Here is a 72,089-nt window from a genome sequence, read left to right as displayed (position 1 = left end):
GAGTTTTAATGAGTTATGAGCATCCAATATGGGGTTCTTCAAGATCACCTAGACCACTGCCTCAAAAACAAGCACTTGTCTTCAAGCCTCAAGAAAGAAACAGCAATGCAGACTGAATAATTGAGTAGTATTTTTGTGTATTGCCATCCACACTATAATGCGAGTGTCAGGGAGCCACCAGTCACGCCTCCCTCCAATGCTCACACTCTCACTCAGCCTCTCCCTCCTACAAATTCCCTATACTCGTCATCTATTTACTCGTCCCCTTTATAAGATCCCTATTCCCCTTCACTCACGGTCCAATCTACCAGTTACGACCATAGATCACTCGGACTTCCTACCTCTCTTGTTCCCTGTGCTTCCATGCTTCTGGCTACACTTCTAAAGAAGCACTCAGTTACGTGTACCATTTGCTCCAGTAACATCTCAAACTCTCAAGTGTGTATGTTTGGACTATAAAAGAACATTCTATTTTACTCCCGGTTTCTGAAGCCTGGTCTATCTGTGACAGCGAGACACAAATGAATACAATGATTTACCTTTTCACCTTTTTTATAGTTATAAAATAGCACATTAGGATTTTATCTTTAAATATTGCATACCAGAAGTTCAAAGCTCATTGTGTTCTCAATGTTCTCTATGACACAACAAAGTCGTTTAATATTAAATGCTGCAAAAGACTGCATGTAATCCTGTGTATGTGCATTAGTTTTTGTTAATGTTGATGCTCAGAAGACATGCTGATGGTGTGAAGGGTATGCTGACTGAGCACTCATCTACTATCATGGGTAGAAAAAGACGTTTGTACACCACTTGGTTGTCATTGTAGGGTAAAATTTTTAATCGGTTACAAGAAAAAAAAAAAATTATCCTTTTTTTTTTTTTTTTTTTACATACACTTTGGATAGTCTATAATTCTTTATAGTCTACATACAGTTATATATAAATCATGTATAGACTGCAGTGGCGGGTCATGCATTTGGTACGTGGGCCTTCAGTGGGGACTTACCCGACTTTATCCACCTCTTAATACCACTACTATCACGTCGCAATTATAAAAAACATCAATACTATACAAAAAAGCAATATAACAACGCTTGGCATTACAGAGAGAAAGGCATTACACACATGGAGGGTGAATATCATTTTACTAAAGCAAGAAACCCAGTTAGGAAAACTCAAAACCTCTACACTACAACCGCAACTGTGCACCTACATCATCTGGAGCAGTTCAGAATCAATATTTGTTTAATAACATGAAAAAAAAACATAAAATATTTAATAAAATACAACCTACTTACCAGGATGCACCGCTCCTCATCTTCTGTAATCCAGTGGTACTGCTCGTATTCACTGGTCTTTAAGTGGTGAACAAACCCTTTCCCGGGCTGAGAGAAATTAGCTAGCTTCGGGGTTGGCCGACCTCTCCTCATGATGTCTAGCTTTTCTTGAAAATGGATTCTTAAGTATGTCCGAGACAAAATTTATTTATCGTCCTCCATCAGCAATTGTGGGCGTAAAAAAGTATAACTCAAATGTAATAATGTGTGCAGAGCGCTACAGACGTGTTTTGCTAGTTTAACTTGGCTGTAACAGTGACCAACCAATCAGAGGACGGAAAAATGCTATCGCTATTCTGGGCCAGGTAGATGGCCCTGTAAGGAGAATTTGAAATCTGATTATTTAAAGAAACAGACCCATTTATAATATTTTCTATGGTTAAAAGGTCCAGTAGGACAGACTTTAAAGGCCCTGGGCAGATAAGATTGTAATGGCAGCACATAGAGTCTGAAATCTGATCGAACACAAAAGTCTAACATCCACATACACATACTGAAAGCAGTGCAGCCAAGAGAAACACTACAAAATTAAGAGAATAAATGTTAGGAATAAATTAATACAATTTTATGGAACAAATATTAGAATTTAGGTTGTAAATATAGATCAGTGCTTCTGATAGTGTTTAGGCCAGCAGAGAAGGCTATGCTGGCCCTGACTGCCTGCCACTGATAGACTGTCAACATCCTTTCATGTCATAAATTCTTATAAATGTTAATGGTTTATGATTCTTGATGTTAAGCCACATTTATGATTGTTACTGTTTAATAAATCTTTAGATTCTATCAGAACTTATTACAGGTTCTATCATAATTTTACAATTAAATTGAAGTAGACACTAACAATATAATTTAGGACATCTCACACACATTATGATGCATGTATCAGAGAGAAATGCGTAACTCAATGGTTAAGGTCCTCGGTTTTCTGATCTGATGATTTTTAAATGAGAAATGTTGCTGTAGATAAAGGCCTCTGCCAAATGGCATAAATGTAACATAAGTGTTATTTACACTTTTGAATCCCTTTTTAAATCCTAGTAATCATGGTTCAATGATGAGCTATCACATAATACAATCATCCCAATTTCAAGTCTTTTAAAGGTTAAGGACAATCTGCACAAGCCATGATTATAAACGCTTTAGGAAGAATCTTATCATTGCCAGATCATTAGCATACACAAACATGTTTTCTAATTATAAAACAGCTGTACCAGGCATTTAAAAAAAGTAACTTTTAGACTTAGCTGGCCTCATTATTGTGAGCAAGCAAAAGCAACCTGTATATTCTTAGCGGTCACAGGTGAAAGAAAACTCACACTAAAAATAATTGTGGCTCAGCGTGGATTTACAAGGCTGTTATTTTTGAGCATGACTAAAACGACCCCTTTAATAATGCAAAAGTTTGTTTTGTTATTACCCTGTCGTTTAACTATTATAATATTGTTACAATAATCAGCATTTAAATTTCATTCTTTTAATTACCTAATTTGACTTCTTGAATTATTGAAATGACACCAGATCTTTTGTTAAAATGTTTTGTGCGCTTCTATAAAGAATGGCTGACCTACCACTTATATATTTACCTACAGCTCACAATTTTTTATCACAGTTATTCATCACAGTTATTCATAAGTTATTTATAACAGTTACAGTAAATTATCTGATACTCCAAATAATCAGTGAAAAAAAATTCTATAATTGATAATTATGTTTTTCAATTCATATTTTCATATTGGTGTGTGTGTGTGTGTATATATATATATATATATATATATACAGTGAGGAAAATAAGTATTTGAACACCCTGCTATTTTGCAAGTTCTCCCACTTAGAAATCATGGAGGGGTCTGACATTGTCATCGTAGGTGCATGTCCACTGTGAGAGACATAATCTAAAAAAAAAAAATCCAGAAATCACAATGTATGATTTTTTTTAATATTTATTTGTATGATACAGCTGCAAATAAGTATTTGAACACCTGAGAAAGTCAATGTTAATATTTGGTACAGTAGCCTTTGTTTGCAATTACAGAGGTCAAACGTTTCCTGTAGTTTTTCACCAGGTTTGCACACACTGCAGGAGGTATTTTTGGCCCACACCTCCACACAGATCTTCTCTAGATCAGTCAGGTTTCTGGCCGGTCGCTGAGAAACACAGAGTTTGAGCTCCCTCCAAAGATTCTCTATTGGGTTTAGGTCTGGAGACTGGCTAGGCCATGCCAGAACCTTAATATGCTTCTTATAGAGCCACTCCTTGGTTATCCTGGCTGTGTGCTTCAGGTCATTGTCATGTTGGAAGACCCAGCCTCGACCCATCTTCAATGCTCTAACTGAGGGAAGGAGGTTGTTCCCCAAAATCTCCCAATACATCCTCTCCTTAATACAGTGCAGTCACCCCGTCCCATGTGCAGAAAAACACCCCCAAAGCATGATGCTACCACCCCCATGCTTCACAGTAGGGATGGTGTTCTTGGGAACGTAATCATCATTCTTCTTCCTCCAAACACGTTTAGTGGAAGACAGGTGTTCAAATACTTATTTGCAGCTGTATCATACAAATAAATAGTTAAAAAATCATATATTGTGATTTCTGGATAATTTTTATTTTTTTAGATTATGTCTCTCACAGTGGACATGAACCTACTATGACAATTTCAGACCCCTCCATGATTTCTAAGTGGGAAAATAGCAAAATAGCAGGGTGTTCAAATACTTATTTTCCTCACTGTATATATATATATATATATATATATATATATATATATATATATATATATATATATATATATATATATATATATATATATAAAATAAACAACAAATTATCTAGTACTACAACAATCAGTATACTCATATAATCAGTATACGGTATACAAACATAAACTCCACCTTTAGCTATTTGAACCAACCAAGTAGCCCTTTATTTTGCTAGCAAATTTTTTTTTGCCTGACTGAACACATTATTTTTATTAGCTTCAACATGCTATATTTATAAGAACTGACCGCTCTTAGATTGAGATTTTATAAAGTTTTCTGCTCTTTGCAATGAATGTTTTATAAAGCTGATTGAACACTCCACTATTCAAGGTGTCTCTAAATGGTTTTTATTTTTTGTTGCTTGTAAGACAAGTATTAGCTACATGGTTTAAAATCTGGCCCTGTTTTTTATATCAAGATGCCGTTAGAGAAAGGCTCTCATCTCTGCCAGCAGCTACGAATTTTTTTTTTCCGACCATTAGGGCTGTCTGGATTGTCTTTAAATCTTCCCTCTGGTAGACATTAAACAGTATTAAGAGAATGTTATCCTGTAAGACAAACATAGAGCTGGCTTTCAGCTCACTTAAATTGTAATAATTGTTACTACAGGAGAAATACCAAAAAAGAATGCTTTGATAGCTGAAGTGTATCTTAGGAAAAGAAGATCAGGAAAAAAAATGCTCTTAAAAATATGTATTGTGTCATAGATATATGTATTTACTTTTTGGCTCTAAGCACTTTCAGGATTGTTTAAAGCAGGACTGCTGAATGTTTTGGTTGGAAGATGGTAAGAGCTTGATGAGGTTAGTTTTACTTTGGCAATCATTCCAAATTTGAAGGTGCATCCTATTGGATGATACAAATACTTGTTTGTTTGGCTTTAATTTACATAATATATTATTTATCACAGTTATAGCCTACTACACATATGAATATAAGAATTGGTTTGCAGACCCTGATTCTATTAGTGATGGAATCAATGTGATTCAACTGCACTAATGGCTTTTTTTTTTGCCAAATACTGCACAACGTTCAGTTTGAAAAACAAAATATACTCTGTCACATGATCTACTCTGTTTTATAAGTAGCATGTATATAAATGTAACTATTCAGAACATGCTTTGTCTAATGTTTGTCATCGATCATTGATGCTATTGTGTATTGCAGCTAATTCTGGAGTTTTTTAAGAGGCCATTCTCTCTTACTGATCTTTGAACCCAATTTGTCAGATTCTTTTTTTATAAATATTAGTATTAAAAGAAATTTTAAATTGGACTTTTAAATGATGAATGAACTTTTTTAATTATAATTTTTTTCTAAATGGAAATTTGGATTCTAATCTACATGGCTTTTGAATATGATGCGGTATATTAACCTCAATCACACTGTCAGTTACAACTTTTATAACCAATTCTATGTCATTAAGAGGATCTATGAATATTAGACAAAAAGGATCAGGAAAGATTTTACCATTTAAAAACACCTCAGCTGAATTAAAACCTTCTAAAGGCAATGACATTTCAGAAAAAAATAAAATAAAATCCTAAATGGTTCCCTTGTTATTACCAGGTTGCTCCACCCAGGACAAAAAGTGCGAATTATTACCTATTATGCACTTTTCTGGCAACAAGCTACAGAACTTGAATAATGTAATCTAAATGAAAACAAAAAAAGTCAAGCACTGTGGCTGAAAGTGCATTTTGAACTGAACTTTGTTATCATTATACCAAAAGCGCACTGAGGTATAAATTTTCAGCACCAGAATTATCATTATTGGCAAGTATCATAAGTTGCATGTACAAGAAATTTGGTGTGGTGGTGCTATAAAAATATGAAAAACCAGGCAAATAAAAAAATAAAAAAATAAATAAAGATAAAGACATTAACTATACATGATATTTACAGGTCCAACAACCTCTTCCTCTTGATTTAGACACATTTACACATGACACATAACAAAAACAAATACCAGATTTTCCAGTGATGGGTTGAGGCTTTGCAAGTTTACCATGTCTATGACCTGTGAAAGTTGTTTTAATTAATAAGAGGTTGTATCTTTCAGGATGTCAAAACAGAAAAGGAAGATAGAGGAGGAATAAGGATTCCAGGTACACCAAATGGACAAATGTTTGTGGACACCTGACCACAAGATTTGTATGTGTATTTTAAAAATCCCATTAAACATTTATTCCCCATTTGCTGTTATGATAACCTAATCTCTTCTGGGAAGATGTTCCACTAGATGTTGGAGTGTAGTTCTGGAGATTTGTGCTCATTTAGTCACAAGGGTGTTAGTTCTGTCAGGTACAAGTCAGGTACTGATGTAGGGTGATAAGGCCTCTTGTACAGTTTCAGTTAATTCCAACTGATGGATGTCAGAGCTCTATAGCAGGCTACTCTAGCTCTTCCTCTCCAACCCATGTCAAGCATATCCTGATTGTGTTTCCTTTGTACACAGGGGTATTGTCATGCTGGAACAGGCTTAGGTCTCTTAGTTCAAGTGAAGGGGAAAATTTTATGCTACTGTATCCAAAAACACCGTACATTGTCGGACAAAGTCTACATCTTTGGGTTACAATTTGGGAAGGAGCCACGTATGGCTGGAAAGGTCAGGTATCCCAACACTTTTGTCCATGTAGATTAAAAAAGTGAAGCAGTTAATGACAAATAAATAAAGTATGACAATTGTGAAGTTACGTTAATTAGTGTTAGTTTCTTATAATTTACTGACAAGCAAACTACTGCTTAGCTTGGAATTAGATGAGTTCTTGTTAGACCTTTTACCAGAAGCATGAAGAGGTGGCTTTTTTTTCCCCAAAACATTATTTAAAATGGTTGGTTTTTGAACCCTCACAGTTTCATGAAGCTCCTGACATTAAAAGGCAGAAGTTTTAAGACTTATTCTTTATTGCCTGATAGTTGAATAAAGTAATTTTTGCTTCATTTTTCTTTCTAAAGGACAGCTCCACATGCTTTTGCACGGCTCACTTGTTTTTACCAGATAACTCCTGGTGCTCCTAATGCGTAGTCTGCTCTAAAGCTGCAAGATCTCTCATAAACATCTACAGCTGTTGATAGTAACGATAGACAAAGCACAGGGGAATCAATACACCTTTCATTCACCAGCATGTCTGAATCTAGTGAAAGGTCAGGCAGACACGAACATCGATTCAACATTAAATGTGAACAGTGTGTGTTGGAATTAACTGTTTTACAAAATGACACTCGTGGATTAAAAGTGACGAGTAGTTATAGGCCTGGAGTACATATTGGACCAATAGAATTTACCATGTTTTATAGGTGAACTGCTTTTCTGTCCTAAATACAGTATTTTCTTTAGCTAAACTAGAAAAACTGATATAAACCTGAATGTGTCTATTTAATAATTAAGCTAAGAATAAAAGTTTTCTTCCAGATTGTGCCAAAACAGCTGATCATAATTTTAATGTTATGGTTTATTTAATTGTCATGCAGAAACAAAACTATTTAATGTTTTTTCTCTTTACACAAGCATGAAAGTGATTAGACTGTCATTTCAATCCAGATGAAATCATGATTATTAAATTAGTGTTTAGTGCCAGTTATATATCTAAGTCTGATTTTGTCTAGTTCTAATGAACCTTTACAAATTATAGCCATTTAGAAAATATACAGTAGTTCTTCACATTTTGTGCACCAATAGAATCTAAGTCCAGATGCGACATTTGAATGTGAAATTTGCTTCTGTTGTCTTGAAGTAGGTAGGAAAGCTCTGTACATGTTGGAAGGCAAGAAATATTTACAATATAAAAAATCGAATACAGAATACAGATGCCACATTTCTGCCACAAGGACTACATTTACGAGCCACTGAACTGTCTCATTTCATGTCATATGACTTTTTAAATGCGAGTGAAGCACATTGTTCGGTAATTAGCACTTGTAAAAACCACACCACACTAGTGTCTCTTGCTTGTCTTCCCATGTTCGCATGCTCTGGTTAAGGTATTCATATTCATGTGTCTAGTGTCATCTTTTGTATTTTAGAATTTTTTACGTTTACACACTTCTGCATATGCGTTCGACTCCATTTGCTTCACATGACCACAAAGATCCGTGGTAGAAACAGAATGCCTTATTTTTAATTAAAATAGAATTGTGTATAGTTGTTTGTGCAATATGTGCATTGTGTGAAAAATCAACTTTAGTAGGTTTGTGCTTTTTAATAAAAAAAAAATTTAATGGGCAAAAAACGAGCAGCACCCCTTTACATCACAGCACTAACTGTATCTCACCCAGCACAGCAGCTATCATCAACTATTTCTCAACTAGCTTGCTCCCTCCATTTCTCAAGAACCAAGATACTAAAAAAGACATTCTTCTAGACTCTTCTCTTTTCTGACATCTACATGGTGAAACAAAATTTTATTTGATGTCAGATGTAATTTATTTTAGTACAGGGGTTTCGGATGCAATCCTTTTTACATGCGGAACATAGATAAAACATACTTAAAATCTGAGTTCCCTCAGGAACCTTTTAAGGGGCGGACCGAAAATTTGTTTTGTCTCCACCTCGCACTTTTAACGTATTTTTTACAATTATTATTAAACTTTAAAAGACACACAACAATGCCAGGGGTATAAAATAGAAACTAGAGTTAGAGCAGTGACACTGTGGCTACTCACTCTGTACTGGAAATAAGATTTGTTTTGCTCATGCATGAAAACGCTAAAGAATCCATAGCGCTAGTTTTAGCCACCAACCAGGAAGTGGCTAATGCTATGGGTTTTTTTGCGTTTCATGTCCAGCTTCAAGAATTTCTCTTAAAAGGAGAAAATCCTGACAATTCCACATAAAGAGGGAGTATATGAATAAATAATGGAAGGAATGAAGACATTTGTTAAAGTATGCTGAAATAAGCAGAACAGTTAAGTAGATCTTATGTTTTCGAAAATGACATATTAAATATAAAACACTCACAGACACACACACACAAACACACACGCTCACACTTATATACACATCTATTTTACCCAAATTTTAAATTTAATTTTTCCTTTTTTTAATTTGATTTGATCAATTTAATTTGTGCCCATTTCACTGATTACTCAATTTAACATAATGAAAAAGTGTATTGCAATAATTAGATTTATACAATTTTATTTGTATTAAATTTTAAAGTATTATTTTATCAAATTTAATCAAGCAGAAATTTTTTCAAATTGTTTTAAAAATGTAAACTGTTCAAATCTTTATCACAAATGTTAATAATAATAATAATAATAATAATAATAATAATAATAATAATAATAATAAACTGCTTAAAAAAAAAAACAAGCGATTTTATGTTTTTCGACATTAATTCGATTTCCATCGGACCCCGCTCGACAGGGCCACTGAATGTCTAGAATAAATGTTCCGTTGATGTAGCTCCCCTTAAAATCAAAGTGATCAGGGAGAAAAAATTTGCACCATGGTATAATGATCATACGCGCACCTTAAAATAAAGTTTTACTCCAATTTAAGAGAATGATTCAATTTAATGTGTTTCCTCACCAAAATCATCAACTTGTATTCTCGATCCCTTGCCTACAAGTTTCATAATTCCATAAGTAATTGAACCTGTTCTGAAAATGATAAACTCTTTCATCAGCACTGGTTCTGTGCCTAAATCCTTCAAACTGGCAGTTTTCAACCCCCTAATTAAAAAAACCTGACCTTGACCCCTGTCAACTGTCCAACTATAGGCCAATATCAAACCTCCCCTTTAACTCCAAAATTTGTAGCACAGCAGTTATGCTCCCATACCTAGGGAATAACATCTTAAAAATGTATCAGTCAGGATTTAGGCCTTATTATAGCACAGAGATAGTGCTAATTAAAGTGGCAAATGACCTGTAATTTGCCTCTGATCTGGGTTGTGATCAATGCAGCTTCTAAAACCATTGACCATACTACCCCCCTTTGCTAGACTAGAAAATTCTGTTGGAATAAAGGGAACAGCTCTCTCTTGGCTCAGGTCTTTTCTGACTGATCAAATTCTCCACACTCTCTGAGTTAAAGTTTGGTGTTACACAAGCTCTGTGTTAGGCCCACTGCTGCCTCTGGGTAAAATTATACATAAACATGGTATTCATTTCCATTGCTATGCTTATGTTACACAGTTGTATATTTCAGCAAAGCCAGATGAGAGAGTTCAGCTAGAGGATTGTGTAAAGGACATTAGACAGTGGATGCTTGATAACGTCCTCTGAACTTGGATAAGATGGAAGTACTTTTACTAGGACCACATCCAGCTAGAACTGAACTTTACAATTATGTAGCATCTCTGGGTGGCCTTTGTGTCTCGGTGTGTACAGCAGTCAAAGACCATTGTTGTGATTATTGACCCTAATCTTTCCTTTGAGACTCATGTGAATAACATTACCAGGATCGCCTCCTTTCACCTTAGAAATATTGCTAAAATTAGAATTATGATGTTGTTACAGAATGTAGAAAAACTAGTTTATGCTTTTTTTTTACATCTGGATTAGACTACTGTAACACTACTGGCTGGGTGTTTAATTTAATTTAATACTGCTTCAGTTAGTTCAAAATGCAGCAGCAATAGTCCTTACTATGACCACAACATCCCTATTTTAATCAGTCTACACTGGCTCCTCATAAATTCTTATTATAAAATACTACTGACGTACGTTATAAAGCAATTAACGGTCTCACGGCGCAATATCTAAGTGAACTTCTATACCATTATGATCCCCAACGCCTACTTAGATCAAAAGATGCAGGCTATTTGTTGGTACCTCAAATAATGAAGACTACAGCAAGGGGCAGATGTTTTTCTTATAAACCCCACAGTTATAGAACAGCCTTCCAATTAGTGTTTATGACTCAGACACAGTTTTAGTGTTCAAGTCGAGGTTTAAAACATATTTATTTAGTTTATTAAGTAGATTTTTCTTAGGTAAAGGTGCAGATCTAGAGGGAACATTGATATAGAGTGTTCGATGAATTGGGAAATTTGTATGCTGTCATCCCTCACGCATTCACTCAGGTTTGTTGACGGTGGTGGCGCCTCTTATCTTAGAGATCCCTCCTTTCTGTGTTACCTTCTGGTTCTCCTTTTTGGTTCTGCTACCATACGAGTTCTTGCCGGGGTCCCCAAATGCACAGTGTCCATAAATTTTATAAAACAATAAGGATACTTAATAATCCATACCCTTGTCAATCCGTCACCACTTTTCCCTCTCTCTCTCTCTCTCTCTCTCTCTCTCTCTCTCTCTCTCTCTCTCTCTCTCTCTCTCTCTCTCTTTCTCTCTTTGTTGAGTTAAACATGCTCCTGAGGTTCCAATGACCACTGTTCCTTCCCCTCTCCTCTCCTTGGATCTGCCCGCTCCGTCCCGGCCTAACTCTGGATGGTGTTCTCTTCGTTCAGAGGCCACTCTGTGCAGCTAGGAATAATTTCTAAACAACGGACCTGAGATACATGAAATTACGGAGTAAGAACAGGAGCTTTGAGAATTTGGATTGTAGTTAATGTCAATAGCCTGCTACACTGACTTAGTACTAGAGTTTGCATCTGATCACCATCACTGTACCCTGTGACATAAAAAGAGTTCCCTTTTTGAGTCTGGTTCCTCTCAAGTTTCTTCCTTTTGCCTTATTTCCTTGCCACAGTCGCCACCGGCTCGCTCATCAGGGACAAACCTAAACATAAAGTACTTTCATATTTATTCTTTATTACTGTATTATCTGTGTAAAGCTGTTTTGAGACAATGTTCAATGTTAAAAGCACTATGCAAATGAATTGAATTTAGCATTTCTTGCTTTTAACCGTACCGAAATTTAACCAAAACATGACTTAAAACATTAGTATTAGTATGTACTAAACCGTGAATTTTGGGTATCATTACACCCCTAATATATATATATATATGTATACATATATATATATATATATATATATATATATATATATATATATATATATATATATATATATATATATATATATATATATATATATATATATATATATGCTTTTTTTAACTATATTCCCTCTCAACAGAGTTTTAGACTGGAATTCATGTGTCCGAATGAACCAGTATCATGATACCACTTTTGTTAGTCAAATGAATACAAATATATTCTCACTTCAAGAGTCTCTCTTCACACCTCACCCATTGTCTCATTTTATCATCCACAGATGTCATTGTCATTCCTTGTTTTGGGTTATGGTTCTTGTCACATTTATTTAATTTATTTGCATGTTAATATCAACAATTGTACTGTCAATAAAAATCTGCACTTGCATCCATCTGCCTTTTCCTCATTACATGGCATAACATGATTGCATTACATCACTGCTGCAGATTTTTAACTTTCAGCTGTCTTCTTATTCTACCACATACAGTACCTAAAGTGATTTATTGCATTTAGATATTGTGACTAGTAAGGCCACTGAAGTGAAATCATTGTCATGTTCAAGTAATAATTTTGAGATGACGTTTGCTTTTTGACATGGTGCATTAACATGTCATAGTGTGTAAAATGGCTAAATAATGGCCATTAAGGGCTTGTTGTGGTCAAGAACAATATTTTGTAGAATTCAAATGATGTTCAGTTGCTAAACAATGTGAAATTCCCTTCAAAATTCACTTCATCTTCCTCTTTCAGCTGCTCCCATTAGGGGTTGCCAAAGCAGATAATTTGTCTCCATTCTACTCTGTCCTCTACATCTGCCTATTTCAAACTAACTACCTGCATGTCTTCCCTCACCACATCCATAAACCTCCTAATTGGCCTTCCTCTTTTCCACCTTCATGGTGGCTCCATCCTCAGCAGTCTCTAACCGATATACCCCATGTCCCTCCTCTGCACATGTCCAAACCATCTCAATCACGCTTCCCTCACCTTGTCTCCTACATGCACTGTCCCTCTAATAAACTAATTTCTAATCCTGTCCATCCTTGTCACTCCCAATGAAAATCTTAGCATCTTTAAAAAAAATCTTAATTTTCTCTTGCAAATAGCAATGCAACAGATCATCCCCCACGATTTTACACATTTTCCTAAAACTCATGTTTGTGTTTTTTCTCTGTCTGCAAATCGTCCTTTGTTTTGTTTACACCTTGTTGTTTACAACTTTCTAGTTTTACCAAACCGGGGCATTAGTTTCAACACATCAGCTCTTTTCTCCAAATTATTTTTCTATTTTTCATAGCTTTCATCTTTAACTTAGTTTTTCTTAAAATCTTAATAAAATATATTTATTATTCTATAATACTTAATTATACGGAATTTCCTGTCTTACCCTCATCCTGCCTGTACCTTAAGTTCATGCTCTCATAGAAACATCTTACTTCTTGTGTGTTTTGGGCATGGGATCTCTTATACAATTTCATGCAACTGTTCTCCTATGTTCTTTATTACCTGACGATGTGTTGTGCCTATTAACCTATTACTCTTCAAATTTTTTCACTTAAGTTTCTACTTGTGCTCTGAATATACATGCATAAATGCTGCTTGCTTATTTTATTTTTATTTCCCTTCATACTTTCTTAGCTCTGTCTCTTCGGTGCACTTCCGGCCGACGCCCTTTGCCTGGCTCATGCCGTGGTGTTCATCAATTTCAACTATTCCATATAACTATGGTCGATAACCGTTTTCTGGAGCTACTCATCGGTCCTCGTTTGCATCCCTATTTTCCACCTCGATTAACTCTTCCGATTCATACTCTTCTGTTCAAGCCCCTTTTCCCCCTGGCTCCATCTATCCTGACTATACCCCAACTTCTCCAATGGCAACTGGAGACGACCCTGGTCCATCCTTTTCCTCAGGACCTGACACTATTGTTTTTTCACCGTAACCTTTCCCCTTATTTTTTTTTAACTGCCATTACTTGTCCCTTTTTTAATCCATGACCTAAAACATCAGCCTTATCTGCTCACTGGCCTTTATAAAATGTATTACATTTATAAGCATATGATTATTTGATAATTTGATCATATGATGTATGCTAAACTTATATATATATATATATATATATATATATATATATATATATATATATATATATATATATATATATATATATATATATATATATATATATATATGTGATTATTGACCATAGTCTTTCCTTTAAGTCTCATGTGAATAATATCACCAGGATCGCCTTATTCACCTTAGAAAAAATCGCTAAAATTAGAAATATGATGTTGTTACAGGATGCAGAAAAACTAGTTCTTTAGTGCTTTTGTTACTTCTAGATTAGGCTACTGTAATGCTTTACTGTCTGGGTGTGCAAATAAGTGCAAAAATAAGCTTCAGTTAGTTCAGAATGCAGCAGCAAGAGTCTTCACTAGATCTAGGAAATATGACCACATCACCCCTGTTTTAATCAGTCTATACTGGCTCCCAATTAAATCTTGCATTGATTATAAAATACTACTACTGACGTATAAAGCACTTAACTGTCTCGCACCGCAGTATCTGAGTGAACTTCTGTACCAGTATGATCCTCCACGCCTACTTAGATCAAAAGGTGCAGGCTATCTGTTAGTTCCTCAAATAATGAAGACTACAGCAGGGGGCAGATCTTTCTCTTATAAAGCCCCACAGTTATGGAACAGCCTTTCAACCAGTGTTCGGGACTCAGACACAGTCTCAGTGTTCAAGTTGAGGTTAAAAACCTATTTATTTAGTCAAGCCTTTGATCAGTAGATAATTTTTTTTCTTAGGTAAAGGCTCAGATCTGGAGGGAACATGGATATAGAGTGTTTGTTGAACTGGGATATTTGTATGCTGTCGTCCCCTTCACACGTTCACTCAGGTTTGTTGACGGTGGTGTGGTGGGTCGTCTCTTATCCCAGAGATCCCTCATGTCTGTGTTACCTGCTGGTTCTCCCTTTTAGTTATGCTGCCATAGCGAGTCTTGCCGGAGTCCAAACTGCACAGTAACATTAACTTTCATACAACAATAAGGACACTTAATAATCCATATCCTTCTCTTCCTGTCACCCTCTTCTCTCTCTCTCTCTCTCTCTCTCTCTCTCTCTCTCTCTCTCTCTCTCTCTCTCTCTCTCTTTCTCTCTCTCGGTCGAGTTAAACATGCTCCTGAGGCTCCAGTGACCACTGTTCCTGCCACTCTCCCCTTCGTGGATCTTCCCACTTCGTCCAGGCCTGCCTCTGGATAGTGTTCTCTTCGACTGGAGGCCACTCTGTGCAGCTAGGGACGGTTTCTTATCAACGCCTTGGGTGGTTCAATGAAATTCCGGAGTAAGAACGGGATCTTTGAGGATGGATTGGACTGTAGTTAATGTCAACAGTCTCCTACACTGACTCAGGAATACAGTTCGCTTCTGATCATCATCACTGTACTCCGCAACATTGTATATCTGCTTTAAATGGACATTCGGTGTAACCCAGATGAGGATTGGTTCCTTTTGAGTCTGGTTCCTCTCAAGGTTTCTTCCTTATGCCATTTCGTGGAGTTTTTTTCTTGCCACAGTTGCTCATCAGGGACAAACTTACTTACAAAGAACATATTTTACTTTTAATCACCACATTATCTGTGTAAAGCTGCTTTGAGACTATGTTCATTGTTAAAAGCTCTATACAAATAAAAATGAATTGAATTAAATTGAATAGCATTACTATTAATTTTTGTGAACTCTCTTTATACACAGAGTTCTCTGCAAAGCTGAGTATTATAATATATTAATGCTGAATAATGGTTACATGTACTAAACTTGGATTTAATTAAATAAAAGCAATGTTATGTTATCTGACGCATATTGCTAAATTATATCATATATTACTAGATTCTACTATTGATAGCTGAAGCTTGCCTAAGCTAAACTTATGGGTGAACTTTATTCATCCTATTATGCAAGACGTCATGCAGTCTCTCTGTTTTCTTTGCATAGCCAAGGTGTTTAACCACATAGGCAGCAGACGTTATCAATATCTTGTCTGACATTTACTGACTTTTTCTAATATGTTTCATACATACCCTGACTGAATTTTGCACAGTGCATGATGCACATGCACTTGGCTATTTTCTGGCTGACTTTTTGCACACTGTGCACAATGCACCTGACACTCACCAATAAACCGATTTTACTATTATTATTTAAATGACTTTTCCACTGTTATTACTATTATTATTATTTTATATAATATATTATTATATTTTTTATCATTATTTTATAACTAGCCAAATTTTTCAACAATACCTAAACTTATTCACCTTCACCACCTCTTCTCTCTGCAACCGCACCACTCCACTGCCCTCCCTCTCATTAACACACCTTTACTTACTACATATACACACTTACTCCTACTGACTTCATTCCCCTTCTTTCCAACGTGTAACTACACCTTTCCAGGCTCTTCTTAAACTGCTCACTACTCTTGTCATAAATCACAATATCATCCTCAAACATCATAGTCAATAAAGACTCCAGTCTGACCTCGTTTGTCAACCTGTCCATCACCACTGCAAACAGAAAAGGGCTCAGAGCCGATCCTTGATGCAATCCCACCTCCACCTTTAACCAGTCCGTCGTTCCTACTTGCACACTTCACTGCTGTCACACTGTCCTCATACATGTCCTGCACTACCCTCACATACTTCTCTGCCACACCTGACTTTCTCATACAATACCACAACTCTTCTCTCTCACCCTGTCGTACGCTTTCTCTAAATCCACAAACACACAGTGCAACTCATTCTGACCTTCTTTATACTTCTCAATCATCATTCTCAAAGCAAATAATGCATCTGTGGTGCTCTTCCTCAGCATAAAACCATACTACTGCTCACAGCTGGTCATCTCTTCTCTCAGCCTGGCTTCCACTACTCTTTCCCATAACTTCATAGTGTGACTGATCAACTTTATTCCCCTGTAGTTACTGCTCTTATTCTCCCTTATTCTTAATAATTTATAATTTTGTTAAACAATCTGATTAAAAACTCCACTGCCATCTCTCCTTCTACTGCTATGTCATCTGGTCCAACTGACTTTCTATTTATTATCCTCTTCATAGATGCTGTCACCTCCTCCTTACTAATCTTATCCACTTGCTGTTTCACCATTTCCACATCATCCAACCTTCTCTCCCTCTTATTTTCCTCTTTCATCAGCTGCTCCAAATACTCCTTCTATCTTCTCAACACACTCTCCTCACTAGTCAACACATTTCCATCTGCATTCTTTATTGCTCTAACTTGCAGCACATCTTTCCCAGCTTGGTCCCTCTGCCTGGCCAATCGGTATAAATCCTCTTCTCCTTTATTATTGTCCAACTTCTCATACAGCTCCTCATATGCCTTTTTCTTAGCTTTTGCCACATCCCTCTTTACCTGCTTCCGCATCTCCTTTGTACTCCTGCCTACTTTTCTCATCTCTCTGCCAGTCCAAATTCTGTTTCGCCAACCTCTTTCTTCTTATGCTTTCCTGCACTTCCTCATTCCACCACCATGTCTCTGTCAGGAATCCCCTTGCCACGCCCCCTTCGGAGGCTGTCATATCCCGGGATTCCCTTACGCATCGCGCTCCTGCTCGCATGCGTGCCCCGCCCGCTCGGAGCTGCTCGCAATCGGGCTTCATGAGGAGCAGCTGAGGCTCATTTCCGTGGCCCATCACACCACCTATATATACCCCACACTCACACCCTCACGCGGTCTGTTATTGTGCATGTACGTGTGTGTATGTGTACTTCTGTGCAGGTTCCCGGTGGTGCTTCTCTTCGCGTATGCTTCTCCTGCTACGCTCCGTCCCTTCCCGTAATCCGCGTTCTCTACACGGTAGCGTGCCTCTTCCCCAGCGCACCTCGGATTACCGACGCTTTCCCGTCAATGCCTCCTCGCCGCGTTTTCTCCCTCACGCTCCGTGGATCTAGTATTTACGAACTGCCGTTTACCGGATTATCCCGCGCTGCGGGTGTTTTGTGTTGGCTCTGCCTTTTTGTTTTCATTAAACACGCCTGCTTCTATTTCCGCCTCCGTCTCCGCATTCGCCACGTGACAGTGTCTTTGTCTGTCTTTTTTTTCCAGATGTCACACCAAGTACTTTTCTAGCTGTCTTCTGCAGTAGTTGCCCAATCATCCAGCACCTCTTCACCACCACGAGCCCCTGTCTGACTTCTTCCCTGAACCTCACACTACAGTCTTCCTCCTTCAGTTTCCACCATCTTATTCTTCTTTCAGTCCTCACTCCCCTCCTTTTCTTCTTCACCTCCAAAACCATCTTACAGACCACCATCCGATGCTGTCTAGCTACATTGTCCCCCACCAACACCTTAGTGTCCAATCTCCTACAAACAACATAGTCCACCTGTGTGCACCTTCCTCCCCGCTATACGTCATCCTATGATCCTCCTTCTTCTTAAAATAAGTATTTACCACTGCCTTTACATCCTTTTAGCAAAATATACCACCAGCTGCCCTTCCACATTCTTTTTCCTAAGGCAATACATACCCAACACCTCCTTATCACCTCTGTTCCCTTTACCTACATGGCCAATAAATCTGCTCCAATCACCAATCGTTCTTTCCTAGGTACACCATCTACCACTTCATCTAACTCACTACAGATTTTTCCTTCTCCTCCATCTCTCAGCCCACTTGTGGAGCATAAGCACTGATGACATTTATCATCACCCCTTCAACTTCCAGCTCCATGTTCATCACCCTTTTAGAAACTCTTCACCTCCACTACACTCTTAATAAACTCTTCCTTCAGAATCACCCCTGCACCATTTCTCTTTCCAACCACACTATGAAAGAACATTTTAAACCCACCTCCAATGGTACTGGCCTTACTCACGTTCCACTTGAAAATGTCTACCTTTCTCTGCTTCATCATATCAGCAAACTCTTTCCCTTTTACCAGTCATAGTACCAACATTTAAAGTGCCCACACTAACCTCCACTCTGTTACACTTCTCCTTTTCCTGCTCTCTCTGTAAACGTCTTCTCCTCCTTCAGCCAACAGTAGCCCAATTTCCACCGGTACCTTGTTGACTAACATTACCTGTGGCAGTTGTTGGTAACCCGGGCCTCAACGGTATGAAATATTGGTTTGTGATCTGCATATTTGATTTGGCAGGTTTTACACTGAATCCCTTCCCATTTATTGGGACCACCATTAAGAGTGCAGTGGCTTACCCTAGTGGATGGGTTAGAGACATTGTGTTATTCTGACCTATGACTTAATTCCAATTTAAGGCTATTTTAGGCTATAAATAAGCAATAATAAAAAAAAAATTATTAGATGCAAAATATAATTTTTTTTCATATAAAATATAGAAGCTTAAAAACATTTTAAGGTTGACAAACATTGTATAAATAGTAGACTTTTTTATATATATTTTTTAATTGTAATTAAATAACTAATACCGTGCATATATATTACAATACTGTTTCATAAAAAACACATAAGAAAACAAATCAAATGCTAAATAATAAAGTTTTTGAATAGATTATATATATATATATATATATATATATATATATATATATATATATATATATATATATATATATATATATATATATATAATCTATTCAAAAACTTTATTATTTAGCATTATATATATATATATATATATATATATATATATATATATATATATATATATATATATATATATATATATATATATATATATAAAAGCATTCGATCATATTTGAAATTTGAAGGATTTATTTTGCATTTTCCATCCCTGAATTCTTTTAAGCCTGAATGAGTGCTTGTAGTTATAGGCAGTGGTGTAAATGCTAAATGCTAAAGAAAACCTCTCCACATTCCAGCAAGTTTGTGGGTGTGAACTACACAAAGACAGATTAAAAAATCTAAACGTGAACCCAAAAATTGTCTCAAGCAATTGTACAAACTTTCAGTTTTACACTGAAAAATTAAATTACACTAAAGTACTGGCATTCTTTCTTCCTTATCTTTTAAATCCAGCCAACAACAACAAAACACATACACACATAATTTGGCAAAAAGCTTGAAGCAAAGCTGAAGACACAGATTAGGCCCTAATACCTTCATTTTCATGCTCTTGAGGAAGTGTTGAATTAAAATCGGTCCTGCTTCGTGTTGCAGAATAGCTTTAAGACCGCAGGGACTCATTACTCTCAGAAAGATAGATATTGGTCTGATCAGAGATGCTGAACACAAAAAAAAAGATCCGGGATCCGATCTCAGTGGGCGACTGATGCGGATGAACACCTGTGGTTCTTGGACGTGGCACTGAATTCAATTATAAAGGAAAAGAGGTGGAGAGAGGGAGAGAATAAAACAAAAGAGGGGTAGAAAGGCAAGTAACTTTTGTTATCAATTGTTTTAGCAGGGATTGGGTGGTTATTGTCTCTTGTTACTATGTGTAACGTGAAGCACACAGGATTGTAATTTCTTAAGTAAGACACTGGCTGGGACTTTTTTCTTTTTCTTTTTTTCCCTTTTACACCACCATTGTACACCATTATTGCTGCCTTTTGCATCCAAACAACACCAAGGGAGCAATTTATATTCTGCCAACTACATAATAACAAATAATTAGTGCACACTTCGGTTTTAGTTTCTTAGCTTTGCTGAAGTCAACAAAACTCGCTGGCCTTTTGGGGCCAAAAAGTTTACTTTTGAAAGATGTGCGTAATGTAAGTAAGCTTTTTTCAAAAATAGTGCACTAGTCTTTTAGGAGACATTAGAGCAAAAACACCACCCTAAAACACATTAAATGTGCTATATTGAAGAATTTCTGATGTGCTTAGCTGTTTTGGTGATAATTTGTTGGTTGTAAGTGTTTTTTTGTTTTTTTTTCTGCTTTTCTGCTGAGTTGATCACACAGAGAGACATCCTAAACATAAGAATAATATAATAAAAATTATAATATAATAATAATAATAATAATAATAATAATAATAATAATAAACGGGAGCTTCTTTTTCCACTAAGAATTTAATGTTGGAGGCAGCAAATGTAATACAGAATACATTGCAAGTCAAGAGTCTTGAAGCTTTTATTGTAATTTCTACCATATATACTGTAGCTGGCGCAGTACACAGTGAAATGAGACAACATTCCTCCAGAACCCTGGTGCAACATTAAACAACATAGAGCTACAGCACACAACATAAAGCTACATAAAACACAGAGCAAGGACAAAACTAAGTGTCTTTGTCACATACAGTGCATCGTGTGCAACCTAGTGCAGACAGACAACACAAGACAGTGAGGGACAGATACACAAAACACAAAATAGCGCTACCCTATTGTTTTGCATTGGAGCTCTACAGTGTAGTTACATCGAGTTACGGAAAAAAAATTCAGCAAAGCTAGAAGATTATGTGTTTGAACAGAGTGTAAGCATGAGATGGAGAGGGGAGAAATGGGAGGACTAAAGAATTATAGATCTGTGCATCGCTTACAAGGGGCTAAATCTCTTTGGTTCCAGTGTTATTGGATAATGCATTTGACGTTAGTAAAATCAGGTACTGATATAGGTTGAGGAGGTCTGTGCTGCAGTAGGGATTCCAATTCATCCCTAAGGTGTTCAGTAGGGTTGAGGTCAGAGCTGTATAGCAGGCCACTTCAGATCTTTTACTCCAACTCCTGTAAACCATATTTTCATGGAGCTTGTGTTGAGCTCGAGTAATGGTCATGCTGGAACAGGTTTGGCTCTCTTAGTTAAAGTGAAGGGAAAAATTAATGTTACCAAATCCAAAGACATCCTATACAGTTGTGTGCCTTCAACGTTGTAGTAAGGAAGTGTTTAGGGAAGAACTGCATATTGGCGGAAGGAATTGTGAGTCCAAATACTTTTGTTCATATAGTGTGTGTGTGTGTGTGTGTGTGTGTGTGTGTGTGTGTGTGTGTATATATATATATATATATATATATATACACACAGTACAGACCAAAAGTGTGGACACACCTTCTCATTTAAAGAGTTTTCTTTATTTTCATGACTATGAAAATTGTAGAGTCACACTGAAGGCATCAAGGGCCATTTGATCAAGAAGGAGAGTGATGGGATGCTGCGCCAGATGACCTGGCCTCCACAGTCACCGGACCTGAACCCAATCGAGATGGTTTAGGGGTGAGCTGGACCGCAGAGTGAAGGCAAAAGGGCCAACAAGTGCCAAGCATCTCTCGGGGAACTCCTTCAAGACTGTTGGAAGACCATTTCAGGTGACTACCTCTTGAAGCTCATCAAGAGAATGCCAAGAGTGTGCAAAACAGTAATCAATGCAAAAGGTGGCTACTTTGAAGAACCTAGAATATGACATTTTTCAGTTGTTTCACACTTTTTTGTTATGTCCATATATAATTCCACATGTGTTAATTCATAGTTTTGATGCCTTCAGTGTGAATCTACAATTTTTATAGTCATGGAAATAAAGAAAACTCTTTGAATGAGAAGGTGTGTCCAAACTTTTGGTCTGTACTGTATATATATATATATATATATATATATATATATATATATATATATATATATATATATACAGACTGTGTATAAAAGCTCAACATACAGCCATTATTGTATGTATGTATATACACATTTCTTAACACTATAATCAACATTGGTATGGACAAATATGAATGCTTTATGCAAATTCATGTGTATTATTGGTAAAACCAGACTCAACATAGAGCTTGAAGACAAAATATTCTTCTACATTTTTTAAAGTAATTATGATGTTATAAATTCCATTAATTGGTGTATGGTTTAAAAGTTGGTGCATCGGTAGAACAAATGTTTAGTGATTAAAGATAATTTTTTGGTGGAGTTTCTTATTTTCTTTTTAGATCTGAGTAAAGAAAGGATGTCATGAATTTATGTGTGGCATTAAAGTTTAAGCAACTTTGCGGCTTTAATATTTATTTATTTATATATTTATTGAAAATGTATGAAAAGAATTTGCATTAACGTTATAAACAATTGAATTTTGACAGCCCTTATTTTATATATATATATATATATATATATATATATATATATATATATATATATATATATATATATGTGTGTGTGTGTGTGTGTGTATATATATATATATATATATATATATATATATATATATATATATATATATATATATATATATATATATGTATGTATGTATGTAATGTATTCATAGTAAAATCTGAATAAGATATATTTTTCTGAAAGGTAAACCTAGCTGTGTATAAACCAGTTTAAATGGTTTGCACTTTACTTGATGGTGCCTTAGGTCCTGTATTACTCCGTAACAGTGAGCCGACTGTCCAGAGAGACGTTCCAAAAATGTTAACAAGAATAGCAGCAAGTTTTCTCTTGGTGGCGACAGACACCAGAACGGAATTGACTTCATCCACAGAAGGGGGCCATAAATAAGCCCAAATTGGTTGCGACAGGCGAAATATGGTGGCCTACACACACGTGAAAACATCCTAATTTAATCATGCAAATTCAGTTGTCTGGGCAGCCGTGCAAGTCGGGCAGCACAAATCAAGCCAGGTCCCGCATTAGCGAAACGGCTGTATGGAGTGGATTATTTTTTTACTTATTTATTTTGCTTTTTGCAAAAACAAAAATGTAAAAAAGTAACTACATTGCAGGTTTATGAGGATAGCTTGTAATCAAGATTGTGCTTGAAATGTTGCCATTTTTTCAAGATGCTCTTTGCTGTATTAAAGTCTAATTAAGAACAATATTATTAGCAAAAACTAACAGCTTTGAAACACCAACATTTAGCATTCTTACCAAAAATCCCTCCATTTTAGAAATAGATGTAAAATCCTAATCTAAAAATTAAACAGCCCTTTTTTATTCCTGTGTACAAAAGTCTAATATTTGAGTGTCTCCCTTAGAACCTGAAGTGAGGCATCTCACATGTTGTCCTCTCTCTCCAACATCTTATTGGACCATGAAATTAATATACAATCATAAATTATTCATAATAGCAAAGCTTTTTATCTGACGGCTCCTCTCTGAAATGGTCTAATGCCTCGGTGTTGACAACACCCAACTGGACGGCGCGCCCTAGTTTGTTATGTTTGAACATTAAATTTAACAAGCTAAGATGGGCTAGCATCAGTTCAGTTATAAAACCATCCGTGTAACCCATGAGCCCGGCGCTTTATTTTTCATTATGTGGACACTGAGATTACGGCTTTCTGGGAGCAGGAGAGACCTAATTTATATCCCTAAGAAGGCCTATCAGTTTAACTCTGGATTTACAGGGATATCAGAATAATGTGTCATCTTTGTTGTGTTTTTTTTTTTAACGCTAATTAAAGGTGGATAACTTCGAAGCAGGGTTAAGATGCGTGGAGATGGCGGATTTGTCGCTCTGTAGCGTCTCCATACTGAACATTTTTTAATGAGTGAATGAATCAAATTAGGCTACTGAGTTGCTAGGTTACTCTCAAGCTCCGATGGAGCTGCTGACACAGGCAAGCTCCTGAAAATGAACAAAGCAAGTGCAGAAAATATAGCATAACCACTTTTTTTTCACAGCGTGGGTTAGATTTGCACGGCACTTTGTAGCTCATACGTGAATGATCAAACGAGACTGATGGCATAAACACAAGCGGAAGCGGGGAGAGAACTGGAGGATTGCAAATGCTAATCGCTTTCTGATCTGCTAGTCAATATAAGAGGTTTGCATCACTACGGGGACGGTTTATGAGTCATCTTCAGTAACAAAATCCAATCAGGAGCGTCAAAATACTGCAAAAACCGTGTAACCTGATCCAGTTCATTATAAAAATAACAATTTAATTTACGGTTTAATAACAAACTATATAAAGCCGAATAATATGTTACATAATATATAACGTCTTTGCAAATATATTAGTGGGCCAAAATTAATCATTTAACTTAGCAATCTGAAACAGGTGCATTCAGGTTTTCTTCTGCTCCCAAATCTGAGCTGTTCTGCAGCTTGAGAAGGGCTCCTCACTACATAATTATTATATTAAAGCATGCTGTTAGATAAATTTTTGGAAAGTCATTTAGCTATAGATACAAAATAATCATTAAAATTATTATTAAGTGAGAAAAATTTCCTTATAAAGTTCTTTTTAAAATTATTATAAAATTATTATTTTTTAAATATCACGTGTAGATAAGTGTTTAGACCCTTTGCAATAACACACCGAATTTTGAGAAACATCTTGAGATGTTCTTATGCTTTGACTGGAGTCTAGCTGTAGAAATGCGTATTGATTGGACATGATTTGCAAAGGCACACACACTTCTCTATTGAATAGCATCACAGCTGACAACGCACATCAGAGCCATGAGTTCAAAGGAACTGCCTGAAGAGCTCAGAGACAGGATTGTTGCAAGGCACAGATCTGGGGAAGGCTACAAAAATGCACTAAAGATTCCAAAGTGCACAGTGGCCTCCATAATTCTTTAAAGGAAGACGTGTGGCACAACCAGGACTCTTCCAAAAGCTGGTTGCCCAGACAAACTGAGCAATCAGGGAGGTAGGGCCTTAATAAGAAAGGTGACCAAGAACCTGATTATCACTGTGACTGAGCTCTGGAGATCCTGTATGGAGATGAGACAAAGTCCTAGAAGGACAACCATCACTGCAGCCCTCTACCGATCTGGGCTTTATGGTAGAGCGGCTAGACAGAAGCCTCTCCTTAGAAAAAACCCATGGAAGTATGGAATTTGCCAACAGGCACCTGAAGGACTTTTAGACTATGTGGAACAAGATTCTCTGGCCTGTGCAAACCAAGATTAAACGGTTTGCTCTCAATTCTAAAAAATAATGTCTGGGGGATACCAGGTACCACTTAGGGTTGAGGGAAAGCTGAAAAGAGCAAATTACAGAAATATCCTGAATAAAATCTTGTTCCACATCATGCAGGGCCTCAGACTGGGCCAGAGGTTCACCTTCCTACATGACAAGGAATGTCTTGAGTGGCCCAGCCTGAGCCCTGACTGGAACCTTATTGAACATCTCTGGAGAGTTGGAAGTGTCTGTCCTCTGATGGTAGCTATTCAGCCTGACCCAGCTTGAGAGGATTTGCCATGATGAACAGCAGAAATTTCCCCAATTCAGGTGTGCACAGCTTGTTGCATCATACCTAAAAAGACTTGATGCTGTAATTGCTGTCAAAAGTGCTTCAACTAAGTACTGAGTAAAGAGTCTGAATACTTTATGTACATGTGATATATATATTTTTTTTATTATTTTTTTTTTTACAGATATTTCTAGAATTATGTTTTCACTTAGTCATTATGGGTTTATTAGAAGTATGGATTAATTAGAAAAAAAATATAAAAGATTGTAGTATCAGACAGAAACATAAGAAATTAGAAAAAAGTTAAGGGGGTCTGAATACTTTCTGAATGGACTGCATACATGTACACTATACTGTATGTGTGAAATTGTACTCATATTGATGTAAGAAAATGGTCTAAAGTGCTGTTCTGTTTTTCAATATAATGAGCACTTGTAAACTTTTAAGCTTTGGCATTAGCACTGTTAATATTGCATCTGCACAGGTGTAAGCTAGCATTACATACATTTTCTGGGAAACCATTTTGTCCGAAAGGGTTGCCTTATCATGCTCTATAAATGATAAATGGCAGGCCACTGCTAATGTTTATTCTGGTTTTCTTTTTAAGTTTTTTCTTCAAAGCACAGCCTGTATTTCGGCTCGCAGGGGAGATTACTGGTTTCAGACATGTTTCTTCTTTCTCAACAGACTGAGATTGGGTGGCCTGAAGGGGCATTGGGGAGTATAAAATGACAGACAGGAGGCTCATGTATTGTAAACACAAACTAGCACTACAGGCAGTGACGCAATTTTCCAAAATGTTTTTTTCAGACATATAATACGGTTGTGCTGTAAAAAAAAGAGCAAAAAATACTTTTATATTATTAGAAGTCAGGAAAAGGAAAAATAATGACAAAATAAAAAGACCATTGTAACGTTAACGCATACAGTAACACTAATGCACTCATTACAGTATGACTAGGAGACTTTACTCCATGATGAATTGTTTATTTATGCTTTGGTTTGAATCATAAATTCTTTAAATTAAAAAAAAAAAAAATTATTTAGATTAAAAACAAACACTGGTCTCCAAATTTAAATGTAATTAAAACATTTTCTCTTTCTTTATAACCAGTCTTGATTTCCCCTGGTTTCCAGATGAATCCTGGATAGAATTGGAGGGCTGAAGGGATGAGGAGGTTTGCTTGGTGAAAACATTCCCCAATGCTGTTTTTCCTGCCAGACAGTTCTCTATAGAGTATGAGGTAATTGCACCACCCTCCATTTCCCCTCATACACCACCTTTCTGCTGGAACACGAGTTCAGAGATTGTTTGGATCCACTGCAGATGGGCTAAAAATACCAAAATGTCAGCACTTCAACCAGCTCCAAGAACAGATTCTTGCAATTTTCCATCCTCAGTCCTCAAGTCCTCAGTTTTATGGTTTAATGCAAAAATCAGTCATCAATAGTTGCAACCATCTGTAATCAGGCTTACTCAATACGTTGTTCATCTCAGTGCAAATGTTGAGTTCATTAGTTGTGACTTGTAGGTGAAGTATTCACTTAAGTCCAGATCCTCAGCACTGCAATCCCAGCTGAGAGCTCTAGACTTGATTCTGGTGTCTGCAATTACCTGATTCACACTGCTGCTGGGCAGCATGGGTGTAGAATAAAGGCCACGGAGCAGTCAAGGTCAAAGGATGTGGTGTTTTCTCAGTGGAAGAAACACAATGATAGGTTAATTGCTCTACTCTAGCTAATCCTAAACGACAGAATGCCTGCTGACATTGGGATTTAGAGGCTATACTGTAGCTACCAAAATAGTTTAAGGTGAAAGAGCAAAAAGAAGGAAATGACCATAAAAAGGTATGTCATGGGTCACATTGTGTACAGCATCAACATTAAATGGTGAAAGTGGTTTCGCATCTAATTTGGCTGTAGCTCACAGTCTAAAATTGTAACACAAATGCCAAAAATACTAATAAGCCTATTGTTAATTTTTATATTGGTATGCCAAATCAGTTACTATTGAAAAAAAGAAAAGAGAAATGTTTATTTATATAAAGAATCAAATGTTAAGAAATTAAATCATCAACTATAACTAAAATGAGTTAGTAATTAACTACATACTAAGTACCTAATAATATTAATACAATAGTAATGACATATTCAGTTATAAAGATGTAAAATACATATTTAATTGTTTGATTTATTAATTTATTTATAATTAAGTCAATTAATTAAATAAAACAGTAATAAAAGATTTTTTGAAAATCTTCAACAAAATAATTTATGATTATGGTACTAATTATTTTTTCAGACAAAGAAGCAGGTGTGATTTGCCTCTTTGCTCTGCACTGGGAGTTGTATCTTACATCACACAATGTCAGCTGCACCTCATTTAAAATTCACAAAGGCTTTGATAGTTCACTCGTCATGTCATTCAAGGTTGTGTGTCAGCAGGGAAAACCGAACCTGAATCGTCCTTGGTTTACCTTAGTGTTCATGTTTTAGAAACCCCAGCACAAACCAAGAACTTCAAAATGTCCTAAATTTAAAAAGATTTTTCCATTACAACTTTTGAGATGCAGTTTGTACTATAAAGCCATTACATAATACATTAGCAGCAAATAATTTCTATATTACAGTAACTGAACTTAACTGTAAGATAACTATTACAATCAAAATCTTACAATCAAAATCTGTGAAATTCTGAAACAGTTCTGCAAGTTAAGTGTGTATGTGTGTGTATATATATATATATATATATATATATATATATATATATATATATATATATATATATATATATATATATATATATACACTTAACTTGCAGAGATAAAATAATTGATTAGTTAACAAAATAGATGGAAACTGTCTGATAAGTTAATTAGTATCAGATACTAAGAATCTCTAAAACATGTAAATATTTCAAAGATTCCACTGTAATTATGTGTTTACTCTTGTTGGGAATCCTAAAATGAGTTGGAGCTACCTCTCTCTCTCTCACTACTGATTAAAAGCATGCAATGCATCTTGAAATTTTCAGTCCAGGAATTAAAAACATTTATTTCTTCATGGATCAAAATATTACATAACAGAGCTCAAAGTTATTCATTAATCTGTGGTAGGGCTGTAATTAAGGCATTTTCTTCATAGCAGATGCATAGTTGTCCCACAAAACCATACAACTGATACAACCAAGCTTATCGACCTGAAATGTGCAAACAAACAACAGTGAGACCGTATTGAAGCACTCCTGCTCATTGTAAGCTTTATATTCATTTGTTGTGTATTTCTTGAATTTGGATGTCATTTGTTCATGTCAATGATTTTTAAAGTACATCGGGTTGTATTTAACGTTATTTCTATTGATTAGCCCATGCAGTGCTAGGATGCAGTTTTTGGCATGGTTAAGTGCAGTAGGAAGGTCTGATTATGGGGAACAGAAAGTGTGTGGTTGTCTGAGAGAGAAAGAGCGAGACAGTTCCAGCTTTTTAAGAGCTTTCGACTCTGCCACAGATGTTTGAGCTCTGGCCTCAGGCACTTGTTTTGTTGTCCTGCAACACCTATGCACTGTAGGATGCAAGACCAGTTGATATTCATCTAATTTCATGGTTTCGAAAGTTCTGAGAATGTATGAGTTTTTCTTCTGTTTTTTTTATTTTATTTTATTCTTTCCTTTTCGTTAAGTCTTCTCACTTCATCGCTGCCATAGCAACAACAAGCAGCACTAACAGAGATGTTATTAAAGTTATGGGGCGAAGGTGCTTGGTGAAATAATCAGCAGGAGCGAGAATGAACAACCGATGCATAAGCAGTGATGGTGGAGAGAAAAATGATGCATTAGTTCAGAGGCTGCAATTTTAGTTCCTGTGTTGAATTTGTAAGCAGAACATCCTGAACTGTTGCAAGCAAGAGTACCATTATTTATGATTTGACAGACCAATTATTATTTCACCGCTGACAAATTAGAGGAGGCTGCTTAAAAAGTGAAGCAGGCTTTATGAAGGCTTTTTTTCTTATAATTCCCGACAGTGTTTTATTACTTTAATAATAAGTGAGCATAAAGTCTCTCTGTCTTTCTCTCTAAGCAGATCCTCTTTACAGGTCAGCGCATCCATTCAACCTTATTGACTCGCATGACAGATGATATAAATTAGGCCTGTGTGTTATTAAATCCATAGAGGGTTTAATTGACTTCATTTCTGAATCTGGCTTCTATGCTTAGCAACACGTGATTGGAATGACCTCTTGTCAGGGGGCAGAGAAATCAATTTTCTTTCAGGATGAGAGCGGGAATGCTCATGACCCACTCAGTTTAGATAAGTAAAGGGAGACTTAGGTGATTCAAGTGTATTTTCACACTCAAGATTCATCATCTTTCTGGCAGGATCGAGATTTAATTAACCCAAGTGACATGCTCGTTTATAATTAGTATTCCACTTTTACTGTCTGAATAGAGTGTTGTTGGAATAAAGCAAAATCATTGATAACTTGTGTTTTGATGTGTGTTAGTGTTAGTTTTAGGGGTCATAATTGGGTGCAGATTATAATGATGTTCCCTCTGTCACACACTGATTAAACACAGCAGGTAACTATACCTTTCATGACATTTCATGATTCATCAATAAGATAATGGTTCATCTACAAATCAATACTGTTTTAAAGAAATTATGTCTTGTTAGTAATATGTTCTGATGTCATGTGCGCTTTCTGGGTCATTAAGTTCCCAAAAAACTTTTAACAGTTTAACACAGCAGGTTATCTCTATATTTATTGTTAGCTCAATGTTCAAGATCAGAAGATTGTTAGTGTTCACTGCTGGGCCCTTAAGCAAGCCTCTTAACACTCATCTGATCAGTTGTATATAAGATTATATATATATATATATATATGTTAGGGCTGTCAAAATTAACACGCTAATTGCATTAACGCAAATTCATTTTAACAGCACAAATTTTTATTAAAGTGAGATTAATGCAGCATTCATTTCTGTTTTACCATTTTTATTCAAAATATAAATAAATAAATATTAAAGAGGTGAAAGTAAAACCTTCAAGGCAACACACATTGATTAATGTCCTTTTTTTTACTCATATATAAAAAATAAAAATAAAAAATGTAGTCAGTAAACATTTGTTTTATTGTTGAGCCAATTCTGAAATCAAGCACCAAAATCTGTAATGATGGACACATCCTGCAAATTAAAACCATGTGAAAACACAGCAAGTTCGGTTTGGTGCCCTGATAATTTACGTAATTAAAACACCATAATTACTTAAAACATTTACCAAAATATTTGTCTTCATGCTCTATGTACATTTGCATAAAATATAAATTTTTGTCCAAGCCCATGTAGATTAGAGAATTAAAAACCTGAAAAGTATTATTTTAAGGTACATTTAGAACAGATAAAAATGTGATTAAAATTAAATTAATCACGATTAAACATCCTAATCAAATGAGCCGTATGTATATATCCTTGAGCCATTGAGCTCTTCATATGAACATACTTAGATTTTTTTTATTTTACTTACTCCTGCAAAATTATTTAAATTTAACAATATTGCATTTTTTCTTATTTTTCTGCAGTTTATAATATTTGATTATATTCGATTTTATTATCTTTCAAAGTTAATTGCATCAAAGAAAGTTATTAATGAAGTAGCAAGGTGCAAAATTGATATCATGGAATCTTAATTGATATAGGCTTTTTTTTAATTACACATTAACTTGCCTACATTGAGTTTTCCAGCGTTCTCTCCTATAAAGATAACCTCCTGATGACTTGAAGGCTAACCTGACCACACATTTTTTGAAAGTCCCTTCATTTAGTCAAATACAGCAAATACAATGTCCACTCAACTCAAAACTCAGTGCTGCCTGCAAACATGGCTGCCACAGACTTTAGTCAATGAGCTATTAATTGTAAATATGTATTTACACACTACAAAAAGGACTTGGATTCATGCACTCTTCACCAAGTATTACAGCTCTTTGTGCCTTGCACCCAGTCATTGCCAAGCTTTATTATTTTGTATTTAATACCGTGGATTTAAACTGTGTTTGGCTTCTTGATTTTGTTCCTGTTTTGTTACCCAGTTCATAATGTTTGCTGAGTGGCTGACCCTGTGCCTGTTTCTGACCCTTCCCCTGATCCACATTTTGGATTTGTTTGCCTGTTTATTAAAGCTGCCTAACTGCAGCTGCATCTGTCTGAGCTTTCTTTATACAACAGTGGGCTCCATCGAGTTTACAGAGTGACATCAAATCACTATAGGTGTGCACAGCATCGTAAATAAACAAAGCAGCGTGTCGTGCCTTTATATTATGTATTCAATTGTTTGCTTTAGAACAATCAACACAGAGACATATTCAAATGTTTACAAATCTGGGATTATTGCTGTTCTGTTCTGTCTTCCCTTTTCCAATGCAAGTCGACACAGCATATGCTTTCAACTCAGTTTCAGCTTTTTAAACTAAACAATTGAAAGAAATATTGAATAAAAAACTACTTTATAATATTAGGCACAAATGCTATTCAATATTTCTCAATGCATATTTACGGCTCAACTATAAATTTTTATCTAACATATTTAGGTTAAATCAAACTGACAGACAGTAAAATGGGGGGGGGGGCAGGGGGGTTGGGAGAGTTTCTGAATTGTCAAACTCACTTATTCTGTTTTTGGCTTATTGTGCCCTGAGAATGCAATCCTCATGCAACTATATCAATGGCACTTGAGTCAGTAGTTACTGCTGAGATTTAAATATCTATGTGGGAAATCTTGCCATTAAATCCTCACTATGTGAACTTAACTCAACTCTGAATATGGCGTTACCAGCAGGAGAGGACCTGCACAACCACACACTTTTACCTCCAGTGACTGTGAAAGCTTTTGTATATTTTATGTCCTATCTAACAAATTTTGAGCAGGCCCACAGCCAGGTCATCAGAGACTTCAGCTTTGTTAATTCAACACACAGGGCCTCATGGCAGGGGGTCCTGCTTGCAAGATTGATGAGATGGCTGTGTTTAATTACCTTAATTTGGGCTCCTGGCACAGATAAGTTTGTGGCAATGCAAACCAGCAAGGGGACAGATTCACACCTCAGCCAGTCCCCCTTGTTGGACAGCAGTGATCTTAATTATGTTATTCAGTAGGTGAGGTTTATTAGAACGTACATCCTGAAACTATGATGACTTTTGCTATAAACTCCGAATTTTTTGCCAAAGACATGGTCTGTACCACTGGCTTTCATTTTACTACATTACAGAGACAAAAACTGTTTCTGGTAGTAGTATGATAAATATGTTAAAGCACTGTGAAATTACAGTCAGAACAGCATAAACACATTTAAATGTTTGAAGGGAATTTCACATACAAGAATCTTGTTAATAGAATCTTGTTAATAGTCCCTTGTTAAAGTTCTGTAGTTCTTATCCATAATAGTCCCTTGTTAATTGTCAATTCATACATTTACACAGCTAAAAAATAATCACAGCTTTTGAGAGAGTCATATTAGCCTTGGCTAACATTTTAAGTTAGTTTAAGCTAGTATCTGCTAACAAACTTATTAATAGAATTACCATTTAAGGATCACTGTAACTAGTTTGCATGCCTGTGCTCTGCAGGCCTACTAGCAAAACTATTAGTAATGACTGTGTGCATTAACTAGATAACTAGCACTTTAGGTTTTACTGGCTAGTTTATAAATATGAATCACACATTTATATAAACAATTTCATCCAAATAAACATATCTATGTATTTCATGAAATACATAGATATGTATGCATGTATGTATTTCATGAAATACAAAAGCCAAAATAAAATATGCTTTGGATAAGTGCTTCGCTGTGCTTAGCATCACTGTCACCATGATTAGCATGCGAGCCATGCAAGCAATTTTTCACCTTTGGTATGAAAATATCTGCCGAGCTCTAGAATTCTGACCTTTAATACAAGAAACTAAGAGAAGAATGTGAAAAAAGAAGCTTGCTGTGTGGGGGGGAAATGTGTAATGTATTCCTTATTTGGTCCCTAAAAAAAAAAAGTTTGGCAAGATAAAATTTGGATTGTTATAAATGTTATGAGGAAAAAAAAACAAAACAATAAAACTATTTTTAACTTTGGTATTATAAGATACTAAATTGAAACTGGCTTTCCTTTAGTTTCAGGAAGTGATGTCAAATCAGCTTGAGTGTGATTAGCATTGGAGAGTCTTTTTTGCAACAATACAAACATTACACCCCCCCCCCCACACACACACACACACATACACACACACACACAAAAACACATACACACAAAGGAGCATTTATATTTCTTTAACAATTATCATATTTATTAAATGATATACCATTTCATTAAAATTATGTAATCATTGGCAATTGTTGTGCTTTTTAGAGAAATAAAACACTTCATCATTTAGTTTATTCCATTATTAGCTAAAGCACTGCAAATTGTCAACTGTGCAATAAATTTCATTTTGATCAAGCCAAGCCAAGCAGTGTCAGCTGCTATTCCTTACAATTCCCAAAGGATGCTTATAAGTTGTTTTCTTTGATATACAGTAGCCACATGATTTTGGTATACTGTTTCTTCCATTATTAAAAAAGGAAAGCACTTGTTTGAAAGAGCAAAGATATACAGCTTTAAGCAAAGTAATAGAATGTTAACATAACCGCATTGCCAATGTATGTTATTAGAAAAAGGCCTCATGGGGAGGACTGTCTAGAAAGTAAAAAAAAAAAAAAAGAACAACCTGACAGGAGTGAGCGAGAGAAAGGGAGAGAATGAGAAAGTGCCCATCTGGAGGTTGGTAATTGGTGAGCTGTGTTCAGCTGAGGTGAAAGATCCTGGGGCCACACAGGCACTCACACACACGCACATGTACACACTTGCAGTGTACTGCCAATGTTCAGCCAACGCTTAGAGAGATGTAACCTTGAAAGCTCCAGTAATCACTATGTTGGCCACTGGTTATCAGTGTCTGAGCTACAGCTAATCATGTCTGAGAATGGACTACATTATCAACCATTTCAGGAGATAAAGATACAGCAGGGAGAGAAATGAAAAGGAAGTTAAACTATGAACTAGTAAACCATGACATAATTTGTAAATATTTTAATATTTATGAGAAAATCTTTTGGAAATCAGTTTATAAATAGTCACTGGATCTCCAGACATGTATCATACTGCCCACTTCTATTATCAGGCAGTGCATTCGTATCACTCCTAGGGTTGTATTCACCTACACACTATACACTAAACTTAAGAAACAAACACTGCATGGCTTTTACCAGTATGTGGTACATGAAGGGAGCATCAACTGAAAAGCATGCTGTACTGTATAATATTTTACCTGAAGCCCTATGTGGACAGGATTCAATTTATATGTGGACCTGGAGTACTTCCATCATTTCCACATGCTACCCTGTGTTGTTGTTGTTGTTGTTTTTTTTTCATCGGGATCATCCATTTCAGTGTTTTTCTCCCTGCACCACTGAGGAAAATTACAGACCAAATTACCTATTGCTTTTTTTTACCACATTTGGGGTCATTTGAGAACTTTGGTCCAATCCGGTTGTGCGATTGTGATTTTGCAGAGAGATGACACCTCTTGCATTGGAAAAATTTCAATACTACTGATACTCACATTGTTTAGTTGACTAATTAATATAATGTTGCCATGCTGCTTATAGAGTGATAGAGGCCCAGTGGGGCAAAACGTATGCTGCCCTGTGCTCACTTTATGAACTTTTTTAATGAAGAAGAAGCAGTAGACAGCATAATAACCAGGGTTGTAGTTTTATTTTTTTTTAGACCAATTTGTGCTGGTTTAAAAATGACTTAGCAGCCTCTCAAAACTTGCTTTATAGCAAATAAAAGGAAATGAATTACAGCAAAGGAAGGAACATGCAAACCCTATAATATCAAGAACCATTTACTTTGTTAATATATTACAAAGTTTGGGAGAGGGAGATTTTTTTTTTATTATGGCAGGTTATCACCATGTCCTATTGTAATAATGTATGATGCCTTGGAAAGCGATAAAACACAACCTTATTTCTAACTTAATTTAGCATTACTTGTCTCAGGTGTTGTATCACAGTAAAAAAGGAAAAGTACTAAGTGTGACAGCTGAAGTCTGTTAAAACCAACTGTAGAGCCTTGCTAAATTAGGGTCTGATTATTATTTAGTTTTTATTTTCTTTTACACTGTGGAGTTGAAACTTGTTCATTTCACAAAGTAATATAACTAAGAAAAAACAAACTGTTATAAAAAAATAAAAAAAAATGTTGTTTAAACAATAAGGTGGTTTCTGACTGACCTCTGAGGTCAGAGGTGAGAGGGGAGGGAGGGAAGTAAAAGTGTGAGACAAAAGGACAGGTGCAGGTGTAAAGCCTGAGTACTGGGTTTGTGGACTATATACAGGGACAATGAACAGATAAAAGACTGCTAAGAAAAATAATTGTGAATGAACTCTATGTAGAGAGTGTGAGCGTAAGAGTGACGCGTTCACGTGAAGGACAAAGGTGACACAGCTCTTTTAGTCCCAGGACTACGTGAGCTTTATGTGAGTTGTACAGTTTGCAAAGTCGCAGAAGATAAACTATCATAAAGTTTGAGTGTACAAACTTTGTGGAACAATTTGCAACACGAATACAGTGAGTGAGTAACGGAGAAAGTGAAGGAGATTCTTCAGAAGAGACCGAGGACATGTGGTGGTCTACGCTGCATCTTTCCCTTGTTTATGTCGTCGGATGGATGATTCGCACAGTGCGTGTTCGTGGATGAACACCAGGGAAAATCGAATCGACTGAATGGATAATCGTGTTTTTCCAAGTGGGTTCTTCGTTCACAAGTTTCACTGTTTCACCTTTGGATTTTGTGAGTATCAACACACTTTCACATGAGCTCCAACGTAGCGTGCCAACCAGAGACTTAAATCCCAGCTGGGTATTATTTCTTTTTTGGGGGGTTTTGTTTTCTTTTGTTTTCTCTACATTTATTTCAGTTAATAAATGTTTATTGTTCCTACAGTATAATCTCATGTTATCCTTATGTAAAGAAAGCGATCTTTACTGTTATGTGGTTGTGATTGATTATTTTCTGGGTGATAGAAGAGAACATTTAAAAGAAACACTGAAGTCTGAATCCCGAGGTTCATAACAGTAGTATTTTTGAGTTACTTTGTTAGTAAACATATCACTCCTTAAGTACATTTAGATGTGCCTCTAATGTGTAAAGTTAGATTGTAAGTTTCCCTAGACATAGTTTGAGCCAGTGAATCAGTGAGAGGGCTACACAACCTTCATGTCAGCTGTCATAAAGGACATATGAAGATCATGTTTGTAATCCTTAAGTGAAGTATTATGAAATATTTAGTAGAAAACTGATGTTCAGCAAAAATTATTAAAATAATAAAATTTAAATAAATAAATACAAATATATCATCATTTCTATTATGTAGCTAAAACAGTGTCCAGATTCAGGTCTGGTTATACATAAGTTTATGGACACCTGATTTGTTAAATATCCCATTTTAAATTTAGTTCCACTTTTCTGTTTTAATAACCTCCACTCTTCTATGAGAATGTTTCACTAGACGTTGCAGCATATCTGAGCGGCTTTGGTCATTTGGCCACTTTTGAGTTGGGCTAGTGTTGCCAGGATCAGTAAACAGAAACTGTAATGTTACCACATTTATAGACAACCTGACATTTGAATAAAATTGAGCTTCCAGCTTTGCAACAACAGTTTGAGGAAGAACATCTCTAGACTACGTATGTAACCCTATTTCCCAGAGGGAACAAGACGCTCTGAACCACGAGTGAAATCAGGCCAATAGGCAAGTCGAGGCATCTGTAAATCCTTTCTACACATCTAAGGCTTAAAGGGCACGCCGCGAGACCTTGATGGTATGGTGTGGATTCCCTCTCCGGGAGAACCCTCTGCCCCAGAGCCACCACTGGAGGGGTCTCATATGGAGGAGGCCGAGTGGAATCACACTGGACATGCCGCCATGACACCCAGCAGCCTCTGGAACTGCTTCACAATAACTGGCCTTCTCTTACTCTCCTGACTGTAGTGAGGATAACCTTGATCCAGGCGGGAGACAACTGTGCCCGCAACCTGTTCGAGTCACACACTACACGCAGAAAGGTGGTTCTCTGCCTTGGAGAAAGCACACTCTTCCCGGCAATCAGTCTTAGCCCCAGTTCCTTCATGCAGGCGAGACAGACATCTCGAATGCGGACCGGATTATAATTCAAAATGCAGATGCCCTGGAGCCGCAGCGGGGTCACGCACTTTGTGATGGTATGGGGTGAGAGCGCCAGGCCGAAAAGGAGGACCCGGGATTGGTAAGCTTCGCCCCCGGAAGCAAACCTGTGCGGAAAGGATGGCTATGTGGAAATATGCGTCCTTCAGATCTATCGTGACAAACCAGTCCTCGAACTTGATCTGAGACATGACCTCTTTGAGAGTGAGCATCCTGAACCTGAGCCTCATGAGTGAGCGGTTCAAGGAGCGGAGATCTATAATTGGACGCAACCCGCCATCCTTCTTCGGAACAACGAAGTACAGGCTGTAGTAGCCTGACTTTCTGACCGAGGGGGGGCCCACCTCGATGGCCTCTTTCCTCAGGAGAGCGCACACCTCCTGTTCCAGGACCAGAGCCTGCTTGGGTCCCACCATGGTGCCCTGCAGCCGTTAAAGCCTCCTGAGAGGCGGCGGGTCTCCCCCATCCACAACGATCTTTCGAGCGGAAACAGAGGGAGCAGACTGCTGGAGGGGCGCCGTGCTCTGAAGCACATCCTGTGGCAGAGCCAACGGCCTTGCCCCCTGGTGGTGCTGGGGAGGGACGGGCACCATAGCATGAGGTGTACACCGCCCTCCAAGATGTAAGCTGTCAGGACTTACGCACCACAGCCCATTTGTTTGAAGCAAGGGTGACCCTCAGGTCAGCCAGCTCCGGCTTGGGCTTAGGGCATTGCCAGGGGCCCCTAGGCCCACTATAGCATCGCCAAAAAGCCCAGGAGGAGCCATTCAGGAGCACAGCTCGGTCCTTATCAGGGAGGTCTGATAAGGTGAGCCACAGATGCTTTTCTGTGGCTACCAGGGCTGCCATTGACCGGCCCACGGCCCGCGCCATTTGCTTTGTGGCCTCAAGGGTTAGGTCGGCAGCGCAAAGTAACTCCTTATTATCCTCAGCCCCGGAGCTAAGACCCTCGTCTAAGTCCTGCAGCAAGTCAGCCTGGTATGCACACCCATGGTGTGGAGGCAACCTGCAGCCTGACCTGCTTCCCCCGTAAGCCTACTCCCTACTAGAGCCGACGTAGCATGCAACGGCTTAGTAGGGAACGCTGGGGCCTTTAGTGAAAGAGAGAGAGAGAGAGCACCCAAGAGAGCAGGCACTTGAACCGGCAGGGGAGGCCGGAGAGGACTCATCCGACTCAAGACCTTCTGCAAGATCGACCTGCGAGCCCCACGACCGCCGGCGCCACTTTCGCTCTGCAAGAGCCGGACTGGAGCTGCGAGGGAGAGCGCTCGCCTTGAAGAGCACTCTCTGGGAGCGAAGCGTGTGCATAGCCATCACGACTTGCCTATTGGCCAGATTTCACACGTGGTTCAGAGCACGAACAATGCAGTCCCAAAACGTTGCGACCTAGCTTGAAGTTCCCTAATAGGGAACCACATATAAATGAAATGGCCAGGTGTCCACATGTTTTACATTTACATTTGTGGCATTTAGCAGTTTTGGCAATATATTTACTTTACTATTTATATTTACTTTTATTCCTTAAAATCGCCTTACTTTAAATGCAGATTTCCATACTGCAGATTATGTAAGTCATAAATTCAAAAGAGCTTGGAGATTTGCCAGTACCAGACACTGTATTAGGCAAATTTATTTTTTTCTGAAGCATAAATCTGTGCTAACAGCTAGAAGACGTTTGTCACCCTGGGAGAAATTATACAGGTAGGTATGCACTAACTGACATTTGTGTTAAGACTGTAATCACAGACCCATGGGCAAGCATGCACTCATCTCGATTCACACTATTGAAAGACTTGTCTTCCAGTGAGTAGCTAATGTATGTGATTTAGACAAGAGATATGGGAAAGAGCCATTATTCGGAATATAGCAACACAAAAAAAGCTATAAAATAAAAACTCAATGTATTTCTAAGGGCAGTGCTTAATGCTTATGTTTTGTACTGCAGGTAATTGAAGTGTCATGCAGGAAATGTTTACTTGGTGAATGCCCCAGTTAAAAAAAAAAAAAAAAAATCCCTTGGTTTTTGATGCCACTCAAATATAGTGGACAATTAAGTGAAATTATTTAAACAGAACAAATGGACCACCAAACTGTGCTCTCGGTCTAATCATTCAACACTGAATAGAGACCAGTGGCTCAGTGGTGCAGTGAAACGAACCACAAGGTCAAAAGTTCAAGCAATGTTCCTGCCAAGCTGCAAACCAAGAGTCTTGACCCTCTCTGCTCATATCATGGCTAACCCTGTACTCTCACCTTAGCATGTATACAAGCTTGGATATTCATAGAGTGGAATTTCATGCAATTGTTTTCTTAGTATTGTGAGGACCTTCCACTGACAAAATTATCAATGCGGCTAATTAATGCTGTGTTTACAGGCAGGGTTTCCAGCTCAATTACAACTTTATAACTTCACATAAAATACCCAAAACTTTCAAGCTTTGAAAAAGGGAAACACATTTTTCTTCCTTTTCTTAACATTGGCCTGGGAAACCAGTTTGCCATGTTGCAAAAACATTTTTTATTTGTATCATCACAGAGTACAGACATGATCCACTTCATAATCCCCTTTTCCCTCTGATGGAACTGTGCAATTTATTGGTGAATGTTATATATCACAAATAAAAAACAATATTACACAAATGGTCCAGTGTAATGTTGACACCATAGCCTTGAAGTACATTTGCAGAAATTGATTGGATACAATTCTGATTATTTTTACATTAAAACAAGTTTTTAAACATTTTCCAAAAAATACCATCTGAAAAAATGGTAACATAACCTACACTGTGCATGTGCAAAAATAAAGGAAGTTGTGGCCTAAATAGTTTCCATCAGTTCGTTCATTCATCTCTTTTAATTGACACAATTGCAAGTAAAAGTTCTTCCTCCTTTGAAATAAATGCATTCTGTAGTTTGTACGAAGTGACATCAATCTTTTGACAGTAATTTCAAACTGGATAGCAGTCATAACAATGCAGAACAACTGCATGACTGCATGTGCATATAAATCAGATCCCAAGTTTAGTAGCCAGGGCACTGATCATAGAGTTGGCCAATTGAATATGCTCAGTCTGGAAAAAATACCACAATGCACCACAAAAAACAAGGAGAATTAATGCTCAAAGTATTTCCTTACTTATAAAGTCTCTCAGCTTGAATTGTAAATAACTTATTGTTGTTGTGATTCTCAAATGATAACTGGTGGGCTTTTTTGTTTATCTAAATTTGTATTTATGGTTTAAATTTTAAAGTGCTTAATGATTTTGCCGGTTAGCATATTATTCTGCTTGAAGATCTATGAGAAAACTGTGTGACGAAGTTAACAAATATATATCACATATAGAACGTTAAATAGTGTATATGTTTGGGTTTTTTACAGTGACTCATGGGGAAATTAGAAAGTTCATCCAGCCTGTTGGACGTTTTACAAGGTGAGTAAATAAATAGTACAATTCTTGCACTTGTACACTCGCAAGTCAGCGATTTTGTAGGACCCAAGTCAGGTGTTTATCAGGATGAATTGCAGCAAAAAAGCCATACCTATGGCCATAACTATGCATGAAAACATAGGAACTGGGGTGCAAAAAAAAGAGGCAGCAGGTGCTTGGATTGAGAAGTCAAAATCTAAAATATAGTAAGCAAGTTGTTTGCCAAAGTTCTGAAGAGGGGTACATTAATGAGTGTCTGTAGGAAACAGTGAAGCATGGTGAAGGTTCCTTGCAGGTTTGTGGATGAATTTCTGCAAATAGAGTTGGATATTTAGTCAGGATTAATGGTGTCCTCAATGCTGAGAATACTATTGTACTCATCATAAATACATAATTATTAATTTGTAATATCATAAGGGAGGTTTCTGATTGTCCCCAAACTAACAGACAATAAAAACTATTCTCAGAGCAGAGAACAAGAAGGACTCCTGGATTTGAGGCAGCATACATCCATCAAAGATCTGTGGTTAGTTCTTCAAGATTTTTGGAACAACCTACCTGAGCTTCCTTAGTAACTGTGTCAGTGTACCTAGGAAGTTTGATTCTGTTTTGCAAGCAATGATGGTAACAATTTTGATATTAATTTGGATTCAACTAGTAACACTTACATTTTTGAAAGCATTCTTACTTTACAGCATTTTTTTCAAATATTTTGAGATGATACAGAATTACAAAGTACAAAAGAACTGCATGATGATTACAGACAGTAAAGCATCAGTGAGACATAAGTGTCCTAATGGTATATTGTAGAGTTCAGTAAGTTGATGTTGAAGTAAAAAAAAAAAAAAAAACGACCCTAAACCTGCTGTTTCTGGTGCGAATGGTCAAATAATATCTCCTGGTTGGAAAAAGGTAAAAAAAAAACAGTTAAACATAAATCTACCGTGGTAAAGATGCTCAAAAGCAGGTATTTGGGTGCCAATGATACATGGGGCTGTCAGCCAGCCGCTTGAACATTTCCGCGGTCATGACGTCCGCTTCCGGTTCAGCGTCATCTCTCAGCTGGCAACACGGGCATCTTGTTTCTGTATAAATAGCCACCGGCTGCCTGCGCTCGCTGCCAGATTGTCTCGTTCGGCTCCGCGCTTTTGAGACTTTCCTGGCTTTATTTTTTTCCCCGTGGAAACTTTACTTTCATTTTCGGATCTCCCGGATTTTAAGGATTTTTGCCTGCCCTCGGTTTTCGAATCTTTGGATTCCCCTTTTGCTCCGTTCTCCGGCTCACTCCCTCTGTCTGCTTTTGGACTCGCTTGTTTTCGGACACGCCCCCTGCTTCGCTCTCCCGGTGCCACGGACCTTTTCATTAACCCAGTGAGTGCCGCAACTGTACGTGGTCAAAAGTATTCGGACATTATTGTTTTTCTTTTTTTCTCTATATTAACCCAGTGTGTGCTTCTGTTGTTTGCTCATAAGTTTTCGGACATGTTGCTTTCCTGCCTGTTCTATCCTTCTCATCTTTTTCTTCTACTTTAACCCTGTGCGTGCCGCGACTGTGTTTTTGTGCTGTTGTATTCGGACATTAAATATTTCTTGCCTGTGCAACCCTCCTCTCTCGATTTATATCGTCTGGAGCATCCTGCATTTGGGTCCTATCATCCACTAACCTAACCCCGCACCCGAGTCCCTGACAGAACAATCTGGCCAGCTTCTGGATCCCGCGGATGCTACCGATCTTCAGACCACCCTTAATGCTGTGGTCCAGGTCTCCGCCACCCATGAGCAACGGCTCCAGGATATTACTTCGGGTCTTCAGCAGCTTATTCAGCGTTTTGACACCCTTCCAGGGGCAGCCGCGCCCAACCCACCACCAGTCGCCGCTCCTCAGCCGTCGGCTTTGCCGTTGCCTCCGCAGGTCCAGCCCACACCTGACGCTTTTGCTCCTAGGGAGTCACACCTCGTTCCCCCGGCTCGCTTTTCGGGGGAACCCGAACTTTGTCGTTCCTTCCTGGCACAGTATAGCCTGATTTTTAGTCTCCAACCATCCTCTTTTTCCACTGAACAGGCCAAGGTGGCTTATGTTTTCACCTTGCTCTCCGGAACGAGCTTTGCGGTGGGCTACCGCCGAGTGGGAAAATCAGTCATTGCATTGCTCTACCTTCACTGCCTTCTCTGAGGAACTACGCAAGGTTTTTGGTTCAGCCACCCCCGCCAGGATGCCGCACGCTCACTGCTTTCTTCATTGCAGGTTGACCGTTCAGTGGCTGAGTATACTGCAGATTTCCGCACGGATGACACTGACAGTGGGTGGGATCGCACCGCTCTATATGACACCTTTTTTGGGGTCTCTCAGGTCTCCCAGGTGAAGGACGAGCTAGCTGCCCGTGAGCTTCCCCCTGGTCTGGATGCCTTGATCGCCCTGGCCATTCGGATCGACAGAAGAATACGTGAACGTCGTTCTGAGTGTTTCACGGGCTATCCGGAGCGGGCCTACCACACGCCTCCGGCTCGCCACCATACTCCCCCCCGGACTACTCCTGCCTCGGCGGCCTCATCCCCACCGCAGCCTATGGAAATCGCACGTCGGCACCTGTCTCAATCAGAAAAGGAAAGACGCCATTTCCTGGGGCTTTGTCTCTATTGTGGTGAAGCCGGGCATATGGCTGCTTCGTGTCCAGCAAAAGGGCGAGCTCGTCGTTGACGGAGGGGGCCACGGCGAGCCGCATCCTACCAGTCCCTTCCAAGCCCTAAGTCAAGATCTGCATCCGTTTCGGTGCTCAGGACTTTTCGCTGGCGGCCTTTGTGGGCTCTGTGGCGGACGCAGAATTCATGGATCTAGACCTTGCTCGTCAGCTGAGCCTGGAGACGGAGCCATTACCGGAGACTCTTCAGGTCTGGGCCCTGGATGGGCACCCCCTAGATAAGGCCACTTACCGTACTAAGCCCCTTCTGGTCACCGTCGAAGAGCAACACCGGGAGTGGCTCACCTTCTTAGTCATTTCTTCTCCTCACGCCCCAGTCATGCTCGGTTTCCCCTGGCTCTGCAAGCACAACCCCCGCCTAGACTGGTCCAGCGGTCGGGTTCTCGATTGGGGAACCTATTGCCAATCTCACTGCCTCACTGCCTGGTCTCATGCTCTCCGGAGACTTCCCCCGACTTCAGTTCAGTTCCATCTGTCTATCATGACCTCGGTACAGTGTTTAGCCTCTTCCTTGCCCCCGCATCGGCCCTACGATTGCACCATTGATCTCCTGCCGGGAACTATGCCACCCCATGGCTGGCTTTACCATCTTTCAGCACCTGAGCAGGCGGCCATGACCCAATACATTCAGGACTCGCTGGCTGCTGGCATTATCCACCCGTCCTCCTCTCCGCCAGGCGCTGGGTTCTTCTTTGTGGAAAAGAAGGACAAGAGCCTCCATCCCTGCAATAACTATCGGGGCCTAAATGCCATAACTTTCAAGAACTGGTACCTATTGCCCTTGATGTTTTCTGCGTTCGACTCTCTCCAGGGCTCAGTCATCTTCACCAAACTGGACCTCCGCAACGCCTACCACCTTGTCCGCATCCGGGAGTGGGATGAGTGGAAGACAGCATCCATCAGGGCATTATGAATACCTTGTTATGCCATTTGGCCTTACCAATGCGCCAGCTGTCTTCCAGGCATTGGTGAATGACGTTCTTCGAGACATGCTTAACCACTATGTGTTCGTATACCTGGACGACATTCTCGTGTTCTCATGCTCTAGAGATGAACATGTCCAGCACGTGCGTTCGGTACTCGGGCGGCTCCTCCAGAATGGATTATATGTTAAGAAATGCGATTTCCATGTGTCCGGCACCACCTTCCTTGGATTTGTCCTTTCTGCCGATCACGTCCAGATCGACCAAGCCAGGATTCAGGCGGTAAAGGACTGGCCCCAACCCACCACCCGTAAGCAATTACAGAGGTTTTTGGGTTTTGCCAATTTCTATCGGCGGTTCATCAGGGGCTATAGCTCTGTCGTGGCCCCCCTTCACTCACTCACCTCCATACGTCAGGCTTTTAACTGGAACCCAGAGGCTGAACGGGCATTTACCAAACTGAAGAGTCTCTTCACCTCGGCCCCGGTCCTAGCCCTTCTGGATCCTACCCGTCAATTTGTGTAGGGGGTGGCACCCCTGCGCGTTTTTTCCGCCGCCTCAGCCCAGCTGAGCAGAACTACCCTGTTGGTGAGCGTGAGCTCTTGGCTTAAATTGGCCCTGGAGGAATGGCGTCACTGGCTGGAGGGGTCCGAAGTTCCGTTCCTCGTTTGGACCGATCATCGTAATTTGGAATATCTGCGGACTGCCAAGTGCCTGAATCCAGTCAAGCACATTGGGGATTGTTTTTTAGGGGATTTAACTTCTCCTTGTCCTACCGGCCGGGGTCGCTAAATGGAAAGCCTGACGCCTTGTCCCGTTTGCACTCCCCCGATGAGAAGGAACCACCACCCGACCCCATACTTCCTACCACTGTTACCGTCCGCGCTCTCAGCCTGAATATAGAGAAGAAGGTCCAGCGGGCCACCGTCGGTCAACCTGTCCCTGAGGGCTGCCCGCCACATAGGCTTTACGTGCCTGCACACCTTTGTTCTGAAGTCCTCCAGTGGTGCCACAGCTCCCCTTTCTTCTGTCACCCAGGTGCTCCTCGTACCTCGGCCGTGCTCCTGAAGCGTTTTTGGTGGCCGTCTGTCCACAGGGACGTTCGCGAATTTGTGCCTGCCTGTCCCACATGCAATCAACACAAGAACCCCAAGGGGTGTCCGGTAAGCCTCCTACACTCACTCCCTGTACCCAGACGCCCATGGTCACACATTGCTGTGGATTTTGTTACCGGCCTTCCCCCGTCCACTGGTCATACGGCCATTCTCACGGTGGTCGACAGGTTCTCGAAGATGGGTCACTTCATTCCCCTGCCCAAGCTTCCCTTTGCGAAGGAAACTGCCCAGCTCCTGCTCCAACACGTTTTCCGCCTGCACGGTGTGCCTCGGGACATTGTGTCCGATCGGGGCCCCCAATTTTCTGCCCATTTTTGGAAGGAGTTCTGCCGCCTCCTGGGGATTTCCGTCAGCCTCTCCTCCGGTTTTCACCCTCAGTTTAATGGTCAGACCGAAAGGCTCAACCAGAAACTCGAGACCAGCCTCCGTATTCTCTGCGCCCAAGACCCCTCCACATGGTCGGAGAAGCTCTTCTGGGCTGAATATGCTCACAACACTCTTCCCTCCTCTGCCACAGGCCTCTCACCCTTTCAGGCTGTGTTCGGCTACCAACCCCTGCGGTTCTCTACACAGGAACCCGAGACCACTGTTCCCTCTGCCCTGGCCCAGTTCAAGCGTTGTCTGCGTGGGTGGAGGGTGGTCCGGGCAGCCCTCCTAAAGTTATCCCAGAGTTACAGGGGTTGGGCCAATCGCAAACGCAGACCGGCCCCTCGATATCGGATCGGCCAGAAGGTCTGGCTTTCTACTCATGACCTACCTCTCAAGGCCATATGCAGGAAGCTTGCCCCTCATTTCATGGGTCCGTTTCCCATTTCCAAGGTGATAAATCCCGTGGCAGTGCGTCTCAAGCTCCCTGGTGTTTTGCGCATCCACCTGACCTTTCACGTCTCCCGCCTCAGACAAGCATGCTCATTGGTGCCCTCCACCAGACCCCCTCCACCCGCCCGGTTCATCGACAGGGGCCCCGTCTTTTCCGTGCACCGTCTCCTACGCTCCAGACGTCGGGGGAGAGGCCTTCAGTATTTGGTGGACTGGGACGGTTACGGTCCGGAGGAACGCTCCTGGGTTCTGGCCCGCCATGTCCTGGACCCTGGCCTGATTTCCATGTAATTTCCTCGTTTCCACCGGGACCACCCTGAGCAGCCTGGTGGGACTGTGGGACTGCGACTGTGTTTTTGTGCTGTTGTATTCGGATATTAAATATTTCCTGCCTGTGCAACCCTCCTCTCTCGATTCATATCGTCTGGAGCATCCTGCATTTGGGTCCTATCATCCACTCACCTAGCCCCGCACCCGAGTCCCTGACAGGGGCAGTTTTCAACTTTTCAACTATCCTTTGCAGGGCCTTCTTTTCACACACCGTCATGCTATATGACACCGTTACAGTGTTTGTCAGAATGCTCTCTGTGATGCAGCGGGAAAGTACATCATCATGTCACTGGAAAATTGAGTCATCATTGTTCCAAAGTGTAGTGAGTCAATGTCTTAACCAGTGGACAGGATATTCTGGACCACAACCTATGGAGCCAACCCTAACCTTAACCTCACTAACCGAAAGGAACTTTTAAAAAGATATAAAAACTTATCCTTAATGTTTGATGAGATAATATCACACACTTTATTAACATTTTGGTATTTCTCTGTCAAATCCTGTTGCATGAAGTTCTGAGTGTTCATTATGCATATTCATTACATACAGATTTAATGATTGCTTGTAGTTTGATATACAATTTAATTTTATGAATGCCCAGAGGGAGAGGAAATTTCTTGTTGTCATTGTTAATACTGTTAATTTTCTTTTGAAGAGCTACTATCCAGGTAAAGTAAATATTTCTCTACACTTTTGCTCGAGGCTCAGATGCGCAATGTGTTTTGAGATACAGCTTGTATTACAATTAGGAGTGTCTACATAAACAGGTTGTTGGAAATGAAGGATGCTGTTGTAAGGATCAAAATAATACGATTCCAGCTGTATTTGTCATTAGGCTTAGTTGTAGCAACAGTTGTTACTGTAGGCATTTAGAGCTTAGAAATGTGCTTTTAGCTATTTTATTGCCTGAAGAAAAGAGCACATTTCAAATGGACACATTCTGATGAAGAACTTCAGGATGCAGGGAATGACTTGCCAGTTTTTTTAGAAATCTGTAAGAGAGCATGCCACAGAGATTTGATGCACTGTGAATTAAAAGTTTGTTTAGTTATTTTCTTCTTTAGGGTTTGCTGCTTTTAAGAAGCATTAAATAAATTTTTTAACTTTTCAATTATTTATTTTCACAAATGTGGAAAGCGCATGTCTAAGCATTTTACACTGCTACGAATTGCATCATTTGTACATAAAAACATTTTGTACATGAAGTTGCTTTATTAATGTAAAGTTGTTTTTATTAATAACAATAATAAAGTTTATGTACAAATTTGGTATAAGTGTAACTTATTATTATTATTATTATTATTATTATTATTATTATTATTATTATTAAGTCTACCATGTCCAATGTCATATTATGTCCATATGAAACAATGGGCAATGGTAGATAGATAAAGAGAGAGATCCAGACAGACAGACAGACAGACAGACAGACAGACAGACAGATAGATAGATAGATAGATAGATAGATAGATAGATAGATAGATAGATAGATAGATAGATAGATAGATAGATAGATAGATAGATAGAAGCACACATAAGCTCAGGATTATTGCCCTTTTGCTAGAGAAAAAAGCAGGCTAAGGTTATTTGCAATAGGGGGTCCTTGTCATTGGCACCCATATTCAAGCTATAGCTCATCCCTCAAAGGAGAGGGATGAAAAAAGTTTTTTGACCTTGGGGAGAGGGGTATATGGGGGTGCTTTACTTCAGCTGAAGGATGAGTATGATGTGTTTAACGATTACAGCGAATGTTAAATGGAGTTTGTTGAAAAGAAAAAAAAAAGAACAAGAATTCAAGGAAAAAAATACAAGAGAGAAAGTGCAGTTTAATCGTGTTACTTCAACTGAAAGAGAGTCAGGGCCAGTTTAGTCTAGCCTAACATTTAATCATTTTCACTAAATTTAGCTCATACAGTGGAGTGAACCTTAAGAATCTTGTCATATAATCCTGTCTGAAAGATTTTAATCTTCATCCATTTTGCCAAGAATAGCTGTTAGGTTCCATTTGAATCATATGTGCAAGTAAAAAAAAATAAAAAATCACAAGCTCTGGATAATACCAGAATGAGGTGTAATTGCAAATTTAAATAAAGAACATATACATTTCAGTCCAGAAGCATTGTATGTTTAGAAAGATTTGAAGATAATACATCCATAGGACTCAGTAAGAGGTTCTGTATTATTCAAGGTTCCAAAGATCCAAAGTTGTGTAAATGGGCAACATTTTGTATATGTAATTGTCTTCTGAAGGTGATTATGGGATTGTTTAGATTCACCTTTGAAATGGTTAGTAATTTAACTAGAATTCCTCGAAATAAATTTTTTAAATAAACTGTGCATTTTTATTCTGACAAAATAATATATATCCGATTATTTAGATGAGGAAATTATCCTTATCATTTATCCAATGAAACATTTACTTACAGATGTTCCTGTTATCAACTAAGGATTTTGAAGTTGATGTTGAATTGTTAAAGTGTTACACTAGGCACCACTATTTTATGGCCTTCTAGTCATTCAAGTCTCTGGAGTGGTTAGTAGTTTTGTTTAAAATATTATTAAAGGTCAGATTTTTATCTTGTTCGTCCATTTGATTGACATTTTAGACATCCTGGAAAAAAAAAAAAAAAAAGAAAGAGACAGAGACAGAGCGCAGGCAAGTGTGAGAGAGAGAGAGAGAGAGAGAGAGAGAGAGAGAGAGAGAGAGAGAGAGAGAGAGAGAGAGAGAAAGAGAGAGAGAGAAAACAAATAAGTCCAGCAAATAAGCATATTTACGGTATATATTGTATATCAGTAAATCACTAAGCCAGTGGGTAGATAAATAAGTAAGCATTTTAATAAGTAAACAAGTAGGTAGAAAAGTATGTAATTAAGTAAGTAAATATTTCAGCAAGCAAGTAAATAAATAAATAATTATTTCATGTAATTTTATAATTTGATCATTTTCAATAATTACTAATAATGTCCATGTTACCACAATACATTGCAATACATTTGTAAACGTATGTATTCCTTATTAAAACATTAAAACTGCCATTAGTTGCCATCATTCAAATATGTTGATCGCCGTAATATTTAATTTCAATTTTTTTTTTAATGGAACATGTCTGTCAAACACCCATATAAGCTTCTGAACAGAAGTCTGTGAATAGCTATTTCCTTAATATTTATTAAAATCATTACATAAAATGATTAGTCCTCTAAACTTTGTTTACGATTCAAGAAAAGGGTATATTTAATATCAGTCACACTACAATGAGTATACAATAATTGTACTGACAACAGACTGAAAATAAACATTCAAGGATACTAGACAAAGTGAATCTCTAGATCTCTAGACTGGTGGAGTGAGATACAATATGCATTAAGTGTTCTGGACTAAACAAAAAGTGTGAGGTTAGAACATGCTGGAAATGTTGGCAAGAAACTGATAACCTGTGAAAGAGTGAGAACTGAGAGAGTTCTTTGAATTGTCTCATTGCTAGGTGAATTGCTCTTTATCCTGTATGGACCCCTTGGGACTGGAGCAGGTGGGCTTCATTATAAAGTCCCAGTGGAAAAGCTTGCCTCCAGGCATTCACTCTCAGTGCTGGATCCGCACAATCGACCATCCCACATGGTCCATGATCCTAATCACTTCCCGATCCTGAACTGCTATAATGCTGCCAATTCTCCAAACCCAGTATCTCATTGCACATTCTCAATCTTCATATTAATACACAGATACTATATTTATTTCCCAGCAGTACTATTACACTAAAATATTAGCATGCTTTCCCATTTGGGACAGTTAATAGCATTACAGTGATACATCTATGTTTTGCAATTGCAATGTCATTTCAAGACTCAAGACAAATTAATTCTTCTGATTTCAACTTCTTTACAAATCACTGTGAGGTGCTCATTGTCTAATTTGACTTCAGATAAAAACATGCCAGCGCGTAAGCAATTCTCATTCGCTCTGGGGTTAATTGGAAGTGTTCTCTTAGGTCAATTAGAAAAAACAGATATGAAACACTGAAATTTAATGCATTAAAGGCTTTGTCAGAGCAATTATAGACTGAGAACACTTGAAAGAAGTGATAAAGAAAGCTATCAGATATTGAGAAAATAAATTACTAAACTAAAGATCAATTGTCAGTATAATAATATATATTTATATCATAAATATTTATGATTGATCTTATTTCTTATAACTTGACAACATAACATGGTTTCTAAAAATATATAAGAAGTCCGTAAAGGGTGTTGATTGATACAATGAGCTCTTATATCACAATTATGTAAAAATGTAAAAAAAGGGTTTAGTAAATTTGTGTTTTATATATATATATATATATATATATATATATATATATATATATATATATATATATATATATATATGATCTGTTTTAATGATATAGCTGATGGGATTGTGAATGTTCTCTGATGCTAATTGAGCAGGCCATAATGGAATGTAAAAAACATCATTCTGCAATCAGCCAAATGGAAAATGGCATGTAAAAATAATGTGTTTCAACCACTGCATATTTATACAAAATTTACAAGAATCTCATCTAGTGGATATAACTACGCCATAAAGAGACATTGAAAATGGTTTTACAGTCACAGGCATTGTCAGCTTCCTCAACTTAATACTTGAATTCTATCCTCAAGGCATGATAGCTTTATAATGGTTATGAATTCACTATTTCTGATAGTAAGATATTGATCTCTGTCTAATGACCTCATTAATCCATCATCATATAAATTTAAACCACTAGATATCCATGTAGAAAAAAAACAAAAAACAGATGAAAACAAATCTGTAGTAAGAAAGAGTTTTGGTAAGTTCAAAACTAATTAACAACTAGGGCATCTTAATCAGATTCACATTAGCACAATCAATTGTTGTGAAATAGGTGAAAGAAGTGTTGTAATAAACCAGGATTCCTCCCTTTTCCTCTTTCTTTCATTAAGAAAAAGATCAATCTTCAATCACAGCCTACCAATCACAAGATATAGAATTTGGATTAATTGGGCGTGTTGAAGACCAGGTTTGGGGCTTTTGGAATAGGTCAAGGCAAATATTTACGGCAATCAGCCAGGGAGTGGGTCTCAAATTGTCAAAGTGTCCTTGTCCCTGCCAGAAGCCGGGCTGGGCTTAAGCTGGGGTGGGATCAAGGAGTGTGCACATGCATGAATCAAAGCGCTGGGCAAATAGGGGTTGTGCTGCAAGACTTTCTAATGAGAGTAGAGTGAGACAAAGAAAGATAAAGCATACATGCAATGTACTTTCTCTCCCCTTTCTGCTCCCTGCTTTGCATTTCAAGAACCTTTTGCGATCATGCCTCTACCTCAACAGCTCAGCTCTCTTAATACAGCCAAGACATTCAGAGAATTTCAAACAGAATTTATTCTACAGTACATGCTCAGAGACTCGAATATAAAACATTAAATGGTAGGTTTATTTCAAAGCATGCGAGTGGACATCATGATCTGAGGACAGCGAAGAAAGCAGGTAGGTGTCAAAGCGAATGCTGAAGAACCTGAATAATTTGACTAACACATTAAGCAGTGATTAAATATCAAGCAGTGCACTACTTTTTCATAATAGTTGCCTAGACTACAGAGACTGTTTTCAAACAGGTAATTGAATCAAAAATACTCAGGATGATAATAAATGGAAGCCATTAACCACCAGTGCAAGATTATATACATTCTGCTGAAATAATTAGTTTTATTGTAATTTTGCCTCGACTCAATATTATGGGAGCCAGTTATTAACTTCAAAAATTAGTGCTCCTTTAACACAGTGAGCCCTAATCCCATGATCATAATTTAAATGCAAAAATGTTATGCCATAAAATGCTATATACCCTATATAGACTAAAGTTTGTGTTCACATCTAGTACATTTGCTGTTATAATAGTTTTCACTCTTTTGGGAAGATGTTCCACTAGATTTTCAAGTGTGGTTGTGGAGATTTGTACTCATTAAGCAGCAATGGCATTAGTAAAGTCAGGTACCGAAGTAAAGTGAGGAGGTGAAGTGCCTTCAGCGTTTCAATTCATCAGAGAAGGTGTTCATTTGAGTTGAGGTCAAGATCTTCCACTTTAGGTAATGATCATTAGGTAATGATCTCGAAGGATCATAAAGCTTTCTTTATCTTTGTACTTCTGCTTATAGGCAAGGAAAGACTTAAGCAATGTTGTACAAATGTTTTTCAAGTAAAATGGTCACTGGGTTGATAATTTCAACTGCACACAACCATGTCATTTATGCTATTACTTATGAGGCAAATCTTGTATCTAATTCGCTTTATTACACTTTCTATGTATTATAAATTATAATACTTCTTTGAATACTAATCACAAGTTAACCACTGATTCATATTTCTGTATCTATGGATATTTTGAAATTATTCATTGTATTTTGTATACATGTACATAAATATATAAAGCAGGATTTTAAGCTTTTTGTTTTGGAGAAAGGGGGGAAAAATCCCTTTCTGTCCTGTTTGTGACAAGAAGGGTTCTATATACCACTCTATTTTGGACTACGGTGGATTCAAACATAGCGCAGGCCTAAGAGATTTTGAATGACAGACTCTCTTGTGTTTTCCCAGTCACAGCAATGTAGATGAGTTTATTTCTGCGCACTGGACACCAAGCGATACACTGGCCTTATACCAATAAGATATTCTCATGCTTACATTTAAAAAGAGCCTTGTCAGCTTTAGTCAAACACATAAATTTGTTTGTGGGAATATACATAGAATATTTTATTTAATTGTTTGCATCAGTTAAAGGGTCATTTACAGCCTGAAGCCTTCAATACTTACATAATATAATGATTGTAGCTCAGTTTGTACAGCTAAATTTCTTAATGTTTGCTTGTGTGTGCCTTGAATTAGTCATTGCTTAGAAATAGAATATAGTAGAAAAACCCCGGCATGCAAAAATGGCATTCCATTCACTGAAATCGCTGTGATCAACACGATCAGAGTTCATTAAATAATAGACCAATTGCTTTGGCTGCTTTGAGCCTGTTCGCTTTGTGGCCTCAAATTGTTGTTCTTGGCTGACAGGAGTGGAAATCGATATAGTATTCTGCTGCTGTAGCTCAATCTCCTCATGCTCAACGTGTTATGAATTCTTAGATGCTTCTGTATAACATGGATGTACAATTTTATTCCATTTGTATTACTTCCTCTAAAGTTTTAAAACTCAAATCAGGTGACTATTCTCCTTTGTCCCATCTCTTGTTTCTACATTTAGAAAGCATTAATCAGCTTTATAGAAATAAATACATGATGAATAAACATTTTAATTTAATAAATAAAAATAAATAAATAAATAAATACATGCATGTTTGTCTGTGTGCACATGTGGAATGATGCAGTAAACAAAAATAATTTGAACCAATCAATTGTACATTATTTTTAACATTCTTAACAGTGTTGAAACATTCTTAGCATTTTTTCAACCTGCTTCATGTGGGAGCTTCAACCAGGAGGCTATTTTTAAACATTTGAATAGGCCAAGCTCTGCTCTGCTTCTTCTAAGATTTAATACTACATATATTACATATTTAGCTAAACTTGATAGTTTTAAGTAAAATCCAATACAAAAAATTCCAGAAACAAATGTATAGGATAATTTATTTATATCTGAAACAAGTTGTTGATAAAACATTAAACTCATAGTAGATGTAAAAAATATTGGAAGACCTGATATTGTCAGCCATATGTGGTTCTTCCTAAAACTGTTATGGCAAAGTTGGAGGCACACAATTGTATAAAATGTTTTTAGATTTAAAAGCATTTACCTTTCCTTTACTAGTAGAACCAAACCTGTTCCAGCATGACGATGGCCCTCTGCACAATGCAAGCTCCATGAACATATAGTTTACATGGCTTTGATTGGAAGATCTTAAGTGGCTGAATAAGCAAAATCTCCAAACTAACTTTCCAATATCTAATCGAACATCTTCCGAGGAGTATGGAGATTATTATAACAACAATTTGTGACTAAATGTGTAATAGAATGATCAAAAACATACAAATTCTTATGCTTAGGTGTCCACAAACTTTTGTCTATATAGTGTATATGGACATATCATATTGGATACCTTAGTTCAACCCAATTAAACAAGTGAATTATAGTTTAGATTGAAAACACATACACTGTATTATCAAACAACCAACGCATCAATGTACAAACAGTAATTTTTGATGACTGCAAATACTCCCTGTGTTTAATGGTTTAATATAGTGGTGTTTAACAGAATATTGACAAACCCTCGAAATCACAAGTAGATCCCACATTATCCCTAATGATCGATCCAGCTCGCCTAATACCTGATGAACAGTTTAGCTCTTTGAATTGTAGATCAGCAAAAAAGAGGGTTAGGGTTAGCCAAGCCAATAAGCTGCTCTTGCCTGTCCAATGATATTCACACTCCTTATAAATCCTCAGCGGGACTGAGTAGGGCCTATACAGACTCCATCAGATTAACCATTGATTTCAATTAGCACGGGGCCACAACTAAACAGCTGTTGTCAGTCAACCATCAGAGCTAGTGCTATATTGATTCACATGGGATTGTTCTACTCTGTTTGAGCATGCAGTTGGTGGCAAGTCATCTGATTGGCAGGGTTTATTTTATTTATTTATTTTTTTGCACACTCAGCAAGCGATGTGTACGAATAGACGTCCATAAAGGTTGCTAATAAGGTTATGGCACTGCATGTGCACAATAAACGATGACGGCTTTCTAAAGGTCAGGATTGATGGAACTGAACAAATCGAGAGAGGGAGAGAGTTGCATGATGAAGGACGCTAGGCAGACAGAAGGGAATGAATGAAAGACAGGGGTGAAGCAAAATGTCGTTCTACACATCCACAATCTTATTTGGGGGTCAGATGTCGAAAAGGAAAGATACTGATACAGCAGTACAGTAATGCTGGCTCTGCAACTATAGATGGACTAGAGATGTGTATAAATAAGAAACAGTTTGCTAAATCTTGTGTACGTATATGGATGGATTACATGCTTCATGAGTGTAAAATGAATGAGGGAATAAATAATAAACAAACAAAAAATAAACAAGTAAATAAATAATTAACAAATACAAATTTACAAACTTTTTATTTTTATTATCAAATTTAATATTTAATTTTATTATTATATTATTATATAATTTCTGACTTTTCTATACGTTTCTATTGGGTTTCTTGCTGTATGTGGTTATTTTAAAAACTATTACCACAAAGCTGGAGGCACACGATTGTGCAGGACGTCATTAGATGCACTGTAATAACATTTTGAATTCACTTGAACTTGGAAACCGAAACATGTTTCATCATGGCAATGCCCCTGTGAACAAAGTGAGCTCTTTGAAGATATGGTGGTTTACATGGTTTGGAGAAAAAAGATCTTGAGTGGCCCTACTGAACACCTTTGGAATAAATTGGGATAAATTGGAATACTGACTGCACTCCAGTCCTCCTCACCTACATCAGTACCTGCCTTTCATAATACCCTTGTGTCTGCTGAACACAAATATACATAAGCACACTCCAAAATATAGTGAAACATCTTCCCAGAAGAGTGGAGGAAATTATAAGAGCAAACTGAGACTAAATGTGGAATGCAATGCTCAAAAATCACATACCAAACTTATGACCAGGTGACCCAATCTATATGCAAGGCCAGATTATTCTGTCAGAATGTGTGTGAATGGGTGAGTGTAGAGACTGGATGGAAGGACCCAATTGCAGGATGCAACAGGGTTAAGGAGAAAGCAGGCTTTAGATAAAGTAAGCAAAACAATAGGGCAAAGGCAAAAACAAAGTCCGGCAAACAGGGCAATGCAGTCCAAAAAAATCCAATAGCCAGCAAACTGAGCAAAAAAGGGCACTGCAAAACACAAAGCGAAAAACAGTCCAGAGCAGGCAGGGTGGCAAGAATAATCTCAGGGGCGAGCTAAAGTCTTGGGTGTCCTTAAAAACCTGGAGGTGCGGAAAAAATCGCAAAGATAGCCGCCGACCCGGAAGTGCGCTCCGCGTGCCCGGTAGATCCTGACGAGTATATATATATATATATATATATATATATATATATATATATATATATATATATATATACACACACACACAATATATTTACAAAAGTATTAGATAGATAGATAGATAGATAGATAGATAGATAGATAGATAGATAGATAGATAGATAGATAGATAGATAGATAGATAGACAGACAGACAGACAGACAGACAGACAGACAGACAGACAGACAGACACACACACACACACACACACACACACACACACACACACTATCTACACTGTGCTAGTAATACAGAGATATCAGCACTTTACCAAGTCTAAGTTGCAACAGGTTCAGAGTCTATCCTGGAAACTAGAATACTGGAAACTGGGTGGGAGATACAAACACACCACTATTAGGACCCCAGTTTATCACAGTGGATCAAGCAAACACTCATTTAAACGAAGGATTGTGTAAAGCCCTGACATCAACTCCACTGAACACTGGACAAATTGAAACGCATTGATTGTGCATTCGGCTTTCTCGTCCAACATCAGTTCCCGACTGCATTAATGATCTTGAATGATGAATGAGCACAAATGTTTACAGCCTTATTTAAAAATTTAGTGGAATGTCTTCCCAGAAGAGTGGAGTCATTAAAATATTCAGCTTTTAATGGTCTCAAAAACAAATCATTGGTCAAAACATTAAATTTTTTTAATGCAAAAGCCTTGTGTGTAAACTTAAAACTAGAATTTTTAATTTTTTTTAAATGTATTGTTCTTCCATACAGTGTAAATCACTTCAGCCAATTTTGTGAATCAAGACATGTTGATTTTTACACCAATCATTTCTCATCATGATTTTACTTTTTCATTTAAAAACAATATAGAAGTGAATTTCCCTGCTTTTAATTTTTTTCCCCAAACAATTCACTGCAGCAAATCTAAATGAGCAAATGGTGGTAAATAAGGTCTCAGGGGTAACTTTTGCTAATTTTCATTCAACGATTTGTAGTCAAGACCATAAAATGCTGAACATTTTAACATTTTGGGCTTCATCCAATTTTCTTTTGCCCAGCAATGTAATGTATATCTGTTCAATATCATTATAACCCTAACCCTATATTTCGATAATAATAAAACAAAAGTATAAATTTTTAAGTATGCATTTAATTTGGTTATGTTTCATGTAAATTACCAGTAAATGGAAGTTAATACTGTAGGTGGTGTATATAACATAAGCCCACCACAAGCTGACTTGTTGGTTCATTCCTTGTCTATGCCATGTTCACAAATAAGTACATCATTTTCAATCTCACACTCACCATGTCTGTGATTTGAACAAGTCCATGCACCTCACTATGAAGACCACAAAAAACCCCAGAAAGGAACTTGAATCCAGCACACATTTCATGCCATTTGACATTATTCATTATTCCCTAGATGTAACGTCAAACCTAATCTCCGTGAGTTTGGCACAGCGAGCCAATTAATGGAATAAATACCCATTACTTGAGTGGTTTGGAAGTTATGAACTTTCTAGAAACTTTGAAATTAGTTTATTGATTGTTCCTGCTACACCCCATGCCCTGTCTTGACAAAATAAGCACAAACCTCCCATCTTTTTCCCTTGTGCACTCGCTCTCTTTCTTTCTACAATAAGTGTCAGTGGTTTCCATAATATGGATTCAAAGATTTTTTTTCGCTTACGCTATAATTAGATATTTCGTACGTTGTTATCTGCAGATAAATTGAGCAATCAAGGCAAGGATCAATGTCATTCCAGTGTACATTTGTTAACAAGCTTGAGGTGCATACAGATCTACTCAAGTCAAAGTTCTTCCCAAAACAGAAGTATGAGTATGACTGATGCTTTCTTTAATCTGCAGCAGACTGGGATCACTACAAAAGATAAAAAAAAAGAGTTTAATTATGGACTAGATAATGTGCTACAGCACTTTACCATCTGCATGTATAATGCATCCAGATTTTGCATGTGTTAGGTATCATACTGGTTGCCAGACAGTTTCCTGGGTTATTTGTCAGAAGGGTATCTGTAATTTTATTCCATTTGTAAAATGGTTCAATGACCCACTCAACCATGTGGCATCTCAAACTACAACAGTCTGCATGCCGTCATAAAAATCTAATATAGCCTGCTTCTAGGAGTGTGACAGAGGCTCCAGGCAAAATGTGCACTTAACCCTTGGGCCTGCCATCAAAAGTTATGTAGTAAGTTAAAAATATATACAGTAGGTGCTACTGTTGCAATGTGTCGTTCAATTTAATGGGAATTCAATTGAATGAGAGAGGGAGAGAGCTCACAGAACCTAGACTAATACTAAAATTTACCATTAACAATGTTTAACATTTCTTTATATGAAGTTTTGAAATATCACTTAAGTAAATTTAATAATCAAAATGAATTGCGCTAAATGTAAATGTAATCCCTCAAATAATGACTGTCTGAAACTGCTCCCTATTAACTTTTTTGTCGTCAGCTATTTTGTAGTAATTCTAAATGAACAACCTATATTTATAACTATTTTCTACATTCGTTCACTCATTTATACCCACAATGCACTCTGATTTTGACTTTACTTTTGTACACTTACCAACAGTCTATGTCCCAAATTGCAATGTGAAAAGGCACAAAATAAAAATGGCACATGGCAGCTCTGTGTCAGGGATCCACCTGCGACGCCCCCCCTCGGCAGCTGTCACGCTGCCTTGCTCTGCCGCTCCCGGCATTAATGAGAGACAGGTGTCTCTCGTTACCGTTTTCGCTATATAAGCTCTCATTCACATCTCACTAGTGGCAGACCTACTTAATGGCTAAGGACACCGGCCTTACTCGAGGCTGACAGCATTCCCCGCTGGTTCTGTGGATTCCCTGCATTCTATGGATTACACTCCTTCCGTGCATTACACTCCTTTCATGGATTACTTTTCGTGAACGTTTCCCTATTGGATATTAACAGTTTTACTGACTCAGCCCGCGTTACGGTTTGTATGCTCTACCACTGGTGTGTGTATTTGTCCTGTCTTACATTAAACCATGATAGAGCTACATCCATTTCTGATTCGTGGTCCGAACCCTAACAGAAGGTCCGACCGGATCCGAAAACGCAATGGATCGGCAGCCGAACTGCTCCGCTCCAGTGTTCCGCCAAGGGTGCCGCTTCGCTCCAGTGTTCCGCCGAGGGTGCCGCTCCGCTCCAGTGTTCCGTCAAGGGTGCCGCTCCGCTCCAGAGTTCCACCGAGGGTGGTGCTCTGCTCCAGAGTTCCACCGAGGGTGACTTTGCACCGCCACCTGGCCGTGAAGATGACGTCGTACTGCCGCCTGGCCGTGGAGATGACGTCGTACCGCCGCCTGGCCGTGAAGATGATGTCGTACCGTTTTGGCGCCAAGTTTTCCACACTGCAACGGCTCACCTCCAAGCCTCTCCGACAACAACGGCTAGCCTCCAAGCCTCTCTGATGCCGACGGCTCGCCTTCAAGCCTCTCCGAGGGTGACGACGTAGACCAAGACTTTTCTAAAGGGGACGCCACGCCTCCGAGTCCCTCTCCAGGCGACGTCACGCCTCCGAGTTCCTCTCCAGGACGACCTCTGAACTCCGCCTTGGATGTCGTTCGGTCTCTGAACCCCACCGTGGATGTCGTTCGGTCTCTGAACCCCACCATGGACGTCGTTCGGTCTCTGAACCCCACCATGGACGTCGTTCGGTCTCTGAACCCCACCATGGACGTCGCTCGGTCTCTGAACCCCGCCGTGGGTGTCGCACGACCCTTGAACCTCGCCTTGGGTGTCGCACGGTCTCTGAATCCTGCTGTGGGCGTTGATCGGCCTCCGGACTCCGCTGTGGGTGTCGCTCGGCCCCCGGTTTCTGCCGAGAACGTTGCTCAGCCCTCAGTTTCTGCCGAGAATGTCGCTCGGCCTCTGATCTCCAGCGAGGACGTCACTCCGCCCCAGATCTCCGCAGGGGACGTCGCTCCACCTCGGGTCATTCCCGACCTTTCCCAGTTTCTTCGCGGTGCGTTCCAGGCCTCCTCCTTCTACCCTGGACGGTTAGCGGGGCCTTCCTCGGAGTGCCCTTGCCCTGGTGTGGGTGGTTTTGGGGCATCAGCTGCTGCCCCTGGAGGGGGGGTAATGTCAGGGATCCACCTGACACGCCCCCCTTGGCAGCTGTCACACTACCTCGCTCTGCCGCTGCCGGCATTAACGAGAGACTATATTAGCTCTCATTTACATTTCACTAGTGTCGGACCTACTTTATGGCTAAGGACACTGACCTTACTCGAGGCTGCCAGCATTCCCCGCTGGTTTTGTGGTTTCCCTGCGTTCTATGGATTACACTCCTTCCGTGGATTACTTTCCGTGAACATTTACCTATTGAATATTACCGGCTTTATTGACTCTGACCAGGTTACGGTTCATATGCTCTACCACTGGTGTGTGTATTTGTACTGTCTTACATTAAACCATGATAGAGCTACTTCTGCTTCCGATTCGTGGTCCGAACCCTTACACTCTGAAAGTTTCAGCTTTTACAAATGAATACATTTTCTGACATTTACCTTTGGAGTCCAGGAGACTAGCAAACCTACCAAAAAATGTACATACGGAAAGCTATGATCCTTCTTGATCTTTATTGTATGCTTGACATAATGATCCTTGTTGATCTTTATTGTATGTTCAAAAAAATAAATAAAACGCTTTGGGAATGCGCCCGATTGTACACGCTCTAATATAATGTGTGTAGTCAGTCAAAAATTGGATGCTGGCCGTCACCTGTGGGGTGACATAATGATCAGGAAGTAAAAAACACGTATGGAGTGAGGCAGGGCCAGCTTCTGTAAGGGAGAAGGAAACGCTGCAGGGACGCCGGAGGTGTAGCATAGAGACGCAGTATCTCGTTCCCTCAGGAAACTAGGGTTACATACGTAACCTAGAGACATTCACTTTTAGGAAATTGAGCTGCGTTGAAATGCTTTGGGAACGTGTCCAATCATGCCAGACTAACCAGTCCCTGCCTAGTGTGTGTCTGTCAAAGACAGCCAGAAGAGGACTGAGCGGTCTAGGTTATAGAACCGCACAAAGGTCAGTGGGGCAGACCAGCCGCACCGTTACATATGTCTTGGAGGGGAACACTAGAGGACCAAGATTTTGAGGCAGCCAGCTCTGACCCCGAAGGTAGCAGGGAGACCAAAGGACTCATAAGATGATGTGATGGCATCAACAATCCACCTACTCAGAGTCTGCTTATAAGCAGGGAGGCCTCACTTCATTTTTTCCTGGTCTGGGGCCTGGAACAGAAAAGGATAGAATGCCTATAATCTTACAGGTCATGGGACGACAATGGGCACCCTGGGGATGTAACCCATACAGGGTTACAGGACGGCACTAGCCATACCTGGGGAAAACTTCAGGACCTCGAGGAGAGCTACCAAGTCCGCGAACCATGGATTGCTCGGCCATCTTGGAGCTATTAGCAGGGGATGGACTCTGTGAACTCTCTAGAAAACTCCTGAAAGCAGCATGACAGGGGAACGGCATACAAACGCAGCCTCGGCTTTGCCTGAGCCATGGTGTCCAGAGGAGTAAGAGAGAACCAGAGGGGACAGTGCGACGTCTCTCGAGACGTGAACAGATCCACCTGGACTCTTCCGAATTTCTCCCAAACCTGCTTTACCATGTTGGGGTGATGTCACCAACCCCGCCTTAACAGGGTGCCTGCTGCCTCGTTCAACCGGCCCGGGATGTAAACTGCTCTCGAAGAGCGGAGTTTCCTCTTAGCCCAAAGAAGGATCTGGTGCGCCAGCCTGCACAGTGGGTGCGAACACAGACCTCCTTGATGGTTAATGGGACGCAACCCTCCATCCTTTTTGGGAAATATGAAGAACCGGCAGTAGAACCTGGACTCTTATTCTGATGGAGGGACCACCTTGATGGCCTCATTCCTCAGGAAAGTGTTTACTTCCTGATCCATGACCAGAGCCTGCTGGCTTTCCACCGGGGTGGGAAGAATCAAGTGAAAACGGGGCAGAGGAGACCTGAACTGAATTGAGTAGCCTTGCTCTACAGTGTGCAGGACCCACTGATACACATCTAAAAAAGCTTTCTAAGCTGTGAAAAAAAAGTGGATTAGAGGTATCAGTCTCTCGAGACTGACTTCCGGTGTGCTTAGAGCAGTGCACTGAGATGGCTTTAGGGCTGGCGAGATCTCCTGGACCACAACGATGCCGGTTGGAGACCAAGGAGAGAGCTCATTGTAGCTGTCCATGCCCTGAAGCACCGAGGGTGGCAGGGTTAACAGACCGTGAGGGGACCGGAACAGGGCAGACACCAGATAGAGCAGTGCGGCTTGCCCCTTTATGGCCGGATCCCCAGAAAGTCCTATGTCAAAGGGAAACCATGTGAAACTGCACAAACAATAACCCAAGCTCAGGATCAAAGCCCTTGAAGTGTGATGTAATAAGGCTACCTTCGGCTTCACCATGCAAAATAAAAATAAATATATATAAATCCTATTTATCATTGCACCTTTAGGGTATTTTTGGCCACTGGATATCTTAAAACTAAAATCCTTATGCTCTGAAAATAAAAATAAAGATTTGATCAGCAGTAAGGCTATAATAATAACTACAAAATAGACAGATTGTGCCTAATATTTATAATAAGTGCTTATTTTTAGGTTTAGAAAGCAATACCTTCCCGTGGGCTCACCACCTGCAGGAGGGACCGTAAGGGACGGTGCTGTGAGGATTGGGCAGCAGTCGAAGGCGGGGGCCTGCTTAGACTGCTGCCCCCGCGACCCGAATTACGGATAAGCGGAATGAATGAGTGAATGAAAGCAATACATAAATTAATAGCCTTTAGAGCAATTTTACTTTAACTATATACTAGATACTTTTACTACTACTAATACTGCTAAATATAACAATAATTCAAATTATAATTATTATAAAAATCAGCAACAGCCAAATAATAATAATAATAATAATAATAATAATAATAGTAAGAAACCTTTGGGAATAGAACTGAATACTATACTAATAAAGTAAAAGTACTGTAAATAAATAAACGAGATACATTATTTAGTATTAACCACAATTTAATATTGCTGCAGTATTTACAGAGTGCCTGAAAAAGAGTAGACATGAGCCCCAGTGTAAAGCTACATGTTCTCAATGCGTTCTTCAAACATGTTGTTTGCATGGGTTTACTTCATACATGAATAGGTTTAGGATCCACTGCGAGTATGACCAAAAAAAAGAAAAAAAGAGCTTACTATAGCTGAAGAAATTATCCCTGTGCTATTTTGGATTAAGTAAGAAATCAATGAGGGTTTTAGCAACTCTGGCCTCAATGACAATAAACGCATTAATGAGAAGCCTCTACACTTTAAACGTCTGCATTATATTGAATACACAGCAGGCTCTGTGGCCTTATCACACTCATCAGGTGGCCATTTAAATTCTTCTCTGTAAGGGCAGAGGAAAAGCTTTAATAGAGATTTAATGCATTATTATCAAATATTTCATTCTGAATAGAGACTGATTTTTGGAAAACACTGGCATATTAAGCACAAATGCATTCATTATGTTGAACCTGTTCATTTAGCTTTGCCCAAATGATTGGTGGTACCCTTTTATAATTCTTAAATACAAAAATCTAATTACATCACACTGGTTAAAATCTTGCATTGTACAAGATTGACATAATGTTCTATTAATTGGCTCATTCGAGTCAGTTTAATTCAACACCAAAGGTGTATTTAGGATCCTGCAGGAATATAATGGCAAGAGATGTGCTTAAGTTAGCCTATCATTTAAATCCAAATTTATGTCGGTCCACTACAGTAGAGACAACCTTCAGCACATCTCTCTCCGGAGATGCCTCTGTGGACCATTATTAATATGCAAGCGGAGGTAGAAGGTTGAGAGTAATAGGAAATAATGAGGCAGAGAGAAAGAACGCTAATGACAAAAAGGCAGAGGATAAGAAGAAGTAAAAAAAAGTCACAAAAGGGAATCCTACGGTGGCCGAGAAGAGTGCCCATCGGGAGCAGAGCGATCGCATTGACATGCGAGCAAAGTGCTCACAGTCAGCACCCTCGAGAACTGACTTAGCATGCTATGCTCCCAAACAAGTGTACAGCCACTGCACCGCACTGCCAGTTCATGGGGTTCGCAAATGGACCTTGCAGAGAGTTTCAAGATGGGCTTGGTATTATCTACAACCTCACCCGCTTGGTCCAGCACTCGTTCACAGGTTTCAGAGGCATGCCTTTCAGCGGTTTATTACCCCAGCAAAAAAAGCATGCAGCTCTGCCTGTCTTCCACTGAGGTGTCCAGGTCCTGGTCGAAGCCATTCTCAGCCAGCCCCTTTAGCCCCAAAGTGTCGTTATTTTCTAACCTCATGGATGAAAAAACACAGTTATGGAGGGATGCACTTGTTTGAAGAGATGCCAGCTAGCTATCTCTCCCTAGGGATTGCATCATCACTAAAGACCATAATGTAACCCACTAAGCCCCTGCATACTACGTCAGCGCTTGTGGGTAAGGCTTACATCTCAGCAGGTCAGCCACTCCGTCCCTGCACACTATGGCAGTGCTGCAGGCATATCAGAGTTACCTGCTGCAAGAGTTGGATGTGGGTCCGTGAATATGGTAGACAAGAGGTTTCAGGAAAGTAAGAAACAGGTGGCGGCGTTCCAGCGGTATCTCACACGCCTCTCTCCCAGGGCTGCTCGGCAGGAGCAGCCCAAACCCCAACTCATTACCTCCCACGGGTGAGGCCCAAAAGCCCTGTTTAGGGATCCTGCGTGGTACTATGGGTCAAAGCCCCAGGAAATGAAAGATCTGCATGCATCTTAATGACTTTCATGTATCCATCATCCTTTCTCACAGAAAGTTCCTGAGGTTAGCTTTCGAGGCTGAAGCTTACCAATATCAAATTCTTCTGTTTGGCCCTGTCTGGATCCAATCTCTTCAACTATGCTTCAGACCATCTCACAAGATCTCCTGCCCTTCATCTCCACAATCATCAACGGGTCCTTAACATCTGGCTATGTGCCAACTGCATTCAAGCAAGCAAGGATCATTCCCATCTAAAAGAAACCTGCTCTGGATCCATCAGACATTAAAAACTACAGACCAGTATCACTGCTCTCCTTTCTTTCTAAATCTCTGAAATGCACTGTTTTTAACCAACTGTCTGTCTTTGTCTCACAGAACAACCTCCATGATCCAAACCAGTTTGGTTTCAAAGCGGCACATTCCACAAAGACGACCCTTTTGACTGTTTCTGAGAATCTGCATGCTGCTCGATCAGCCAAGCTGCCATCTGTACTTATCTTCCTGGACCTTTCAGCAGCATTCGACACAGTCAACCAGAAGACTCTCTTGTCTACCCTCAGGAGCCTCGGTATCTGTGGAACAGCATGGGAATGGTTTGCTTCCTACCTGGAAGGCTGCTCATACCAGGTAACAAGAAGGGGATCCACTGGTGTGGGAAAACAGAACTGCTGGTCATCCTACGTGATTCATCTCCAGGTCAAGATCTCCAAATAACTCTTCATGACTCCCTGCTCTCCCCTTCAGCCACTGCTCGCAACCTTTGGTTAATTATGGACAATCAACTGTCCTTCTCCTCACTTGTTGCTAATGGGGGGGCCTCAGCCTCTGGATGCTGTGAAGAAAACACATCACTAAAGGGTCTCTGCCCAGTGATTGCCCCGCCACAGGGGCATGATAAGCTGAAACGGTGGATGCGTAAACCTTAAGCTAAGCACTAACCCAAACTGGGCGGTAAAATGGATCCAAATGGTGGTGCTCACACTACTCATGAAACATGCTCCATCTCACAACATACGGAACTCTGGACTGTAGAATGGCCTCTACCACCTTGGTGGAGAGACCGGAGCCTTTGAGCTGTGCCCCCTCAGGGGCCACAGCCACAGCCTCCATAACTCTGGGTGAGGGTGTATTATTGTGCCCCCTGCTTAAGAGAGGAGATCCCTCCTCACAAGAAACTCCCAGAGAAGGTGCTCGATGAGTGGGGTGGTGTGGGAGAACTTAGGCATATTGAACACAAGTCATGCAGCTGCGTTTCGGATCATTTACAGTGGATGAATAGCGTTCAGAGGAAGACCTGACAGCAGAGAGTTGCAGTAATCCAGTCTTGAAATGACACGAGAATGAACAAGCACCTGGGCAGCCTGTGTGGACAGAAATGGTCGAATCTTTCGGATGTTGTAGAGAAGAACTTGACAAGAACCTGGAGTGCCTGAGTGGAACCATGCCCGTTGTGGAGGAGGCTTAATTTGAGCCCCCCCTTTGAGCCATTGGCCGAGACATCTTTCAGTCAGTCAAGACTGTGTTCTTTTAGCCATTTGCTCTCTGAAGAAAGTAACGGATTTGCAAGCCCTTTCTGTGAAGCCCTCTTTTCTGGAGTTTACTCTAGGCGTAGCCAGTGCCTTTCTGTACTCTAGAACGGGATACACTTCTTAGGTGCTCTCGGTCGTCCCACAACCTGTGAGGCTCCAGGCATTCTATCCTCCTCCATTTTAGGCCCCAGACCAGGAGAAGCTGAACCTCCAGGATGAGCAGTCTCCCTGCTTCGGTCTCTGATCTTTCTGCTCTGATTGGTGTCAGACCGCACTTGACCTGGAGTGTGGCAGCCTCAAAGACTTGGTCCTCTGGAGTGTCCCTCCAAGACATTTGTAACGCTGCGGGCTGGTTCACCCCGCTGACCTTTGTCAGGTTCTACAACCTTGACCACACTGCGAAACAGTGATGTCATCAGCGGGCGACATCGCGTAAACAGGAAGCTACAAATGGCTGCGAGATGGACCAGACGCTAGCTTTCTGCTCGTTCAGGTAAGCGCTGTTTCGCTGTGTTTTCTCTGATCGAGTGATGGCTGGCAGACAGAATTTCCGAAAATATGTTCATCCATGTCCGCGTTTCATTACCGGTAATGATTCGCATGATCGGTGTGTTTGCCTGGGAGTGGAGCATACACAGTTGCCTCTCGAGGGAGACGATTGCTCGCATTGTAGCCGCACTCTTTGAGAAGAGCTCTCTTCCTCGCGGCTCCGGTCCTGCTCTCGCCGAGGTGAAGCGGCGCTTGTGGGGCTTGCAGGCCGATTTAGCGGCAGGGTTGGAGTCGGATGAGTCCGCTTCAGCTTCATCTGCTGAATTGAGCTTCAGCTCTTTTAGAGAGACATGTAATGAGACATGTAATGCTGCGCTGCTCGTACCAGGAGAAGAAGCAGCCATCGGGCCTGCTTCTCCTCCTGGTACGAGCAGCGCAGCATTACATGTCTCTCTCTCCGAGGAGGGATGGATGCCTGTGCTGTATGAGGAACTCCTCGAGGTCGTGACGCGAGCCGTTGCTAAGCTGGATCTAGCTTGGCCGGTGGAGCAGCAGAAGCAGCGCGCACCCAGTAAGCTGGATGAGCGCTTTCTGCGTCCAGTGTCCAGTTCCTGGGAAACCCTGTACTCAGCGCGTACTTCGTCTCACCACTCCTCGCTCTACGCGAATGTGGTTGGGGCTTAGGTGTGTGGCTATGGGGCGATGCCACGTGTTGTAGAGACGCTAGCAAGCTATCTCTCTCCTAGCGCGGCATCGTCGCTGAAGGCTCCTGTGTTCCCTACTAAACCGCTACGTGCTACATCGGCTTTAGTAGGGAAGGCTTACGCGGCAGCAGGTCAGGCTGCGGGTTGTCTCCACACCATGGGTGTGTTACAGGCATACCAGGCTGACCTGCTACGTGATTTGGATGAGGGACTTAGCTCCGGGGCCGCTGACATTAAGGAGTTGCATCGCGCTGCCGACTTAACCCTTCAGGCCACGAAAACACACGGCGCGGGCCGTTGGTCGGTCCATGGCGTCCCTGGTGGCCACAGAGGTGAGGCTGTGACGCCAGTCGTGAGTCTAAAGAGCAGTCAGCTGCGTTTCAGCAGTACCTCCCTCGCCAATCTCGTGGGGCTGGTCGGCGGCAGCCCCAGCCTGTTCCTTCCGGGCACCGCAAATCCCAGAAACAGAGCGTCGCCTATGGGTCTGAGGCGTCGCTCTGGGCCCAAAAAGGAGCAGGCTGACCTGAGGGTCACCCTCGCCTCCAGCAAACGGGCTGTGGTGCGGAGATCCTGACGATCTGCGGTCGAGGGGGCGGTGTACACCTCACGCTACGGTGCCCGTCCCTCCCCCGCACCACCAGGAGGCCGGGCTGTTGGCTCTGCCACAGGATGTGCTTCAGAGCACGGCCTCCCTCCAGCGGGCGTCTCCCTCCACTTCCGCCCAAAGTCTCGGTACGGATGGGGGAGACCTGCTGCCTCTCTCGAGGTGTCATCAGCTGCAGGGCCCCACCCCAGCTGCTCTGAGTGGGTCAGAGGCCAGTCCCGAGAGGCTGGTTCCCCTGAGGAACTTTCTGGCAGCTTGGGAGGGGCTGCCAGAGGTCTCCCGGTGGGTCCCGCGGACGATAGAGGGCGGGATGTGTCTCACCCTGGTGGGTCCCGAGCAGGCTCTGGTCTTGGAACAGGAAGTGTGCAAGCTCCTGGGGAAAGGGGCCATCGAGGTGGTTCCCCCCTCAGTTCAAGAGTCAGGCTTCTACAGCCCGTACTTCATTGTTCCGAAGAAGGATGGTGGGTTGCGTCCCATTCTGGATCTTCACTCCTTGAACCGCTCTCTCAGGAGACTCAGGTTCAGGATGCTCCCCCATAAGGGTGTCCTGATGCAGATCAGGTCCGGGGACTGGTTCATCACCATAGATCTGAAGGACGCATACTTTCACATCTCCATCCTTCCTGCACACAGGAGGTTCCTGAGGTTTGCGTTCGGGGGCATGGCATACCAATATCGGGTCCTCCTGTTCGGTCTGGCACTCTCGCCCTGCACCTTCACAAAGTGCGTCGATGCAGCACTGACCCCGCTGCGGCTCCAGGGCATCTGCATTTTGAAATACATTGACGATTGGTTGATCATGGCTCATTCGGAGCGCCGGGTGATTCGGCATCGAGATGTCGTCCTCGCCTACATGAAGGTGCTTGGGTTTCGGCTAAACGCCAGCAAAAGCGTGCTTTCTCCAGCACAGAGAATCACCTTTTTGGGCGTAGTGTGGGACGCGGCCAGGATGCAGGCATGGTTGTCGCCTGCTCGGGTCGAGGTCATCCTCGCTGCCGTCAGGAGAGTGCGGGAAGGCCAGCCACTCACTGTAAGGCAGTTCCAGAGGCTGCTACACCTGTACGCCTTTCCCCTCGCTCTGCTCCCTGAAGTTCTGGAGAGAGTTTGCCGGGATGGAGTCCGTCTCCTCCTGGTAGCGCCTCGTTTGCGGATCTGGTGTCCCTACTCAAAGGCCCTCCATGGGAGATTCCTCCTAGGAGGGATCTTCTCCCACAGGTGGGCGGAACCCTGGTTCACCCCCGCTTGGAGTTGTGGAAGCTGTGGCCCCTAAAGGGGCACAGTTTGTAGCGGCCGGTCTCTCCACCGAGGTGGTGGAGACCATCCTCCACTCCAGAGCTCCATTCACGAGGAGGTCGTACGCTGCACGATGGCGACTGTTCATGTCTTGGTGCGAGCACCATAGCCTGGATCCTGTCAACTGCCTGGTTGGTTCAGTTCTGGAGTTCCTACAGGAACAGTTTGCTGCAGGGTTGTCCCCTTCGACCCTGAAGGTTTACATGTTCGCCATCGCGGCATATGGCTCCCATATGGCAGTCATTGGGTAGACACCCACTGGTGACACGTTTCCTCCACGGCACCCGGAGGCTGAGCCCCGGGATGCGACCCAGAGTGCCTGTCTGGGATCTGGCAGTTGTGTTGGCGGCTCTATCTGAGCCCCCCTTCGAGCCTTTAGAGCCTGGAGTTTGTCCCTGGCATGGCCAGAGTGTTTCTCTATCCGAAACCTGGGTAGGTGCCTAAGGTGCCTTCAGCTCCCTCACGTCCTGTTGTGTTGCAGGCCCTCCTCCGTTTACAGCCCCTGATCAGGAGCAACAGCACCGACTGTGTCCAGTGCGAGCACTGGATACTTACCTCCGCAGGACGAGTCCGTGGAGGAAGTCGGAGCAGCTGCTTGTCTGCTATGGCCCTAACAGGAAAGGTTTCCCGGCCAATAAGCAGACTTTGAGCAGATGGGTTGTGGATGCGATTGCGTCGGCTCACGGGTCTTCAGCCTCCCCGCACTGGTTCGAGCTCACTCCACCCGGATGTCTTACAGGACATCTGTGACGCTGCGGGTTGGTCCACCCTGCTGACCTTTGTCAGGTTCTATGACCTTGACCTCAAAACCACCCCAGGCTCCTCTGTCCTGCGTGCTGGTGCCTCACTCTCTAG

Source organism: Silurus aristotelis (genome assembly GCF_946808225.1).
Source record: "Silurus aristotelis genome assembly, chromosome: 20".
Classification (NCBI taxonomy): Eukaryota; Metazoa; Chordata; class Actinopteri; order Siluriformes; family Siluridae; genus Silurus; species Silurus aristotelis.
Note: the sequence above shows the minus strand (reverse complement) of the source record.